The sequence below is a fragment of the Oncorhynchus tshawytscha genome, unplaced genomic scaffold (genome assembly GCF_018296145.1).
Source record: "Oncorhynchus tshawytscha isolate Ot180627B unplaced genomic scaffold, Otsh_v2.0 Un_contig_1724_pilon_pilon, whole genome shotgun sequence".
Taxonomy (NCBI): Eukaryota; Metazoa; Chordata; class Actinopteri; order Salmoniformes; family Salmonidae; genus Oncorhynchus; species Oncorhynchus tshawytscha.
Window position 1 is genome coordinate 1 of NW_024608377.1, and position 59,914 is coordinate 59,914.

Genomic DNA, 59,914 nt, shown 5'->3' on the forward strand with positions numbered 1-59,914 from the left:
TGACTGGAGTCTGTTCTCTCCTTCACGTGACTGGAGTCTGTTCCCTCCTCACGTGACTGGAGTCTGTTCTCTCCTTCACGTGACTGGAGTCTGTTCACGTGACTCTCCCCTTCACGTGACTGGAGTCTGTTCCCTCCTTCACGTGACTGGAGTCTGTTCTCCTTCACGTGACTGGAGTCTGTTCCCTCCTTCACGTGACTGGAGTCTGTTCCCCTTCTCTCCTCCACGTGACTGGAGTCTGTTCCCCTTCTCTCCTTCACGTGACTGGAGTCTGTTCCCCTTCTGTCCTTCACGTGACTGGAGTCTGTTCCCTCCTTCACGTGACTGGAGTCTGTTCCCTCCTTCACGTGACTGGAGTCTGTTCCCTCCTTCACGTGACTGGAGTCTGTTCCCTCCTTCACGTGACTGGAGTCTGTTCCCTCCTTCACGTGACTGGAGTCTGTTCCCTCCTTCATGTGACTGGAGTCTGTTCTCTCCTTCAAGTGACTGGAGTCTGTTCCCTCCTCCACGTGACTGGAGTCTGTTGTTCCCTCCTTCACGTGACTGGAGTCTGTTCCCTCCTCCACGTGACTGGAGTCTGTTCCCCTTCTCTCCTTCACGTGACTGGAGTCTGTTCCCTCCTCCACGTGACTGGAGTCTGTTCCCCTTCTCTCCTTCACGTGGCTGGAGTCTGTTCCCTCCTCCACGTGACTGGAGTCTGTTCCCTCCTCCCACGTGACTGGAGTCTGACTTCCCTCCTCCACGTGACTGGAGTCTGTTCCCTCCTTCACGTGACTGGAGTCTGTTCCCTCCTCCACGTGACTGGAGTCTGTTCTCCTCCTCCACGTGACTGGAGTCTGTTCCCTCCTTCACGTGACTGGAGTCTGTTCCCTCCTCCACGTGACTGCAGTCTGTCCCCTCCTTCACGTGACTGGAGTCTGTTCTCTCCTTCATGTGACTGGAGTCTGTTCTCTCCTTCAAGTGACTGGAGTCTGTTCCCTCCTTCACGTGACTGGAGTCTGTTCCCTCCTTCACGTGACTGGAGTCTGTTCTCTCCTTCATGTGACTGGAGTCTGTTCTCTCCTTCAAGTGACTGCAGTCTGTTCCCTCCTTCACGTGACTGGAGTCTGTCCCTCCTTCACGTGACTGGAGTCTGTTCCCTCCTCCACGTGACTGGAGTCTGTTCCCTCCTCCACGTGACTGGAGTCTGTTCCCTCCTTCACGTGACTGGAGTCTGTTCCCTCCTCCACGTGACTGCAGTCTGTTCCCTCCTCCACGTGACTGCAGTCTGTTCCCTCCCTCACGTGACTGGAGTCTGTCTTCCCTCCTTCACGTGACTGGAGTCTGTCCTCCTCTCCTTCATGTGACTGAGTCTGTTCCCTCCTTCACGTGACTGAGAGTGGTCTGTGTCTCTCCTTCATTTGACTGGAGTGTCTTTATGAGACAGGGTTAGTATAATGTATCAGTAGATGGTCTGAGGTTATAATGTGTAGTGTCTTTATGAGACAGGGTTAGTATAATGTATCAGTAGATGGTCTGAGGTTATAATGTGTAGTGTCTTTATGAGACAGGGTTAGTATAATGTATCAGTAGATGGTCTGAGGTTATAATGTGTAGTGTCTTTATGAGACAGGGTTAGTATAATGTATCAGTAGATGGTCTGAGGTTATAATGTGTAGTGTCTTTATGAGACAGGGTTAGTATAATGTATCAGTAGATGGTCTGAGGTTATAATGTGTAGTGTCTTTATGAGACAGGGTTAGTATAATGTATCAGTAGATGGTCTGAGGTTATAATGTGTAGTGTCTTTATGAGACAGGGTTAGTATAATAATGTATGGTCAGTAGATGGTCTGAGGTTATAATGTCAGTAGATGGTGAGGTTATAATCTTTATGAGACAGGGTTAGTATAATGTATCAGTAGATGGTCTGAGGTTATAATGTGTAGTGTCTTTATGAGACAGGGTTAGTATAATGTATCAGTAGATGGTCTGAGGTTATAATGTGTAGTGTCTTTATGAGACAGGGTTAGTATAATGTATCAGTAGATGGTCTGAGGTTATAATGTGTAGTGTCTTTATGAGACAGGGTTAGTATAATGTATCAGTAGATGGTCTGAGGTTATAATGTGTAGTGTCTTTATGAGACAGGGTTAGTATTTATCAGTAGACAGGGTTAGTGTATAATGTATCAGTAGATGGTCTGAGGTTATAATGTGTAGTGTCTTTATGAGACAGGGTTAGTATAATGTATCAGTAGATGGTCTGAGGTTATAATGTGTAGTGTCTTTATGAGACAGGGTTAGTATAATGTATCAGTAGATGGTCTGAGGTTATAATGTGTAGTGTCTTTATGAGACAGGGTTAGTATAATGTATCAGTAGATGGTCTGAGGTTATAATGTGTAGTGTCTTTATGAGACAGGGTTAGTATAATGTATCAGTAGATGGTCTGAGGTTATAATGTGTAGTGTCTTTATGAGACAGGGTTAGTATAATGTAGATCAGTAGATGGTCTGAGGGTTTATATCAGTAGATGGTGTTATAAGTGTGAGACAGGGTTTTAATGAGACAGGGTTAGTATAATGTATCAGTAGATGGTCTGAGGTTATAATGTGTAGTGTCTTTATGAGACAGGGTTAGTATAATGTATCAGTAGATGGTCTGAGGTTATAATGTGTAGTGTCTTTATGAGACAGGGTTAGTATAATGTATCAGTAGATGGTCTGAGGTTATAATGTGTAGTGTCTTTATGAGACAGGGTTAGTATAATGTATCAGTAGATGGTCTGAGGTTATAATGTGTAGTGTCTTTATGAGACAGGGTTAGTATAATGTATCAGTAGATGGTCTGAGGTTATAATGTGTAGTGTCTTTATGAGACAGGGTTAGTATAATGTATCAGTAGATGGTCTGAGGTTATAATGTGTAGTGTCTTTATGAGACAGGGTTAGTATAATGTATCAGTAGAGTAGATGGTCTGAGAGGGGTATATAATAGATGGTCTGAGGTTATAATGTGTAGTGTCTTTATGAGACAGGGTTAGTATAATGTATCAGTAGATGGTCTGAGGTTATAATGTGTAGTGTCTTTATGAGACAGGGTTAGTATAATGTATCAGTAGATGGTCTGAGGTTATAATGTGTAGTGTCTTTATGAGACAGGGTTAGTATAATGTATCAGTAGATGGTCTGAGGTTATAATGTGTAGTGTCTTTATGAGACAGGGTTAGTATAATGTATCAGTAGATGAGACAGGGTTAGTATAATGTATCAGTAGATGGTCTGAGGTTATAATGTGTAGTGTCTTTATGAGACAGGGTTAGTATAATGTATCAGTAGATGGTCTGAGGTTATAATGTGTAGTGTCTTTATGAGACAGGGTTAGTATAATGTATCAGTAGATGGTCTGAGGTTATAATGTGTAGTGTCTTTATGAGACAGGGTTAGTATAATGTATCAGTAGATGGTCTGAGGTTATAATGTGTAGTGTCTTTATGAGACAGGGTTAGTATAATGTATCAGTAGATGGTCTGAGGTTATAATGTGTAGTGTCTTTATGAGACAGGGTTAGTATAATGTATCAGTAGATGGTCTGAGGTTATAATGTGTAGTGTCTTTATGAGACAGGGTTAGTATAATGTATCAGTAGATGGTCTGAGGTTATAATGTCAGTAGTGTCTTTATGAGACAGGGTTAGTATAATGTATCAGTAGATGGTCTGAGGTTATAATGTGTAGTGTCTTTATGAGACAGGGTTAGTATAATGTATCAGTAGATGGTCTGAGGTTATAATGTGTAGTGTCTTTATGAGACAGGGTTAGTATAATGTATCAGTAGATGGTCTGAGGTTATAATGTGTAGTGTCTTTATGAGACAGGGTTAGTATAATGTATCAGTAGATGGTCTGAGGTTATAATGTGTAGTGTCTTTATGAGACAGGGTTAGTATAATGTATCAGTAGATGGTCTGAGGTTATAATGTGTAGTGTCTTTATGAGACAGGGTTAGTATAATGTATCAGTAGATGGTCTGAGACAGGGAGGTTATAGATGTGTTATAAGTGTCTTTATGAGACAGGGTTAGTATAATGTATCAGTAGATGGTCTGAGGTTATAATGTGTAGTGTCTTTATGAGACAGGGTTAGTATAATGTATCAGTAGATGGTCTGAGGTTATAATGTGTAGTGTCTTTATGAGACAGGGTTAGTATAATGTATCAGTAGATGGTCTGAGGTTATAATGTGTAGTGTCTTTATGAGACAGGGTTAGTATAATGTATCAGTAGATGGTCTGAGGTTATAATGTGTAGTGTCTTTATGAGACAGGGTTAGTATAATGTATCAGTAGATGGTCTGAGGTTATAATGTTAGTGTCTTTATGAGACAGGGTTAGTATAATGTATCAGTAGATGGTCTGAGGTTATAATGTGTAGTGTCTTTATGAGACAGGGTTAGTATAATGTATCAGTAGATGGTCTGAGGTTATAATGTGTAGTGTCTTTATGAGACAGGGTTAGTATAATGTATCAGTAGATGGTCTGAGGTTATAATGTGTAGTGTCTTTATGAGACAGGGTTAGTATAATGTATCAGTAGATGGTCTGAGGTTATAATGTGTAGTGTCTTTATGAGACAGGGTTAGTATAATGTATCAGTAGATGGTCTGAGGTTATAATGTGTAGTGTCTTTATGAGACAGGGTTAGTATAATGTATCAGTAGATGGTCTGAGGTTATAATGTGTAGTGTCTTTATGAGACAGGGTTAGTATAATGTATCAGTAGATGGTCTGAGGTTATAATGTGTAGTGTCTTTATGAGACAGGGTTAGTAGTATAATGTATCAGTAGATGGTCTGAGGTTATAATGTGTAGTGTCTTTATGAGACAGGGTTAGTATAATGTATCAGTAGATGGTCTGAGGTTATAATGTGTAGTGTCTTTATGAGACAGGGTTAGTATAATGTATCAGTAGATGGTCTGAGGTTATAATGTGTAGTGTGTAGTATTTCAGTAGATGGTGAGACAGGGTTAGTATAATGTATCAGTAGATGGTCTGAGGTTATAATGTGTAGTGTCTTTATGAGACAGGGTTAGTATAATGTATCAGTAGATGGTCTGAGGTTATAATGTGTAGTGTCTTTATGAGACAGGGTTAGTATAATGTATCAGTAGATGGTCTGAGGTTATAATGTGTAGTGTCTTTATGAGACAGGGTTAGTATAATGTATCAGTAGATGGTCTGAGGTTATAATGTGTAGTGTCTTGAGACAGGGTTGTATAATGACAGTAGGGTTAGGTTATAAGTGTCTTTATGAGACAGTATAAGATAGATGGTCTGAGGTTATAATGTGTAGTGTCTTTATGAGACAGGGTTAGGGTTATGGTATAATGTATCAGTAGATGGTCTGAGGTTATAATGTGTAGTGTCTTTATGAGACAGGGTTAGTATAATGTATCAGTAGATGGTCTGAGGTTATAATGTGTAGTGTCTTTATGAGACAGGGTTAGTATAATTATCAGTAGAGATGGTGTCAGGGTTAGTATAATGTATAATCAGTAGATGGTCTGAGGTTATAATGTGTAGTGTCTTTATGAGACAGGGTTAGTATAATGTATCAGTAGATGGTCTGAGGTTATAATGGTCTGTTATAGTGTCTTTATGAGACAGGGTTAGTATAATGTATCAGTAGATGGTCTGAGGTTATAATGTGTAGTGTCTTTATGAGACAGGGTTAGTATAATGTATCAGTAGATGGTCTGAGGTTATAATGTGTAGTGTCTTTATGAGACAGGGTTAGTATAATGTATCAGTAGATGGTCTGAGGTTATAATGTGTAGTGTCTTTATGAGACAGGGTTAGTATAATGTATCAGTAGATGGTCTGAGGTTATAATGTGTAGTGTCTTTATGAGACAGGGTTAGTATAATGTATCAGTAGATGGTCTGAGGTTATAATGTGTAGTGTCTTTATGAGACAGGGTTAGTATAATGTATCAGTAGATGGTCTGAGGTTATAATGTGTAGTGTTTATGAGACAGGGTTAGTATAATGTATCAGTAGATGGTCTGAGGTTATAATGTGTAGTGTCTTTATGAGACAGGGTTAGTATAATGTATCAGTAGATGGTCTGAGGTTATAATGTGTAGTGTCTTTATGAGACAGGGTTAGTATAATGTATCAGTAGATGGTCTGAGGTTATAATGTGTAGTGTCTTTATGAGACAGGGTTAGTATAATGTATCAGTAGATGGTCTGAGGTTATAATGTGTAGTGTCTTTATGAGACAGTAGGGTTAGTATAATGTATCAGTAGATGGTCTGAGGTTATAATGTGTAGTGTCTTTATGAGACAGGGTTAGTATAATGTATCAGTAGATGGTCTGAGGTTATAATGTGTAGTGTCTTTATGAGACAGGGTTAGTATAATGTATCAGTAGATGGTCTGAGGTTATAATGTGTAGTGTCTTTATGAGACAGGGTTAGTATAATGTATCAGTAGATGGTCTGAGGTTATAATGTGTAGTGTCTTTATGAGACAGGGTTAGTATAATGTATCAGTAGATGGTCTGAGGTTATAATGTGTAGTGTCTTTATGAGACAGGGTTAGTATAATGTATCAGTAGATGGTCTGAGGTTATAATGTGTAGTGTCTTTATGAGACAGGGTTAGTATAATGTATCAGTAGATGGTCTGAGGTTATAATGTGTAGTGTCTTTATGAGACAGGGTTAGTATAATGTATCAGTAGATGGTCTGAGGTTATAATGTGTAGTGTCTTTATGAGACAGGGTTAGTATAATGTATCAGTAGATGGTCTGAGGTTATAATGTGAGTGTCTTTATGAGACAGGGTTAGTATAATGTATCAGTAGATGGTCTGAGGTTATAATGTGTAGTGTCTTTATGAGACAGGGTTAGTATAATGTATCAGTAGATGGTCTGAGGTTATAATGTGTAGTGTCTTTATGAGACAGGGTTAGTATAATGTATCAGTAGATGGTCTGAGGTTATAATGTGTAGTGTCTTTATGAGACAGGGTTAGTATAATGTATCAGTAGATGGTCTGAGGTTATAATGTGTAGTGTCTTTATGAGACAGGGTTAGTATAATGTATCAGTAGATGGTCTGAGGTTATAATGTGTAGTGTCTTTATGAGACAGGGTTAGTATAATGTATCAGTAGATGGTCTGAGGTTATAATGTGTAGTGTCTTTATGAGACAGGGTTAGTATAATGTATCAGTAGATGGTCTGAGGTTATAATGTGTAGTGTCTTTATGAGACAGGGTTAGTATAATGTATCAGTAGATGGTCTGAGGTTATAATGTGTAGTGTCTTTATGAGACAGGGTTAGTTATAATGTATCAGTAGATGTAGTCTGAGGTTATAATGTGTAGTGTCTTTATGAGACAGGGTTAGTATAATGTATCAGTAGATGGTCTGAGGTTATAATGTGTAGTGTCTTTATGAGACAGGGTTAGTATAATGTATCAGTAGATGGTCTGAGGTTATAATGTGTAGTGTCTTTATGAGACAGGGTTAGTATAATGTATCAGTAGATGGTCTGAGGTTATAATGTGTAGTGTCTTTATGAGACAGGGTTAGTATAATGTATCAGTAGATGGTCTGAGGTTATAATGTGTAGTGTCTTTATGAGACAGGGTTAGTATAATGTCAGTAGATGGTCTTTATGAGACAGGGTTAGGGTATAATGTATAATCAGTAGATGGTCTGAGGTTATAATGTGTAGTGTCTTTATGAGACAGGGTTAGTATAATGTATCAGTAGATGGTCTGAGGTTATAATGTGTAGTGTCTTTATGAGACAGGGTTAGTATAATGTATCAGTAGATGGTCTGAGGTTATAATGTGTAGTGTCTTTATGAGACAGGGTTAGTATAATGTATCAGTAGATGGTCTGAGGTTATAATGTGTAGTGTCTTTATGAGACAGGGTTAGTATAATGTATCAGTAGATGGTCTGAGGTTATAATGTGTAGTGTCTTTATGAGACAGGGTTAGTATAATGTATCAGTAGATGGTCTGAGGTTATAATGTGTAGTGTCTTTATGAGACAGGGTTAGTATAATGTATCAGTAGATGGTCTGAGGTTATAATGTGTAGTGTCTTTATGAGACAGGGTTAGTATAATGTATCAGTAGATGGTCTGAGGTTATAATGTGTAGTGTCTTTATGAGACAGGGTTAGTATAATGTATCAGTAGATGGTCTGAGGTTATAATGTGTAGTGTCTTTATGAGACAGGGTTAGTATAATGTATCAGTAGATGGTCTGAGAGGTTTATAATGTGTAGATGGTCTTTATGAGACAGGGTTAGTATAATGTATCAGTAGATGGTCTGAGGTTATAATGTGTAGTGTCTTTATGAGACAGGGTTAGTATAATGTATCAGTAGATGGTCTGAGGTTATAATGTGTAGTGTCTTTATGAGACAGGGTTAGTATAATGTATCAGTAGATGGTCTGAGGTTATAATGTGTAGTGTCTTTATGAGACAGGGTTAGTATAATGTATCAGTAGATGGTCTGAGGTTATAATGTGTAGTGTCTTTATGAGACAGGGTTAGTATAATGTATCAGTAGATGGTCTGAGGTTATAATGTGTAGTGTCTTTATGAGACAGGGTTAGTATAATGTATCAGTAGATGGTCTGAAATTATAATGTGTAGTGTCTTTATGAGACAGGGTTAGTATAATGTATCAGTAGATGGTCTGAGGTTATAATGTGTAGTGTCTTTATGAGGGTTAGTATAATGTATCAGTAGATGGTCTGAGGTTATAATGTGTAGTGTCTTTATGAGACAGGGTTAGTATAATGTATCAGTAGATGGTCTGAGGTTATAATGTGTAGTGTCTTTATGAGACAGGGTTAGTATAATGTATCAGTAGATGGTCTGAGGTTATAATGTGTAGTGTCTTTATGAGACAGGGTTAGTATAATGTATCAGTAGATGGTCTGAGGTTATAATGTGTAGTGTCTTTATGAGACAGGGTTAGTATAATGTATCAGTAGATGGTCTGAGGTTATAATGTGTAGTGTCTTTATGAGACAGGGTTAGTATAATGTATCAGTAGATGGTCTGAGGTTATAATGTGTAGTGTCTTTATGAGACAGGGTTAGTATAATGTATCAGTAGATGGTCTGAGGTTATAATGTGTAGTGTCTTTATGAGACAGGGTTAGTATAATGTATCAGTAGATGGTCTGAGGTTATAATGTGTAGTGTCTTTATGAGACAGGGTTAGTATAATGTATCAGTAGATGGTCTGAGGTTATAATGTGTAGTGTCTTTATGAGACAGGGTTAGTATAATGTATCAGTAGATGGTCTGAGGTTATAATGTGTAGTGTCTTTATGAGACAGGGTTAGTATAATGTATCAGTAGATGGTCTGAGGTTATAATGTGTAGTGTCTTTATGAGACAGGGTTAGTATAATGTATCAGTAGATGGTCTGAGGTTATAATGTGTAGTGTCTTTATGAGACAGGGTTAGTATAATGTATCAGTAGATGGTCTGAGGTTATAATGTGTAGTGTCTTTATGAGACAGGGTTAGTATAATGTATCAGTAGATGGTCTGAGGTTATAATGTGTAGTGTCTTTATGAGACAGGGTTAGTATAATGTATCAGTAGATGGTCTGAGGTTATAATGTGTAGTGTCTTTATGAGACAGGGTTAGTATAATGTATCAGTAGATGGTCTGAGGTTATAATGTGTAGTGTCTTTATGAGACAGGGTTAGTATAATGTATCAGTAGATGGTCTGAGGTTATAATGTGTAGTGTCTTTATGAGACAGGGTTAGTATAATGTATCAGTAGATGGTCTGAGGTTATAATGTGTAGTGTCTTTATGAGACAGGGTTAGTATAATGTATCAGTAGATGGTCTGAGGTTATAATGTGTAGTGTCTTTTGAGACAGGGTTAGTATAATGTATCAGTAGATGGTTAGTTATAATGTATCAGTAGATGGTCTGAGGTTATAATGTATAATGTATCAGTAGTGTCTTTATGAGACAGGGTTAGTATAATGTATCAGTAGATGGTCTGAGGTTATAATGTGTAGTGTCTTTATGAGACAGGGTTAGTATAATGTATCAGTAGATGGTCTGAGGTTATAATGTGTAGTGTCTTTATGAGACAGGGTTAGTATAATGTATCAGTAGATGGTCTGAGGTTATAATGTGTAGTGTCTTTATGAGACAGGGTTAGTATAATGTATCAGTAGATGGTCTGAGGTTATAATGTGTAGTGTCTTTATGAGACAGGGTTAGTATAATGTATCAGTAGATGGGTGGGTTATAATGTTTAGTGTTTTTGGTTTTCCTTTTTCATGGTTTGTTGTGGTTATATTTATATATTTATACAGATGGTCTGACTGGCTGACTGGTATTTATACATCACTAGGATATCTGTCTGATGGCTGAGGACTGACTGGCTGACTGGCTATATTTATACATCACTAGGATAGTGTCTTTATGAGACAGGGTTAGTATAATGTATCAGTAGATGGTCTGAGGTTATAATGTGTAGTGTCTTTATGACTGGCTGACTGGGTTATTTATACATCATCAGGATATCTGTCTGTTGGCTGACTGACTGGCTGACTGGCTGGCTGGTTGACTGACTGGCTGGCTATATTTATACATCATAGGATATCTGTCTGTTGGCTGACTGACTGGCTGACTGGCTGGCTGGCTATATTTATACATCACTAGGATATCTGTCTGTTGGCTGACTGGCTGGCTGACTGGCTGGCTGGCTATATTTATACATCACTAGGATATCTGTCTGTTGGCTGACTTACTGGCTGAATGGCTGGTCTGGCTATATTTATACATCACTAGGATATCTGTCTGTGAGACAGGGCTGTATTGATGGCTGGCTGGCTATATTTATCACTAGGATATCTGTCTGTTGGTCTGACTGGCTGGCTGGTTGACTGGCTGGCTGACTGGCTGGCTGGTTGGCTGACTGGCTGGCTGGCTGGTTGGCTGACTGGCTGGCTCACTGGCTGACTGGCTGGCTGGTTAACTGGCTGGCTGACTGGCTGGCTGGTTGGCTGACTGGCTGGCTGGCTGGCTCACTGGCTGGCTCACTGGCTGGCTGGAGTCTCAATCAGACTGAATATGTAGTGGGTTAAGATGGAGTCTGACTGAATATGTAGTGGGTTAGGATGGAGTCAGACTGAACATGTAGTGGGTTAGGATGGAGTCTGACTGAATATGTAGTGGGTTAGGATGGAGTCTGTCAGACTGAATATGTAGTGGGTTAGGATGGAGTCTCAATCAGACTGAATATGTAGTGGGTTAGGATGGAGTCTGTCAGACTGAATATGTAGTGGGTTAGGATGGAGTCTCAATCAGACTGAATATGTAGTGGGTTAGGATGGAGTCTCAGTCAGACTGAACATGTAGTGGGTTAGGATGGAGTCTGTCAGACTGAATATGTAGTGGGTTAGGATGGAGTCTGACTGAATATGTAGTGGGTTAGGATGGAGTCAGACTGAATATGTAGTGGGTTAGGATGGAGTCTGTCAGACTGAATATGTAGTGGGTTAGGATGGAGTCTCAATCAGACTGAATATGTAGTGGGTTAGGATGGAGTCTCAGTCAGACTGAACATGTAGTGGGTTAGGATGGAGTCTCAATCAGACTGAATATGTAGTGGGTTAGGATGAGTCAGACTGAATATGTAGTGGGTTAGGATGGAGTCTGACTGAATATGTAGTGGGTTAGGATGGAGTCTGTCAGACTGAACATGTAGTGGGTTAGGATGGAGTCAGACTGAATATGTAGTGGGTTAGGATGGAGTCAGACTGAATATGTAGTGGGTTAGGATGGAGTCTGACTGAATATGTAGTGGGTTAGGATGGAGTCTCAGTCAGACTGAACATGTAGTGGGTTAGGATGGAGTCAGACTGAATATGTAGTGGGTTAGGATGGAGTCTGACTGAATATGTAGTGGGTTAGGATGGAGTCTCAGTCAGACTGAACATGTAGTGGTTTAGGATGGAGTCTCAATCAGACTGAATATGTACTGGGTTAGGATGGAGTCTCAATCAGACTGAATATGTAGTGGGTTAGGATGGAGTCTGACTGAATATGTAGTGGGTTAGGATGGAGTCTGACTGAATATGTAGTGGGTTAGGATGGAGTCTCAGTCAGACTGAACATGTAGTGGGTTAGGATGGAGTCAGACTGAATATGTAGTGGGTTAGGATGGAGTCTGACTGAATATGTAGTGGGTTAGGATGGAGTCTCAGTCAGACTGAACATGTAGTGGTTAGGATGGAGTCTCAATCAGACTGAATATGTACTGGGTTAGGATGGAGTCTCAATCAGACTGAATATGTAGTGGGTTAGGATGGAGTCTGACTGAATATGTTGGGTTAGGATGGAGTCTCAATCAGACTGAATATGTAGTGGGTTAGGATGGAGTCTGACTGAATATGTAGTGGGTTAGGATGGAGTCTGTCAGACTGAATATGGATGGAGTCTCAATCAGACTGAATATGTAGTGGGTTAGGATGGAGTCTGTCAGACTGAATATGTAGTGGGTTAGGATGGAGTCTCAATCAGACTGAATATGTAGTGGGTTAGGATGGAGTCTCAGTCAGACTGAACATGTAGTGGGTTAGGATGGAGTCTGTCAGACTGAATATGTAGTGGGTTAGGATGGAGTCTGACTGAATATGTAGTGGGTTAGGATGGAGTCAGACTGAATATGTAGTGGGTTAGGATGGAGTCTGTCAGACTGAATATGTAGTGGGTTAGGATGGAGTCTCAATCAGACTGAATATGTAGTGGGTTAGGATGGAGTCTCAGTCAGACTGAACATGTAGTGGGTTAGGATGGAGTCTCAATCAGACTGAATATGTAGTGGGTTAGGATGGAGTCAGACTGAATATGTAGTGGGTTAGGATGGAGTCTGACTGAATATGTAGTGGGTTAGGATGGAGTCTGTCAGACTGAACATGTAGTGGGTTGATGGAGTCAGATGAATATGTAGTGGGGGTGGAGTCAGACTGAATATGTAGTGGGTTAGGATGGAGTCTGACTGAATATGTAGTGGGTTAGGATGGAGTCTCAGTCAGACTGAACATGTAGTGGGTTAGGATGGAGTCAGACTGAATATGTAGTGGGTTAGGATGGAGTCTGACTGAATATGTAGTGGGTTAGGATGGAGTCTCAGTCAGACTGAACATGTAGTGGTTTAGGATGGAGTCTCAATCAGACTGAATATGTACTGGGTTAGGATGGAGTCTCAATCAGACTGAATATGTAGTGGGTTAGGATGGAGTCTGACTGAATATGTAGTGGGTTAGGATGGAGTCTGACTGAATATGTAGTGGGTTAGGATGGAGTCTCAGTCAGACTGAACATGTAGTGGGTTAGGATGGAGTCAGACTGAATATGTAGTGGGTTAGGATGGAGTCTGACTGAATATGTAGTGGGTTAGGATGGAGTCTCAGTCAGACTGAACATGTAGTGGTTTAGGATGGAGTCTCAATCAGACTGAATATGTACTGGGTTAGGATGGAGTCTCAATCAGACTGAATATGTAGTGGGTTAGGATGGAGTCTGACTGAATATGTAGTGGGTTAGGATGGAGTCTCAATCTGACTGAATATGTAGTGGGTTAGGATGGAGTCTCAATCAGACTGAATATGTAGTGGGTTAGGATGGAGTCAGACTGAATATGTAGTGGGTTAGGATGGAGTGTCAATCAGACTGAATATGTAGTGGGTTAGGATGGAGTCTGACTGAATATGTAGTGGGTTAGGATGGAGTCTGACTGAATATGTAAGAGGGTTAGGATGGAGTCTGACTGAATATGTAAGAGGGTTAGGATGGAGTCAGACTGAACATGTAGTGGGTTAGGATGGAGTCTGACTGAATATGTAGTGGGTTAGGATGGAGTCTTAATCAGACTGAATATGTAGTGGGTTAGGATGGAGTCTGACTGAATATGTAGTGGGTTAGGATGGAGTCTTAATCAGACTGAATATGTAGTGGGTTAGGATGGAGTCTGACTGAATATGTAGTGGGTTAGGATGGAGTCTCAATCAGACTGAATATGTAGTGGGTTAGGATGGAGTCAGACTGAACATGTAGTGGGTTAGGATGGAGTCTGACTGAATATGTAGTGGGTTAGGATGGAGTCTCAATCAGACTGAATATGTAGTGGGTTAGGATGGAGTCAGACTGAACATGTAGTGGGTTAGGATGGAGTCTCAATCAGACTGAATATGTAGTGGGTTAGGATGGAGTCAGACTGAACATGTAGTGGGTTAGGATGGAGTGTCAATCAGACTGAATATGTAGTGGGTTAGGATGGAGTCAGACTGAACATGTAGTGGGTTAGGATGGAGTCTCAATCAGACTGAATATGTAGTGGGTTAGGATGGAGTCAGACTGAATATGTAGTGGGTTAGGATGGAGTCTGACTGAATATGTAGTGGGTTAGGATGGAGTGTCAATCAGACTGAATATGTGCAGTTTAAGCTACTCCAGGAAGTGGCGTTGCTGGCTAGCTCAGTGCTTTTTTTTATAATTACATTTTTTAATTGAACTCTTGATTTAACCAGGCAAGTCAGTTAAGAACACATTCTGATTTACAATGACGGCCTCCAAAAAGGTATAAAGGCCTCCGGGCTGGTACGGATGTAGTGAATGCAATATAAATATAGGACAAAACATGCAATAATCACAACGAGAGAGACAACACTACATAAAGAGACATACGACAATACAACATGGTAGCAGTACAGAACAGGGTACAAAACATTATTGGTCAAAGACAACAGCACAAAGGGCAAGAAGAAAAGACAAGCGACACAGGGATGTGTTCGCTTTGGGGACTCGGCTCAGTGCTGCCCCCTTTCATTGAGTAACTCCAATGGAAGGCCGTTCGTGGTACTGCAGGGGGAGACGGCTCAGTGCTGCCCCCTTTCATTGAGTAACTCCAATGGAAGGCCGTCCGTGGTACTGCAGGGGGAGACGCCTCAGTGCTGCCCCCTTTCATTGAGTAACTCCAATGGAAGTCCGTCCGTGGTACTGCAGGGGGAGACGCCTCAGTGCTGCCCCCTTTCATTGAGTAACTCCAATGGAAGGCCGTTCGTGGTACTGCAGGGGAGACGCTCAGTGCTGCCCCCTTTCATTGAGTAACTCCAATGGAAGGCCGTCGTGGTACTGCAGGGGAGATGGCTCAGTGCTGCCCCTTTCATTGAGTAACTCCAATGGAAGGCCGTTCGTGGTACTGCAGGGGAGATGGCTCAGTGCTGCCCCCTTTCATTGAGTAACTCCAATGGAAGGCCGTTCGTGTTACTGCAGGGGAGACGGGACATACATAGGGGGAAGGGGGTGAAGAGTGGGAGAGGCAGCAAAGCAAGGCAGACCGAAAGTAGAAATGTATGATGTCATCAGTCTCCGACCATGCTGTCGTCGTCTACTCCCGCCCCCGCCTCTGTTCCCACGGAAACAACACACTCACTGTTTCCAGCCACAGTCTCATAGAAGCTGCTCTGGTGTGTGTGTGTGTGTGTGTGTGTGTGTGTGTGTCTGTGTGTGTGTGTGTGTGTGTGTGTTTAGCAGTCATAGTCTCTGTTTAATCTCTCTAGTCTAGTACTACAGTGTCCGTTCTGCTGAGGCATGTCTAACGTCTGTGTGTCTGTGTGTGTGTGTGTGTGTGTGTAGCCACGTCTCCGGTTCCAGGCTCAGAGTTGGAACAGGCCCGCCCCAGACCAGCGGAGAGGAGGAGCTACAGCTGCAGCTAGCCCTGGCCATGAGCAGAGAGGCTGCTGAACAGGTACACACACACACACACACACACACACACACACACACACACACACACACACGTTCTATGAGCTTGTGTGGCCTACCACGTCGTGGCGTGACATGAACTGTCTCTCTCTGTGACCCTGTCTCTCTCTCTCTCTCTCTCTCTCTCTCTCTCTCTCTCTGTGTCTCTCTCTCTCTCTGTGTCCCTGTCTCTCTCTCTCTCTGTGTCCCTGTCTCTCTCTCTCTCTGTGTCCCTGTCTCTCTCTCTCTCTCTGTGTCCCTGTCTCTCTCTCTCTCTCTCTGTGTCCCTGTCTCTCTCTCTCTGTGTCCCTGTCTGTCTCTCTCTCGCTGTGTCCCTGTCTCTCTCTCTCTCTCTGTGTCCCTGTCTCTCTCTCTTTCTCTGTGTCCCTGTCTCTCTCTCTTTCTCTGTGTCCCTGTCTCTCTCTCTCTCTCTGTGTCCCTGTCTCTCTCTCTCTCTGTGTCCCTGTCTCTCTCTCTCTGTGTCCCGGTCTCTCTCTCTCGCTCCCTGTGCGTCCCTGTGCGTCTCTCTCGCTCCCTGTGCGTCCCTGTCTCTCTCTCTCGCTCCCTGTGCGTCCCTGTGCGTCTCTCTCGCCCCTTCTTGTCGCTCCCCTGTCTCTCTCTCTCGCTCCCTGTGCGTCCCTGTCTCTCTCTCGCTCCCTGTGCGTCCCTGTCTCTCTCTCTCGCTCCCTGTGCGTCCCTGTCGTCTCTCTCGCTCCCTGTGCGTCCCTGTGCGTCTCTCTCGCTCCCTGTGCGTCCCTGTCTCTCTCTCTCGTTCCCTGTGCGTCCCTGTCTCTCTCTCTCGCTCCCTGTGCGTCCCTGTCTCTCTCTCTCGCTCCCTGTGCGTCCCTGTCTCTCTCTCTCGCTCCCTGTGCGTCCCCGTCTCTCTCTCTCGCTCCCTGTGCGTTCCCCGTCTCTCTCTCTCTCGCTCCCTGTGCGTCCCTGTGCGTCTCTCTCGCTCTCTGTGCGTCCCTGTCTCTCTCTGTGCAGGAGGACAGGATGCGTCGGGGAGATGACCTGAGACTCCAGATGGCACTCGAGGAGAGTCGTAAAGGAAAAGCCCTCGGTGACACCGGCTCTGGAAAACTAGCCAAGAAGAAGAGAGAGGTACAGACAGAGAACTATCTCAGTGTTTCCCATGTTATGAGAGAGAGGTACAGACAGAGAACTATCTCAGTGTTTCCCCATGTTATGAGAGAGAGGTACAGACAGAGAACTATCTCAGTGTTTCCCATGTTATGAGAGAGTTCTCAGACAGAGAACTATCTCAGTGTTTCCCCATGTTATGAGAGAGAGGTCAGTCAGAGAACTATCTCAGTGTTTCCCATGTTATGAGAGAGAGGTACAGACAGAGAACTATCTCAGTGTTTCCCATGTTATGAGAGAGAGGTACAGACAGAGAACTATCTCAGTGTTTCCCATGTTATGAGAGAGAGGTACAGACAGAGAACTATCTCAGTGTTTCCCCATGTTATGAGAGAGAGGTACAGACAGAGAACTATCTCAGTGTTTCCCATGTTATGGCTGTAGGTCGGTAGTCTGTTTTTCTCATAGCTGACTGACCCCTCATGAGACTGCTGCTGGCTGATTGACCCTCATGAGACTGCTGCTGGGCTGGCTGATTGACCCTCATTAGACTGCTGCTGGCTGATTGACCCTCATGAGACTGCTGCTGGCTGATTGACCCTCATGAGACTGCTGCTGGCTGATTGATTGACCCTCATGAGACTGCTGCTGGCTGATTGATTGACCCTCATGAGACTGCTGCTGGCTGATTGATTGACCCTCATGAGACTGCTGCTGGCTGATTGATTGACCCTCATGAGACTGCTGCTGGCTGATTGACCCTCATGAGACTGCTGCTGGCTGATTGATTGACCCTCATGAGTCTGCTGCTGGCTGATTGACCCCTCATGAGACTGCTGCTGGGCTGATTGATTGACCCCTCATGAGACTGCTGCTGGGCTGATTGATTGACCCTCATGAGACTGCTGCTGGCTGATTGACCCCTCATGAGACTGCTGCTGGGCTGACTGACTGACCCTCATGAGACTGCTGCTGGGCTGACTGATTGACCCTCATGAGACTCCTGCTGGGCTGACTGATTGACCCCTCATGAGACTAATGCTGGGCTGACTGATTGACCCTCATGAGACTGCTGCTGGGCTGACTGATTGACCCTCATGAGACTGCTGCTGGACTGGCTGATTGACCCCTCATGAGACTGCTGCTGGGCTGACTGATTGACCCTCATGAGACTGCTGGCTGATTGACCCTCATGAGACTGCTGCTGGGCTGACTGATTGACCCTCATGAGACTGCTGGCTGATTGACCCTCATGAGACTGCTGGCTGATTGACCCTCATGAGACTGCTGCTGGGCTGACTGATTGACCCTCATGAGACTGCTGGCTGATTGACCCTCATGAGACTGCTGGCTGATTGACCCTCATGAGACTGCTGCTGGGCTGACTGATAGGATCTAATGGGTGGTCATCTCTCTCTCTCCTCCCAGCAGGCCCAGTCCTCTCTGTTAGGATCTAATGGGTGGTCATCTCTATCTCTCTCCTCCCAGCAGGCCCAGTCCTCTCTGTTAGGATCTAATGGGTGGTCATCTGTCTCTCTCTCCTCCCAGCAGGCCCAGTCCTCTCTGTTAGGATCTAATGGGTGGTCATCTCTCTCTCCTCCCAGCAGGCCCAGTCCTCTCTGTTAGGATCTAATGGGTGGTCATCTCTCTCTCTCTCCTCCCAGCAGGCCCAGTCCTCTCTGTTAGGATCTAATGGGTGGTCATCTCTCTCTCTCTCCTCCCAGCAGGCCCAGTCCTCTCTGTTAGGATCTAATGGGTGGTCATCTCTCTCTCTCTCCTCCCAGCAGGCCCAGTCCTCTCTGTTAGGATCTAATGGGTGGTCATCTCTCTCTCTCCTCCCAGCAGGCCCAGTCCTCTCTGTTAGGATCTAATGGGTGGTCACTCTCTCTCCTCCCAGCAGGCCCAGTCCTCTCTGTTAGGATCTAATGGGTGGTCATCTCTCTCTCTCTCCTCCCAGCAGGCCCAGTCCTCTGTTAGGATCTAATGGGTGGTCACCTCTCTCTCTCTCCTCCCAGCAGGCCCAGTCCTCTCTGTTAGGATCTAATGGGTGGTCATCTCTCTCTCTCTCCTCCCAGCAGGCCCAGTCCTCTCTGTTGGATCTGATGGATGTTCCAGAATCGGACTCGGCCGACCCCTGGGGGGCGAGAGGAGGAGGAGGAGGAGGAGGCGCTGCCGCCGCACCAGACCCCTGGCAGGCCTACGGTACACACACACACACACACACACACACACACACACACACACACACACACACACACACACACACACACACACACACACACACACACCGTGTCTGAATCCCCTTGTGCTCTAAAGTTATTTCGGTAATGTGATATAATAATAATAAATAATAATAAAATATAATGTTTTATATTATGTGAAATGTAGATAATGGAGTGCTTTTAAATGCCAGGATGTAAAACTCATTTTGAGGGTTTTCATCTAGTAGAATTCACTGCGTCACTAATTAGGAAGAGTCCTCTTTTTGATATCAACATGTTTGACAACAGCTGATAATCCAGATTAGGAGGACGAGCTGTTCCCAAATGAACCAATGGGAGTCCCTGACTCAATACAACAGTATGATAATCCAGATTAGGGGGACGAGCTGTTCCCAAATGAACCAATGGGAGTCCCTGACTCAATACAACAGCTGATAATCCAGATTAGGGGGACGAGCTGTTCCCAAATGAACCAATGGGAGTCCCTGGAACAATACAACAGCTGATAATCCAGATTAGGAGGACGAGCTGTTCCCAAATGAACCAATGGGAGTCCCTGGAACAATACAACAGCTGATAATCCAGATTAGGGGACACGCTGTTCCCAAATGAACCAATGGGAGTCCCTGACTCAATACAACAGTTGATAATCCAGATTAGGGGACGAGCTGTTCCCAAATGAACCAATGGGAGTCCCTGAACAATACAACAGCTGATAATCCAGATTAGGGGACGAGCTGTTCCCAAATGAACCAATGGGAGTCCCTGGAACAATACAACAGCTGATAATCCAGATTAGGGGGACACGCTGTTCCCAAATGAACCAATGGGAGTCCCTGGAACAATACAACAGCTGATAATCCAGATTAGGGGGACGAGCTGTTCCCAAATGAACCAATGGGAGTCCCTGGAACAATATAACAGCTGATAATCCAGATTAGGGGGACACGCTGTTCCCAAATGAACCAATGGGAGTCCCTGGAACAATACAACAGCTGATAATCCATATTAGGGGGACGAGCAGTTCCCAAATGAACCAATGGGAGTCCCTGACTCAATACAACAGTATGATAATCCAGATTAGGGGGACACGCTGTTCCCAAATGAACCAATGGGAGTCCCTGACTCAATACAACAGCTGATAATCCAGATTAGGGGGACGAGCTGTTCCCAAATGAACCAATGGGAGTCCCTGGAACAATACAACAGCTGATAATCCAGATTAGGGGGACGAGCTGTTCCCAAATGAACCAATGGGAGTCCCTGACTCAATACAACAGTATGATAATCCAGATTAGGGGGACGAGCTGTTCCCAAATGAACCAATGGGAGTCCCTGGAACAATACAACAGCTGATAATCCAGATTAGGGGGACGAGCTGTTCCCAAATGAACCAATGGGAGTCCCTGACTCAATACAACAGTATGATAATCCAGATTAGGGGGACGAGCTGTTCCCAAATGAACCAATGGGAGTCCCTGACTCAATACAACAGTATGATAATCCAGATTAGGGGGACGATCGGTTCCCAAATGAACCAATGGGAGTCCCTGGAACAATACAACAGCTGATAATCCAGATTAGGGGGACGAGCTGTTCCCAAATGAACCAATGGGAGTCCCTGACTCAATACAACAGCTGATAATCCAGATTAGGAGGACGACCTGTTCCCAAATGAAACAATGGGAGTCCCTGACTCAATACAACAGCTGATAATCCAGATTAGGGGGACGAGCTGTTCCCAAATGAACCAATGGGAGTCCCTGGCACAATACAGCAGTATGATAATCCAGATTAGGGGGACACGCTGTTCCCAGATGAACCAATGGGAGTCCCTGACTCAATACAACAGTATGATAATCCAGATTAGGGGTACGAGCTGTTCCCAAATGAACCAATGGGAGTCCCTGGAACAATACAACAGTTCATAATCCAGATTAGGGGCGAGCTGTTCCCAAATGAACCAATGGGAGTCCCTGGAACAATACAATGGGTGGAGAGGCAGGGGGTGGAGAGAGATGGGGGAGAGGCAGGGGGTGGAGAGAGATGGGGGAGAGGCAGGGGGTGGAGAGAGAGGGGAGAGGCGGGGGGTGGAGAGGGATGGGGGGGGGGTGGAGGGGGTGGAGAGTGCGGGGGGGGGCTGGGGGGAGAGGGGGGACAGAGAGAGGGGGGGACAGAGAGAGGGGAGAGGGGGATGCCAGAGAGAGGGGGTGGAGAGAGGGGGAGGACAGAGAGGGGGACGGAGAGAGAGAGGGGACAGAGAGAGAGGGGGGCTGAGGGGAGAGGGGGACAGAGAGAGGGGAGAGGGGGATGCCAGAGAGAGGGGGTGGAGAGAGGGGGAGGACAGAGAGGGGGACGGAGAGAGAGAGGGGACAGAGAGAGAGGGTGGGGACTGAGGGGGGGGGACGGGGGAGGGGGGGGGACGGACGGAGAGGGGGGACGGAGAGAGAGAGGGGACAGAGAGAGAGGGTGGGGAGAGGGGGAGAGAGGGGGACAGAGAGGGGGAGGAGAGAGGGGGCGGAGAGAGAGGGGGGACTGAGGGGGAGGGCGGAGAGAGAGAGGGGGGACTGAGGGGGACGGAGAAAGGGGGGACGGAGAGAAGAGGGGCGGGACGGAGAGAGAGAGGGGGGACTGAGAGGGGGACGGAGAGAGAGGGGACGGACGGACGGAGAAGGAGAGAGGGGGACGGAGAGAGAGGGGACGGACGGACGGAGAAGGAGAGAGGGGGGACTGAGGGGGAGAGAGAGAGGGGGACGGACAGACGGAGAGGGAGAGAGAGGGGGGACTGAGGGGGGACAGAGAGAGAGGGGGGGAGAGAGAGGGGGGGACGGACGGACGGAGAGGGAGAGAGAGGGGGTACGGCCGGAGAGAGGGGGGGAGAGAGATGTTAGTCGTCCAGAACAGTAGTGATCTGAAAACGAGGGAACAGCATTGTGACAGACAGCAGGAATGACTTGTCATCTGTCTACTGGGGGGGACTCATGTTGTGTCTGTGTGTGTCCAGGTGCAGCCCCAAAGCCAGTGGCTCCAGTAGACCCCTGGGGGCCCCCGTCCTCCTCTGTTTCCCCCATGAAGAGCAGTGATCCCTGGGGAACCAACCCTGCTCCCGACCCCTGGGGTTCTGGAGGAACCTCCTACGCAGGTACACCTCAACACCAGGGTTTAGTTAGCCGGTAGTAGCTGGCTCCTACACCTCAACACCAGGGTTTAGTTAGCCGGTAGTAGCTGGCACCTACACCTCAACACCAGGGTTTAGTTAGCCGGTAGTAGCTGGCACCTACACCTCAACACCAGGGTTTAGTTAGCCGGTAGTAGCTGGCTCCTACTCCTCAACACCAGGGTTTAGTTAGCCGGTAGTAGCTGGCACCTACACCTCAACACCAGGGTTTAGTTAGCCGGTAGTAGCTGGCTCCTACACCTCAACGCCAGGGTTTAGTTAGCCGGTAGTAGCTGGTACACCTCAACACCAGGGTTTAGTTAGCGGTAGTAGCTGGCTCCTACACCTCAACACCAGGGTTTAGTTAGCCGGTAGTAGCTGGCTCCTACACCTCAACACCAGGGTTTAGTTAGCCGGTAGTAGCTGGCTCCTACACCTCAACGCCAGGGTTTAGTTAGCCGGTAGTAGCTGGCTCCTACTCCTCAACGCCAGGGTTTAGTTAGCCGGTAGTAGCTGGCTCCTACTCCTCAACACCAGGGTTTAGTTAGCCGGTAGTAGCTGGCTCCTACACCTCAACACCAGGGTTTAGTTAGCCGGTAGTAGCTGGCTCCTACTCCTCAACGCCAGGGTTTAGTTAGCCGGTAGTAGCTGGCTCCTACTCCTCAACACCAGGGTTTAGTTAGCCGGTAGTAGCTGGCTCCTACACCTCAACGCCAGGGTTTAGTTAGCCGGTAGTAGCTGGTACACCTCAACACCAGGGTTTAGTTAGCCGGTAGTAGCTGGCTCCTACACTTCAACACCAGGGTTTAGTTAGCCGGTAGTAGCTGGTACACCTCAACACCAGGGTTTAGTTAGCCGGTAGTAGCTGGCACCTACACCTCAACACCAGGGTTTAGTTAGCCGGTAGTAGCTGGCTCCTACACCTCAACACCAGGGTTTAGTTAGCCGGTAGTAGCTGGTACACCTCAACACCAGGGTTTAGTTAGCCGGTAGTAGCTGGCTCCTATACCTCAACACCAGGGTTTAGTTAGCCGGTAGTAGCTGGCTCCTACACCTCAACACCAGGGTTTAGTTAGCCGGTAGTAGCTGGCTCCTACACCTCAACGCCAGGGTTTAGTTAGCCGGTAGTAGCTGGCTCCTACTCCTCAACACCAGGGTTTAGTTAGCCGGTAGTAGCTGGTACACCTCAACACCAGGGTTTAGTTAGCCGGTAGTAGCTGGCTCCTACACCTCAACGCCAGGGTTTAGTTAGCCGGTAGTAGCTGGCTCCTACACCTCAACATCAGGGTTTAGTTAGCCGGTAGTAGCTGGCTCCTACTCCTCAACACCAGGGTTTAGTTAGCCGGTAGTAGCTGATATTTTAGTTCATGTTTTGAGGTAATGTTTACCCTTTTTAAGGTAGCATCGTCAAAACCCAACCTGAGATGTTTAGGGAATTACTTCATCAAGACTTCCTCGTGGGCCGTTGAAACCAGCATTTCTGTCCTCTTCTTCTGGTTTTCTAATCAACTTTCTTTTGTTGTCCGGAAGCCAAAGGTACAATCCTCGTCGTATTGAGGACCCGTTGTGTGAGGGCGGGTCCCGGTCTGTATTGAGGGCGGGCCCCGGTCTGTATTGAGGGCGGGCCCGGTCTGTATTGAGGGCGGGTCCCGGTCTGTATTGAGGGCGGGTCCCGGTCTGTATTGAGGGCGGGCCCCGGTCGGTGCGTATTGAGGGCGGGCCCCGGTCCAGGTCTGCATTGAGGGCGGCCCCGGTCTGTATTGAGGGCGGGCCCGGTCTGTATTGAGGGCGGGCCCCGGTCTGTATTGAGGGTCCCGGGCCCCGGTCTGTATTGAGGATGGTCCCGGGCCCCGGTCTGTATTGAGGAGGGTCCCGGGCCCCGGTCTGTATTGAGGAGGGTCCCGGGCCCCGGTCTGTATTGAGGAGGGTCCCGGGCCCCGGTCTGTATTGAGGGGGGTCCCGGGCCCCGGTCTGTATTGAGGGGGTCCCGGGCCCCGGTCTGTATTGAGGAGGGTCCCGGGCCCCGGTCTGTATTGAGGAGGGTCCCGGGCCCCGGTCTGTATTGAGGGCGGGCTCAAATGTCTGAGTCAGTAAGTATTCAACCCACAGTTGAAACTGGAGCAGCAGCATGACCAGGTGGACTGGGGACAACAAGGACTCATCAGCCAGGGTTAATCTCTCTCTCTCTCTCTCTCTCTCTCTCTCTCTCTGTCTCTCTCTCTGTCTCTCTCTCTGTCTCTCTCTCTGTCTCTCTCTCTGTCTCTCTCTCTCTCTCTCTCTCTGTCTCTCTCTCTCTCTCTCTCTCTCTCTGTCTCTCTCTCTCTCTGTCTCTGTCTCTCTCTTTCTCTTGCTTTCACTCTCTTTCACTCTCTTTCTTTCTCTCTCTTTCTCTCTCTCTCTGTGTAATCCTCTAGGTGGTCTCTCCTCCCTGACTAGTGGTACCGGGGACCTGTTTGACCCTCTGCCCAACAGGAAGACCCCAGAGTCCTTCCTGGGTCCTAATGCAGCATTGGTCAACCTGGACTCACTGGTCACCAAGCCTCCTCAGCCTGCTCCTATTGTCAACCCCTTCCTCGCTGCCGCAGGTACCGACACCCCCCCCCCTCCCTCCCCCGTACCGAGACACCCAGTACTGGACAGATGGTACACCAGCGGTCCTCTGGGACCCACCCAAGGTGTACACGTTTTGGGTTTTTGGCCCCCATCAAAGCTTGATGATTAGTTTTTATTTAAATCAGCTGTGTATTGCTCGGGGGACAAAAACCCAAACCGTGTTCCCCTTGGATTCCCCAGGACTGAGTTTGGGAAACTTCTGTGGTACACACACAGTACGGAGACAGATGTTGAAAATCTCCTCCCTCTCTAGCTCTCTCATATTTGAATACAATCTCTTGTTCTCTCAATTCAAGGGGTCTTTATTGTCATGGGAGACATATGTTCAATTTGCCAAAGCAAGTGAAATAGATAATTAACAAAATCAAATAAAATGAACAGTAAACATTACACTCCCAGAAGAATGAACACATTTAAAATGTCATTAAGTGTATATATAGAAGTAGTTAACTTCTTAGAGATCCCTTCCCACTCAGAGGTGACTGATTAGACCACATCCAGTAGCAGCCAAATTCAGAAAACAGAAATACTCAGAATTAAACATTCACATACACATAGGTATACATGTATAATATAACATAACATACAGGTATACATGTATAATATAACATACACATACAGGTATACATGTATAATATAACATACACATACAGGTATACATGTATAATATAACATACACATACAGGTATACATGTATAATATAACATACACATACAGGTATACATGTATAATATAACATACAGGTATACATGTATAATATAACATACACATACAGGTATACATGTATAATATAACATAACATACAGGTATACATGTATAATATAACATACACATACAGGTATACATGTATAATATAACATACACATACAGGTATACATGTATAATATAACATACACATACAGGTATACATGTATAATATAACATACACATACAGGTATACATGTATAATATAACATACACATACAGGTATACATGTATAATATAACATACACATACAGGTATAACATACACATACAGGTATACATGTATAACATACACATACAGGTATACATGTATAATATAACATACACATACAGGTATACATGTATAATATACACATACACATACAGGTATACATGTATAACATACACATACAGGTATACATGTATAATATAACATACAGGTATACATGTATAATATAACATACACATACAGGTATACATGTATAATATAACATACACATACAGGTATACATGTATAATATAACATACAGGTATACATGTATAATATAACATACACATACAGGTATACATGTATAATATAACATACAGGTATACATGTATAATATAACATACACATACAGGTATACATGTATAATATAACATACAGGTATACATGTATAATATAACATACACATACAGGTATACATGTATAATATAACATACGCATACAGGTATACATGTATAATATAACATACACATACAGGTATACATGTATAATATAACATACACATACAGGTATACATGTATAATATAACATAACATACAGGTATACATGTATAATATAACATACGGTATACATGTATAATATAACATACGCATACAGGTATACATGTATAATATAACATACACATACAGGTATACATGTATAATATAACATACAGGTATACATGTATAATATAACATACACATACAGGTATACATGTATAATATAACATACAGGTATACATGTATAATATAACATACACATACAGGTATACATGTATAATATAACATACAGGTATACATGTATAATATAACATACACATACAGGTATACATGTATAATATAACATACACATACAGGTATACATGTATAATATACACATACACATACAGGTATACATGTATAACATACACATACAGGTATACATGTATAATATAACATACAGGTATACATGTATAATATAACATACACATACAGGTATACATGTATAATATAACATACAGGTATACATGTATAATATAACATACACATACAGGTATACATGTATAATATAACATACAGGTATACATGTATAATATAACATACACATACAGGTATACATGTATAATATAACATACAGGTATACATGTATAATATAACATACACATACAGGTATACATGTATAATATAACATACGCATACAGGTATACATGTATAATATAACATACACATACAGGTATACATGTATAATATAACATACACATACAGGTATACATGTATAATATAACATACGCATACAGGTATACATGTATAATATAACATACGCATACATGTATAATATAACATACGCATACAGGTATACATGTATAATATAACATACACATACAGGTATACATGTATAATATAACATACAGGTATACATGTATAATATAACATACACATACAGGTATACATGTATAATATAACATACAGGTATACATGTATAATATAACATACACATACAGGTATACATGTATAATATAACATACAGGTATACATGTATAATATAACATACACATACAGGTATACATGTATAATATAACATACACATACAGGTATACATGTATAATATACACATACACATACAGGTATACATGTATAACATACACATACAGGTATACATGTATAATATAACATACAGGTATACATGTATAATATAACATACACATACAGGTATACATGTATAATATACACATACACATACAGGTATACATGTATAACATACACATACAGGTATACATGTATAATATAACATACAGGTATACATGTATAATATAACATACACATACAGGTATACATGTATAATATAACATACACATACAGGTATACATGTATAATATAACATACAGGTATACATGTATAATATAACATACACATACAGGTATACATGTATAATATAACATACAGGTATACATGTATAATATAACATACACATACAGGTATACATGTATAATATAACATACAGGTATACATGTATAATATAACATACACATACAGGTATACATGTATAATATAACATACGCATACAGGTATACATGTATAATATAACATACACATACAGGTATACATGTATAATATAACATACACATACAGGTATACATGTATAATATAACATACGCATACAGGTATACATGTATAATATAACATACGCATACATGTATAATATAACATACGCATACAGGTATACATGTATAATATAACATACACATACAGGTATACATGTATAATATAACATACAGGTATACATGTATAATATAACATACACATACAGGTATACATGTATAATATAACATACAGGTATACATGTATAATATAACATACACATACAGGTATACATGTATAATATAACATACAGGTATACATGTATAATATAACATACACATACAGGTATACATGTATAATATAACATACACATACAGGTATACATGTATAATATAACATACACATACAGGTATACATGTATAATATAACATACACATACAGGTATACATGTATAATATAACATACACATACAGGTATACATGTATAATATAACATACACATACAGGTATACATGTATAATATAACATACAGGTATACATGTATAATATAACATACACATACAGGTATACGTGTATAATATAACATACACATACAGGTATACATGTATAATATAACATACAGGTATACGTGTATAATATAACATACACATACAGGTATACATGTATAATATAACATACAGGTATACGTGTATAATATAACATACAGGTATACATGTATAATATAACATACAGGTATACATGTATAATATAACATACAGGTATACGTGTATAATATAACATACAGGTATACATGTATAATATAACATACAGGTATACGTGTATAATATAACATACACATACAGGTATACATGTATAATATAACATACAGGTATACATGTATAATATAACATACACATACAGGTATACGTGTATAATATAACATACACATACAGGTATACGTGTATAATATAACATACACATACAGGTATACGTGTATAATATAACATACACATACAGGTATACATGTATAATATAACATACACATACAGGTATACATGTATAATATAACATACACATACAGGTATACATGTATAATATAACATACACATACAGGTATACATGTATAATATAACATACACATACAGGTATACATGTATAATATAACATACACATACAGGTATACATGTATAATATAACATACACATACAGGTATACATGTATAATATAACATACACATACAGGTATACATGTATAATATAACATACACATACAGGTATACATGTATAACATACACATACAGGTATACATGTATAATATAACATACAGGTATACATGTATAATATAACATACACATACAGGTATACATGTATAATATACACATACACATACAGGTATACATGTATAACATACACATACAGGTATACATGTATAATATAACATACAGGTATACATGTATAATATAACATACACATACAGGTATACATGTATAATATAACATACACATACAGGTATACATGTATAATATAACATACACATACAGGTATACATGTATAATATAACATACAGGTATACATGTATAATATAACATACACATACAGGTATACATGTATAATATAACATACAGGTATACATGTATAATATAACATACACATACAGGTATACATGTATAATATAACATACAGGTATACATGTATAATATAACATACACATACAGGTATACATGTATAATATAACATACGCATACAGGTATACATGTATAATATAACATACACATACAGGTATACATGTATAATATAACATACACATACAGGTATACATGTATAATATAACATACGCATACAGGTATACATGTATAATATAACATACGCATACATGTATAATATAACATACGCATACAGGTATACATGTATAATATAACATACACATACTGGTATACATGTATAATATAACATACAGGTATACATGTATAATATAACATACACATACAGGTATACATGTATAATATAACATACAGGTATACATGTATAATATAACATACACATACAGGTATACATGTATAATATAACATACAGGTATACATGTATAATATAACATACACATACAGGTATACATGTATAATATAACATACATACAGGTATACATGTATAATATAACATACACATACAGGTATACATGTATAATATAACATACACATACAGGTATACATGTATAATATAACATACACATACAGGTATACATGTATAATATAACATACACATACAGGTATACATGTATAATATAACATACAGGTATACATGTATAATATAACATACACATACAGGTATACGTGTATAATATAACATACACATACAGGTATACATGTATAATATAACATACAGGTATACGTGTATAATATAACATACACATACAGGTATACATGTATAATATAACATACAGGTATACGTGTATAATATAACATACAGGTATACGTGTATAATATAACATACACATACAGGTATACATGTATAATATAACATACAGGTATACGTGTATAATATAACATACAGGTATACATGTATAATATAACATACAGGTATACGTGTATAATATAACATACACATACAGGTATACATGTATAATATAACATACAGGTATACATGTATAATATAACATACACATACAGGTATACGTGTATAATATAACATACACATACAGGTATACGTGTATAATATAACATACACATACAGGTATACGTGTATAATATAACATACACATACAGGTATACATGTATAATATAACATACAGGTATACGTGTATAATATAACATACAGGTATACATGTATAATATAACATACACATACAGGTATACATGTATAATATAACATACAGGTATACATGTATAATATAATATACACATACAGGTATACGTGTATAATATAACATACACATACAGGTATACATGTATAATATAACATACACATACAGGTATACATGTATAGTATAACATACAGGTATACGTGTATAATATAACATACAGGTATACATGTATAATATAACATACACATACAGGTATACATGTATAACATACACATACAGGTATACATGTATAATATAACATACACATACAGGTATACATGTATAACATAACATACAGGTATACATGTATAATATAACATACACATACAGGTATACATGTATAATATAACATACACATACAGGTATACATGTATAACATAACATACAGGTATACATGTATAATATAACATACACATACAGGTATACATGTATAATATAACATACACATACAGGTATACATGTATAATATAACATACAGATACAGGTATACATGTATAACATACACATACAGGTATACATGTATAATATAACATACAGGTATACATGTATAATATAACATACACATACAGGTATACATGTATAATATAACATACACATACAGGTATACATGTATAATATAACATAACATACAGGTATACATGTATAATATAACATACACATACAGGTATACATGTATAATATAACATACACATACATGTATACATGTATAAATATAACATACACATACAGGTATACATGTATAATATAACATACACATACAGGTATACATATATAATATAACATAACATACAGGTATACATGTATAATATAACATACACATACAGGTATACATGTATAACATACACATACAGGTATACGTGTATAATATAACATAACATACAGGTATACATGTATAATATAACATACACATACAGGTATACATGTATAATATAACATAACATACAGGTATACATGTATAATATAACATACACATACAGGTATACATGTATAACATACACATACAGGTATACATGTATAATATAACATACACATACAGGTATACATGTATAATATAATATACACATACAGGTATACATGTATAATATAACATACACATACAGGTATACATGTATAATATAACATACACATACAGGTATACATGTATAATATAACATACACATACAGGTATACATGTATAATATAACATAACATACAGGTATACATGTATAATATAACATACACATACAGGTATACATGTATAACATACACATACAGGTATACGTGTATAATATAACATAACATACAGGTATACATGTATAATATAACATACACATACAGGTATACATGTATAATATAACATACACATACAGGTATACATGTATAATATAACATACACATACAGGTATACATGTATAATATAACATACACATACAGGTATACATGTATAATATAACATACAGGTATACGTGTATAATATAACATACACATACAGGTATACATGTATAATATAACATACAGGTATGCGTGTATAATATAACATACACATACAGGTATACATGTATAATATAACATACACATACAGGTATACGTGTATAATATAACATACACATACAGGTATACATGTATAATATAACATACACATACAGGTATACATGTATAACATACACATACAGGTATACATGTATAATATAACATACACATACAGGTATACATGTATAATATAACATACACATACAGGTATACATGTATAACATACACATACAGGTATACATGTATAATATAACATACACATACAGGTATACATGTATAATATAACATACACATACAGGTATACATGTATAATATAACATACACATACAGGTATACATGTATAATATAACATACACATACAGGTATACGTGTATAATATAACATACACATACAGGTATACATGCATAATATAACATACACATACAGGTATACATGTATAACATACACATACAGGTATACATGTATAATATACACATACAGGTATACATGTATAATATAACATACACATACAGGTATACGTGTATAATATAACATACACATACAGGTATACATGCATAATATAACATACACATACAGGTATACATGTATAACATACACATACAGGTATACATGTATAATATACACATACAGGTATACATGTATAATATAACATACACATACAGGTATACATGTATAATATAACATACACATACAGGTATACATGTATAACATACACATACAGGTATACGTGTATAACATACACATACAGGTATACATGTATAACATACACATACAGGTATACGTGTATAATATAACATACACATACAGGTATACATGTATAACATACACATACAGGTATACATGTATAACATACACATACAGGTATACATGTATAACATACACATACAGGTATACATGTATAACATACACATACAGGTATACATGTATAACATACACATACAGGTATACATGTATAATATACACATACACATACAGGTATACATGTATAACATACACATACAGGTATACATGTATAACATACACATACAGGTATACATGTATAACATACACATACAGGTATACATGTATAACATACACATACAGGTATACATGTATAACATACACATACAGGTATACATGTATAATATAACATACACATACAGGTATACATGTATAATATAATATACACATACAGGTATACGTGTATAATATAACATACACATACAGGTATACATGTATAATATAACATACACATACAGGTATACATGTATAATATAACATACAGGTATACGTGTATAATATAACATACAGGTATACATGTATAATATAACATACACATACAGGTATACATGTATAACATACACATACAGGTATACATGTATAATATAACATACACATACAGGTATACATGTATAACATAACATACAGGTATACATGTATAATATAACATACACATACAGGTATACATGTATAATATAACATACACATACAGGTATACATGTATAACATAACATACAGGTATACATGTATAATATAACATACACATACAGGTATACATGTATAATATAACATACACATACAGGTATACATGTATAATATAACATACAGATACAGGTATACATGTATAACATACACATACAGGTATACATGTATAATATAACATACAGGTATACATGTATAATATAACATACACATACAGGTATACATGTATAATATAACATACACATACAGGTATACATGTATAATATAACATAACATACAGGTATACATGTATAATATAACATACACATACAGGTATACATGTATAATATAATATACACATACATGTATACATGTATAATATAACATACACATACAGGTATACATGTATAATATAACATACACATACAGGTATACATGTATAATATAACATAACATACAGGTATACATGTATAATATAACATACACATACAGGTATACATGTATAACATACACATACAGGTATACGTGTATAATATAACATAACATACAGGTATACATGTATAATATAACATACACATACAGGTATACATGTATAATATAACATAACATACAGGTATACATGTATAATATAACATACACATACAGGTATACATGTATAACATACACATACAGGTATACATGTATAATATAACATACACATACAGGTATACATGTGTAATATAATATACACATACAGGTATACATGTATAATATAACATACACATACAGGTATACATGTATAATATAACATAACATACAGGTATACATGTATAATATAACATACACATACAGGTATACATGTATAATATAACATAACATACAGGTATACATGTATAATATAACATACACATACAGGTATACATGTATAACATACACATACAGGTATACGTGTATAATATAACATAACATACAGGTATACATGTATAATATAACATAACATACAGGTATACGTGTATAATATAACATAACATACAGGTATACATGTATAATATAACATACACATACAGGTATACATGTATAATATAACATACACATACAGGTATACATGTATAATATAACATACACATACAGGTATACATGTATAATATAACATACACATACAGGTATACATGTATAATATAACATACAGGTATACGTGTATAATATAACATACACATACAGGTATACATGTATAATATAACATACAGGTATACGTGTATAATATAACATACACATACAGGTATACATGTATAATATAACATACACATACAGGTATACGTTTATAATATAACATACACATACAGGTATACATGTATAATATAACATACACATACAGGTATACATGTATAACATACACATACAGGTATACATGTATAATATAACATACACATACAGGTATACATGTATAATATAACATACACATACAGGTATACATGTATAACATACACATACAGGTATACATGTATAATATAACATACACATACAGGTATACATGTATAATATAACATACACATACAGGTATACATGTATAATATAACATACACATACAGGTATACATGTATAATATAACATACACATACAGGTATACGTGTATAATATAACATACACATACAGGTATACATGCATAATATAACATACACATACAGGTATACATGTATAACATACACATACAGGTATACATGTATAATATACACATACAGGTATACATGTATAATATAACATACACATACAGGTATACGTGTATAATATAACATACACATACAGGTATACATGCATAATATAACATACACATACAGGTATACGTGTATAATATAACATACAGGTATACATGTATAATATACACATACAGGTATACATGTATAATATAACATACACATACAGGTATACATGTATAATATAACATACACATACAGGTATACATGTATAATATACACATACAGGTATACATGTATAATATAACATACACATACAGGTATACATGTATAACATACACATACAGGTATACGTGTATAACATACACATACAGGTATACATGTATAACATACACATACAGGTATACATGTATAACATAACATACACATACAGGTATACATGTATAATATAACATACACATACAGGTATACGTGTATAATATAACATACACATACAGGTATACATGTATAATATAACATACACATACAGGTATACATGTATAATATACACATACAGGTATACATGTATAATATAACATACACATACAGTTATACATGTATAACATACACATACAGGTATACGTGTATAACATACACATACAGGTATACATGTATAATATAACATACACATACAGGTATACATGTATAATATAACATACAGATACAGGTATACATGTATAACATACACATACAGGTATACATGTATAATATAACATACAGGTATACATGTATAATATAACATACACATACAGGTATACATGTATAATATAACATACACATACAGGTATACATGTATAATATAACATAACATACAGGTATACATGTATAATATAACATACACATACAGGTATACATGTATAATATAATATACACATACATGTATACATGTATAATATAACATACACATACAGGTATACATGTATAATATAACATACACATACAGGTATACATATATAATATAACATAACATACAGGTATACATGTATAATATAACATACACATACAGGTATACATGTATAACATACACATACAGGTATACGTGTATAATATAACATAACATACAGGTATACATGTATAATATAACATACACATACAGGTATACATGTATAATATAACATAACATACAGGTATACATGTATAATATAACATACACATACAGGTATACATGTATAACATACACATACAGGTATACATGTATAATATAACATACACATACAGGTATACATGTATAATATAATATACACATACAGGTATACATGTATAATATAACATACACATACAGGTATACATGTATAATATAACATACACATACAGGTATACATGTATAATATAACATACACATACAGGTATACATGTATAATATAACATAACATACAGGTATACATGTATAATATAACATACACATACAGGTATACATGTATATATAACATACACATACAGGTATACATGTATAATATAACATAACATACAGGTATACATGTATAATATAACATACACATACAGGTATACATGTATAATATAACATACACATACAGGTATACATGTATAATATAACATACACATACAGGTATACATGTATAATATAACATACACATACAGGTATACATGTATAATATAACATACAGACATACGTGTATAATATAACATACACATACAGGTATACATGTATAATATAACATACAGGTATACGTGTATAATATAACATACACATACAGGTATACATGTATAATATAACATACACATACAGGTATAGGTATAATATAACATACACATACAGGTATACATGTATAATATAACATACACATACAGGTATACATGTATAACATACACATACAGGTATACATGTATAATATAACATACACATACAGGTATACATGTATAATATAACATACACATACAGGTATACATGTATAACATACACATACAGGTATACATGTATAATATAACATACACATACAGGTATACATGTATAATATAACATACACATACAGGTATACATGTATAATATAACATACACATACAGGTATACATGTATAATATAACATACACATACAGGTATACGTGTATAATATAACATACACATACAGGTATACATGCATAATATAACATACACATACAGGTATACATGTATAACATACACATACAGGTATACATGTATAATATACACATACAGGTATACATGTATAATATAACATACACATACAGGTATACGTGTATAATATAACATACACATACAGGTATACATGCATAATATAACATACACATACAGGTATACATGTATAACATACACATACAGGTATACATGTATAATATACACATACAGGTATACATGTATAATATAACATACACATACAGGTATACATGTATAATATAACATACACATACAGGTATACATGTATAACATACACATACAGGTATACGTGTATAACATACACATACAGGTATACATGTATAACATACACATACAGGTATACGTGTATAATATAACATACACATACAGGTATACATGTATAACATACACATACAGGTATACATGTATAATATAACATACACATACAGGTATACATGTATAACATACACATACAGGTATACATGTATAACATACACATACAGGTATACATGTATAACATACACATACAGGTATACGTGTATAATATAACATACACATACAGGTATACATGTATAACATACACATACAGGTATACATGTATAACATACACATACAGGTATACATGTATAACATACACATACAGGTATACATGTATAACATACACATACAGGTATACATGTATAACATACACATACAGGTATACATGTATAATATAACATACAGGTATACATGTATAATATAATATACACATACAGGTATACGTGTATAATATAACATACACATACAGGTATACATGTATAATATAACATACACATACAGGTATACATGTATAATATAACATACAGGTATACGTGTATAATATAACATACAGGTATACATGTATAATATAACATACACATACAGGTATACATGTATAACATACACATACAGGTATACATGTATAATATAACATACACATACAGGTATACATGTATAACATAACATACAGGTATACATGTATAATATAACATACACATACAGGTATACATGTATAATATAACATACACATACAGGTATACATGTATAACATAACATACAGGTATACATGTATAATATAACATACACATACAGGTATACATGTATAATATAACATACACATACAGGTATACATGTATAATATAACATACAGATACAGGTATACATGTATAACATACACATACAGGTATACATGTATAATATAACATACAGGTATACATGTATAATATAACATACACATACAGGTATACATGTATAATATAACATACACATACAGGTATACATGTATAATATAACATAACATACAGGTATACATGTATAATATAACATACACATACAGGTATACATGTATAATATAACATACACATACATGTATACATGTATAATATAACATACACATACAGGTATACATGTATAATATAACATACACATACAGGTATACATGTATAATATAACATAACATACAGGTATACATGTATAATATAACATACACATACAGGTATACATGTATAACATACACATACAGGTATACGTGTATATATAACATAACATACAGGTATACATGTATAATATAACATACACATACAGGTATACATGTATAATATAACATAACATACAGGTATACATGTATAATATAACATACACATACAGGTATACATGTATAACATACACATACAGGTATACATGTATAATATAACATACACATACAGGTATACATGTGTAATATAATATACACATACAGGTATACATGTATAATATAACATACACATACAGGTATACATGTATAATATAACATAACATACAGGTATACATGTATAATATAACATACACATACAGGTATACATGTATAATATAACATAACATACAGGTATACATGTATAATATAACATACACATACAGGTATACATGTATAACATACACATACAGGTATACGTGTATAATATAACATAACATACAGGTATACATGTATAATATAACATAACATACAGGTATACGTGTATAATATAACATAACATACAGGTATACATGTATAATATAACATACACATACAGGTATACATGTATAATATAACATACACATACAGGTATACATGTATAATATAACATACACATACAGGTATACATGTATAATATAACATACACATACAGGTATACATGTATAATATAACATACAGGTATACGTGTATAATATAACATACACATACAGGTATACATGTATAATATAACATACAGGTATACGTGTATAATATAACATACACATACAGGTATACATGTATAATATAACATACACATACAGGTATACGTTTATAATATAACATACACATACAGGTATACATGTATAATATAACATACACATACAGGTATACATGTATAACATACACATACAGGTATACATGTATAATATAACATACACATACAGGTATACATGTATAATATAACATACACATACAGGTATACATGTATAACATACACATACAGGTATACATGTATAATATAACATACACATACAGGTATACATGTATAATATAACATACACATACAGGTATACATGTATAATATAACATAACATACAGGTATACATGTATAACATACACATACAGGTATACGTGTATAATATAACATACACATACAGGTATACATGTATAATATAACATACACATACAGGTATACATGTATAACATACACATACAGGTATACATGTATAATATACACATACAGGTATACATGTATAATATAACATACACATACAGGTATACGTGTATAATATAACATACACATACAGGTATACATGCATAATATAACATACACATACAGGTATACGTGTATAATATAACATACAGGTATACATGTATAATATACACATACAGGTATACATGTATAATATAACATACACATACAGGTATACATGTATATATAACATACACATACAGGTATACATGTATAATATACACATACATATATGTATAATATAACATACACATACAGGTATACATGTATAACATACACATACAGGTATACGTGTATAACATACACATACAGGTATACATGTATAACATACACATACAGGTATACATGTATAACATAACATACACATACAGGTATACATGTATAATATAACATACACATACAGGTATACGTGTATAATATAACATACACATACAGGTATACATGTATAATATAACATACACATACAGGTATACATGTATAATATACACATACAGGTATACATGTATAATATAACATACACATACAGTTATACATGTATAACATACACATACAGGTATACGTGTATAACATACACATACAGGTATACATGTATAACATACACATACAGGTATACATGTATAACATACACATACAGGTATACGTGTATAATATAACATACACATACAGGTATACATGTATAACATACACATACAGGTATACATGTATAATATAACATACACATACAGGTATACATGTATAACATAACATACACATACATGTATAACATACACATACAGGTATACATGTATAACATACACATACAGGTATACATGTATAATATAACATACACATACAGGTATACATGTATAACATACACATACAGGTATACATGTATAACATACACATACAGGTATACATGTATAACATACACATACAGGTATACATGTATAACATACACATACAGGTATACATGTATAACATAACATACACATACAGGTATACATGTATAATATAACATACAGATACAGGTATACATGTATAATATAACATACACATACAGGTATACATGTATAACATACACATACAGGTATACGTGTATAACATACACATACAGGTATACATATATAACATACACATACAGGTATACGTGTATAATATAACATACACATACAGGTATACATGTATAACATACACATACAGGTATACATGTATAACATACACATACAGGTATACATGTATAACATACACATACAGGTATACGTGTATAATATAACATACACATACAGGTATACATGTATAACATACACATACAGGTATACATGTATAATATAACATACACATACAGGTATACATGTATAACATACACATACAGGTATACATGTATAACATACACATACAGGTATACATGTATAATATACACATACACATACAGGTATACATGTATAACATACACATACACATACATGTATAACATACATACAGGTATACATGTATAACATACACATACAGGTATACATGTATAACATACACATACAGGTATACATGTATAACATACACATACATACATGGTATACATGTATAATATAACATACACATACAGGTATACATGTATAATATAACATACACATACAGGTATACATGTATACATGTATAACATACACATACAGGTATACATGTATAACATACACATACAGGTATACATGTATAACATACACATACAGGTATACATGTAGAATATAACATACACATACAGGTATACATGTAGAATATAACATACACATACAGGTATACATGTAGAATATAACATACACATACAGGTATACATGTAGAATATACACATACACATACAGGTATACATGTAGAATATAACGTACACATACAGGTATACATGTATAATATAACATACACATACAGGTATACATGTATAATATAACATACACATACAGGTATACATGTAGAATATAACATACACATACAGGTATACATGTAGAATATAACATACACATACAGGTATACATGTAGAATATAACATACACATACAGGTATACATGTATAACATACACATACAGGTATACGTGTATAATATAACATACACATACAGGTATACGTGTATAATATAACATACACATACAGGTATACATGTATAACATACACATACAGGTATACATGTATAACATACACATACAGGTATACATGTATAACATACACATACAGGTATACATGTATAACATACACATACAGGTATACATGTATAATATAACATACACATACAGGTATACGTGTATAATATAACATACACATACAGGTGTACATGTATAATATAACATACAGGTATACATGTATAATATAACATACACATACAGGTATACATGTATAATATACACATACAGGTATACATGTATAACATACACATACAGGTATACATGTATAACATACACATACAGGTATACATGTATAACATACACATACAGGTATACATGTATAACATACACATACAGGTATACATGTATAACATACACATACAGGTATACATGTATAACATACACATACAGGTATACGTGTATAATATAACATACACATACAGGTATACATGTATAACATACACATACATGTATACGTGTATAATATAACATACACATACAGGTATACGTGTATAATATAACATACACATACAGGTATACGTGTATAATATAACATACACATACAGGTATACATGTATAATATACACATACAGGTATACATGTATAATATAACATACACATACAGGTATTCATGTATAATATAACATACACATACAGGTATACATGTATAACATACACATACAGGTATACATGTATAACATACACATACAGGTATACATGTATAATATAACATACACATACAGGTATACGTGTATAATATAACATACACATACAGGTATACATGTATAACATACACATACAGGTATACGTGTATAATATAACATACACATACAGGTATACATGTATAACATACACATACAGGTATACGTGTATAATATAACATACACATACAGGTGTACGTGTATAATATAACATACACATACAGGTATATGTGTATAATATAACATACACATACAGGTATACATGTATACATGTATAACATACACATACAGGTATACGTGTATAACATACACATACACATACAGGTATACATGTATAATATAACATACACATACAGGTATACATGTATAACATACACATACAGGTATACATGTATAATATAACATACACATACAGGTATACATGTATAACATACACATACAGGTATACATGTATAACATACACATACAGGTATACGTGTATAATATAACATACACATACAGGTATACGTGTATAATATAACATACACATACAGGTATACATGTATAATATAACATACACATACAGGTATACATGTATAACATACACATACAGGTATACATGTATAACATACACATACAGGTATACATGTATAACATAACATACAGGTATACGTGTATAATATAACATACACATACAGGTATACATGTATAATATAACATACACATACAGGTATACATGTATAATATAACATACACATACAGGTATACATGTATAATATACACATACAGGTATACGTGTATAATATAACATACACATACAGGTATACGTGTATAATATAACATACACATACAGGTATACATGTATAATATAACATACACATACAGGTATACATGTATAACATACACATACAGGTATACATGTATAATATACCATACACATACAGGTATACATGTATAACATACACATACAGGTATACATGTATAACATACACATACAGGTATACGTGTATAATATAACATACACATACAGGTATACGTGTATAATATAACATACACATACAGGTATACGTGTATAATATAACATACACATACAGGTATACATGTATAATATAACATACACATACAGGTATACATGTATAATATAACATACACATACAGGTATACATGTATAATATAACATACACATACAGGTATACATGTATAATATAACATACACATACAGGTATACATGTATAATATAACATACACATACAGGTATACATGTATAACATACACATACAGGTATACATGTATAACATACACATACAGGTATACATGTATAATATAACATACACATACAGGTATACATGTATAATATAACATACAGGTATAACACACAAATAAAGCCTAACTTTATGTTAACCTGTCCTAGACTAACTAACATTATGGTAGCCTGTCCTAGACTAACTAACATTATGGTAGCCTGTCCTAGACTAACTAGCATTATGGTAGCCTGTCCTAGACTAACTAACATTATGTTAGCCTGTCCTAGACTAACTAACATTATGTTAGCCTGTCCTAGACTAACTAACATTATGTTAGCCTGTCCTAGACTAACTAACATTATGTTAGCCTGTCCTAGACTAACTAACATTATGTTAGCCTGTCCTAGACTAACTAACATTATGTTAGCCTGTCCTAGACTAACTAACATTATGTTAGCCTGTCCTAGACTAACTAACATTATGTTAGCCTGTCCTAGACTAACTAACATTATGTTAGCCTGTCCTAGACTAACTAACATTAACATGTTGGCCTGTCCTAGACTAACATTATGTTAACCTGTCCTAGACTAACTAACATTATGTTAACCTGTCCTAGACTAACTAACATTATGTTAGCCTGTCCTAGACTAACTGACATTATGGTAGCCTGTCCTAGACTAACTAACATTATGGTAGCCTGTCCTAGACTAACTAACATTATGGTAGCCTGTCCTAGACTAACTAACATTATGGTAGCCTGTCCTAGACTAACTAACATTATGTCAGCCTGTCCTAGACTAACTAACATTATGGCAACCTGTCCTAGACTAACTAACATTATGGTAACCTGTCCTAGACTAACTAACATTATGGTAGCCTGTCCTAGACTAACTAACATTATGTCAGCCTGTCCTAGACTAACTAACATTATGTTAGCCTGTCCTAGACTAACTAACATTATGGTAACCTGTCCTAGACTAACTAACATTATGGTAACCTGTCCTAGACTAACTAACATTAACATGTTAGCCACAGTGTCAGATTTCAAAAAGGCTTTACGGCGAAAGCAGACCATGCGATTTATCTGAGGACAGCGCCCCGCATACAAACACATGACAATCATATTTCATCCCGTCAGGTGCGAAAGGTGCAAAAGTCAGAAATAACCATATAATAAATGCCTTCTTATCTTCTTAAGATCTTCTTCTGTTGGCGCTCCAAAATGTCCCAGAAACATCGCAAATGGTCTTTTTGTTCGATAAAATCATTATTTTCTTAATTTTTTTTTCTTTCTTTCCCCAAAATGTCCATTTATTTGGCGCGTTTGATTCAGAAAATGCACCGGTCACATGACTACAAAGTATCTAATTAGTTACCTGTAAACGTTGTCCAAATATTTCAAACAACTTTCCAAACTTTTCCTAAAACGTAAATAATAGATCACATTTAAGACGGGATAAACTACGAAAACAAAGTGAAGCACGTTCCAGGTCGCGCGCACCAGAAGACTTGAGTCCCTCTGAGTGACACATGGAAAGAACAGGACTACTTCTTAATTTCTCACAAGAAAAACATCAACCAATTTCTAAAGATTGTTTACATCTAGTGGAAGCCATAGGAACTGCAAGCAAATTCCTATTAAAACGAATGGAAAACACATTGAGCTCAAAACAACATTTTCCCTGGATGGATTGTGCTCGGGGTTTCGCCTGCCAAATCAGTTATGTTACACTCACAGACATTTAGAAACTTCAGAGGATTCAGTCACTGTCAAACAGTTTATTTTTTGGGGTTTTTTTCTCCCCAATTTCGTGGTGTCCAATTGTTTTAATAGCTACTATCTTGTCTCATCGCTACAACTCCCGTACGGGCTCGGGAGAAACGAAGGTTGAAAGTCATGCGTCCTCCGATACACAACCCAACCAAGCCGCACTGCTTCTTAACACAGCGCGCATCCAACCCGGGAAGCCAGCCGCACCAATGTGTCGGAGGAAACACCGTGCACCTGGCCACCTTGGTTAGCGCGCACTGCGCCCGGCCCGCCACAGGAGTCGCTGAGACAAGGATATCCCTACCGGCCAAACCCTCCCTAACCCGGACGATGCTAGGCCAATCGTGCGTCGCCCCACGGACCTCCCGGTCGTGGCCGGTTACGACAGAGCCTGGGCGCGAACCCAGAGTCTCGTAAGGAAGAAGTTAAACTTCCCTAAGAAGTGTTAAAGGACACAAGGGAAAATAAATAAACATAAATATGGGTTGCATTTACAATGTTTGTTCTTCACTGGTTGCCCTTTTCTTGTGGCAACAGGTCACACATCTTGCTGCTGTGATGGCACACTGTGGAATTTCACCCAGTAGATATGGGAGTTTATCAAAATTGGATTTGTTTTCGAATTCTTTGTGGATCTGTGTAATCTGAGGGAAATATGTCTCTCTAATATGGTCATACATTGGGCAGGAGGTTAGGAAGTGCAGCTCAGTTTCCACTTCATTTTGTGGGAAGTGAGCACATAGGCCGCCGTAGGCAGACATGGCTCTCAAGAGAAGACAGGCTTTCTCAATAGCAAGGCTATGCTCACTGAGTCTGTACATAGTCTCAATCTCTCTCTCTGGTGTTTGGTAATGCTGATGTCTTCTCTGTGTTCTGTTTGTCTCTCCTGTGTCTCCTTAGGAGCCGCCCCTGTAGCCGCCCCCCAGGCCAACCCCTTCCAGATGGGCCAGCCTAACCCCCCTACCCTAAACCAGATGAGGGTCAGCCCTATGCCAGGCCTGAGTCTGGGAGGGGGAGCAGGGTTCAGCAGCTTGTCCTCCATGGTAGACCCTCTGCCCCCCCTGACGGGCCACATGGTGCCCGGGGTTGGAGGGATGGGGGGTTTCCCGGCCTCTATGCCTCTGACCCAGCCCCTCTTCGGCTCAGCTCTGCCCCCCACAGCTGGCACACAGCCCCCCGGGACCACTAACCCCTTCTTGTTGTGAGGAACGCCTCAACTACACCCCCCCCCCAACCACCCCCTTCAAGACAACACCCCTGGACTCCTCTCCTGTCTTTCCACCCCCTCTCCTCTTCCTCTCTCCTCCTCTTTCTCTCTCTTCTTCTTCCTCGCTCCCCTCTGCTCTTCCTCTCTCCCCTCTCCTCTTCCTCTCTGTCCTCTCTCTCCTCTTCCTCTCTCCTCTCCTCTCTGTCCTCTCTCCTCTTCCTCTCTCCTCTCCTCTCTGTCCTCTCTCTCCTCTTCCTCTCTCCTCTTCCTCTCCTCTCCCCTCTTCCTCTCTCCCCCTCCTCTTCCTCTCTGTCCTCTCTCTCCTCTTCCTCTCTCCTCTCCTCTCTGTCCTCTCCTCTTCCTCTCTCCTCTCCTCTCTGTCCTCTCTCTCCTCTTCCTCTCTCCTCTTCCTCTCCTCTCCCCTCTTCCTCTCCTCTCCCCTCTTCCTCTCCTCTCCCCTCTTCCTCTCCTCTCCCCTCTTCCTCTCTCTCTCCCTCTTTCTTCTCTCTCTCTCTCTCCCTCTTCCTCTCTCTCCTCTCCTCTCCCTCTCTCTTATATCAGATACTGTGTCCTGTAGACAGTATTCCTGGCTGTTCTGACTGTTTTTAATGCTAGTCTGATCATAGAGTGAATCTAACTAAACTTGTACAACCCCAGTGAGGTGTGTGTGTGTGTGTGTGTGTGTGTGTGTGTGTGTGTGTGAGAGAACGTGTACTAAGCAGGGATTTTGCACATGCTTAATTAGCTGTGACTGTTGCTTCACCGTTAGTCCTTAGCTGGAGACGACTCCACTGCCTGGTACACTGTGTTACTACCCCCACCCCGTTACCGGCCACAACTTGTGAGGTCACTGCTTAGCGACCCTGACCTATGACCCTGACACACAGCCACATATGAATTTTCACCCCCCCCCTTGAGGTCAACATGTGAATTTTCACCCCCACCCCTTGAGGTCAACGTGTGAATTTTCACCCCCACCCCTTGAGGTCAACGTGTGAATTTTTTTCACTCCCCCGCAAATGTATATATGAACTTTAACCCCTGAGGTCAACGTATATATGAACTTTAACCCCTGAGGTCAACGTATATATGAACTTTAACCCCTGAGGTCAACGTATATGAACTGGTGACTGGGTGGAGGAACTTTCTCAGAAGAGGAAGAGACGGTGTTTATTTGGGAGTGAAAGACTCAAGGGACTTGTTTCTGTAGACTAAAGATGTCTGTTATTATACAACTGTCTGGAGTCCTTTAGGGCCCCCCTAGAGTCCTTTAGGGCCCCCCCTAGAGTCCTTTTAGGGCGCCCCCCCAAGAGTCCTTTAGGGCCCCCCAGACTCCTTTAGGGCCCCCTAGAGTCCTTTAGGGCCCCCAGACTCCTTTAGGGCCCCCTAGAGTCCTTTTAGGCCCCCCAGACTCCTTTAGGGCCCCCGGCTGGAGTCCTTTAGGGCCCCCTTGAGTCATTTAGGCCCCCCTTAGAGTCCTTTAGGGCCCCCACCCGGCTGGAGTCCTTTAGGCCCCCCGGCTGGAGTCCTTTAGTTAACCTCTGACTCCAGGACTGTGGTTAACGGGGCCCTAACCTCCACTATTTAGAGACAGGAGTTAACATCTGACTCCAGGACTGTGGTTAACTGGCTGAATATTAGTATGAACGTCAGGTCTTTAATCTCACATTTTATAATCATCTTTATATTGCTACTACACTGTCTGTCTGTAACCATCTATCTCCTAGTGGAACTGACCTGTCTGTCTGTAACCATCTATCTCCTAGTGGAACTGACCTGTCTGTCTGTAACCATCTATCTCCTAGTGGAACTGACCTGTCTGTCTGTAACCATCTATCTCCTAGTGGAACTGACCTGTCCTAGACTACACAACCTGTCTGTCTGTAACTGACCTGTCCTAGACTACACAACCTGTCTGTCTGTAACCACCTATCTCCTAGTGGAACTGACCTGTCTGTCTGTAACCATCTATCTCCTAGTGGAACTGACCTGTCTGTCTGTAACCATCTATCTCCTAGTGGAACTGACCTGTCTGTCTGTCACCATCTATCTCCTAGTGGAACTGACCTGTCTGTCTGTAACCATCTATCTCCTAGTGGAACTGACCTGTCTGTCTGTCACCATCTATCTCCTAGTGGAACTGACCTGTCCTAGACTACACAGCCTGTCTGTCTATAACCATCTATCTCCTAGTGGAACTGACCTGTCCTAGACTACACAACCTGTCTGTCTGTAACTGACCTGTCCTAGACTACAAAACCTGTCTGTCTGCAACCACCTATCTCCTAGTGGAACTGACCTGTCCTAGACTACACAACCTGTCTGTCTGTAACTGACCTGTCCTAGACTACACAACCTGTCTGTCTGTAACCACCTATCTCCTAGTGGAACTGACCTGTCCTAGACTACACAACCTGTCTGTCTGTAACCACCTATCTCCTAGTGGAACTGACCTGTCTGTCTGTAACCATCTATCTCCTAGTGGAACTGACCTGTCTGTCACCATCTATCTCCTAGTGGAACTGACCTGTCTGTCTGTAACCATCTATCTCCTAGTGGAACTGACCTGTCCTAGACTACACCACCTGTCTGTCTATAACCATCTATCTCCTAGTGTAACTGACCTGTCCTAGACTACACAACCTGTCTGTCTGTAACTGACCTGTCCTAGACTACACAACCTGTCTGTCTGTAACCACCTATCTCCTAGTGGAACTGACCTGTCCTAGACTACACAACCTGTCTGTCTGTAACTGACCTGTCCTAGACTACACAACCTGTCTGTCTGTAACCACCTATCTCCTAGTGGAACTGACCTGTCCTAGACTACACAGCCTGTCTGTCTGTAACCATCTATCTCCTAGTGTAACTGACCTGTCCTAGACTACACAACCTGTCTGTCTGTCTGTAACCATCTATCTCCTAGTGTAACTGACCTGTCCTAGACTACACAACCTGTCTGTCTGTAACTGACCTGTCCTAGACTACACAACCTGTCTGTCTGTAACCACCTATCTCCTAGTGGAACTGACCTGTCCTAGACTACACAGCCTGTCTGTCTGTAACCATCTATCTCCTAGTGTAACTGACCTGTCCTAGACTACACAACCTGTCTGTCTGTCTGTAACCATCTATCTCCTAGTGGAACTGACCTGTCCTAGACTACACAACCTGTCTGTCTGTAACTGACCTGTCCTGGACTACACAACTTACAACTTGTCTGTCTGTAACTACCTAGTACCCTCCCCTGGACTGGTATTATAACTGAGACAGACAGGGGGCCCTTTCTACCTAGTACCCTCCCCTGGACTGGTATTACAGCTGAGACAGACAGGGGGCCCTTTCTACCTAGTACCCTCCCCTGGACTGGTATTACAGCTGAGACAGACAGGGGGCCCTTTCTAAGTAGTACCCTCCCCTGGACTTGTATTATAACTGAGACAGACAGGGGGCCCTTTCTACCTAGTACCCTCCCCTGGACTTGTATTATAACTGAGACAGACAGGGGCCCTTTCTACCTAGTGCCCTCCCTGGACTGGTATTACAGCTGAGACAGGGGGCCCTTTCTACCTAGTACCCTCCCCTGGACTGGTGTTACAGCGAGACAGACAGGGGGCCCTTTCTACCTAGTACCCTCCCCTGGACTGGTATTACAGCCGAGACAGACAGGGGCCCTTTCTACCTAGTACCCTCCCTGGACTGGTATTACAGCTGAGACAGACAGGGGACCCTTTCTACCTAGTACCCTCCCCTGGACTGGTATTACAGCTGAGACAGACAGGGGGCCCTTTCTACCTAGTACCCTCCCCTGGACTGGTATTACAGCTGAGACAGACAGGGGACCCTTTCTACCTAGTACCCTCCCTGGACTGGTATTACAGCCGAGACAGACAGGGGACCCTTTCTACCTAGTACCCTCCCTGGACTGGTATTACAGCTGAGACAGACAGGGGCCCTTTCTACCTAGTACCCTCCCCTGGACTGGTATTACAGCCGAGACAGACAGGGGGCCCTTTCTACCTAGTACCCTCCCTGGACTGGTATTACAGCCGAGACAGACAGGGGACCCTTTCTACCTAGTACCCTCCCCTGGACTGGTATTACAGCTGAGACAGACAGGGGCCCTTTCTACCTAGTACCCTCCCCTGGACTGGTATTACAGCGAGACAGACAGGGGCCCTTTCTACCTAGTGCCCTCCCTGGACTGGTATTACAGCTGAGACAGGGGCCCTTTCTACCTAGTACCCTCCCCTGGACTGGTATTACAGCCGAGACAGACAGGGGCCCTTTCTACCTAGTACCCTCCCCTGGACTGGTATTACAGCTGAGACAGACAGGGGGCCCTTTCTACCTAGTACCCTCCCCTGGACTGGTATTACAGCCGAGACAGACAGGGGACCCTTTCTACTCAGGCACAGGGAGGGGCAGCTCAGAACCTTTGTGGTCCTGAGTGATTCTCTGCCACAACAACTAACATGGATTTAAAAAAGGAAAGTGTAACAATGGTCCTTCTGTGTTAGTGGCTGAAAATGTCAGGTCTTCCTCTTCTGATGCTATGATGCCCAGTTCTGTCTGTGTGTAGTCTGGTGCTGGGAGGTTACTAGGCTTCACAGACAACAGTCTGGTGCTCTGAGGTTACTAGGCTTCACAGACAACAGTCTGGTGCTGTGAGGTTACTAGGCTTCACAGACAACAGTCTGGTGCTGTGAGGTTACTAGGCTTCACAGACAACAGTCTGGTGCTGGGAGGTTACTAGGCTTCACAGACAACAGTCTGGTGCTGGGAGGTTACTAGGCTTCACAGACAACAGTCTGGTGCTCTGAGGTTACTAGGCTTCACAGACAACAGTCTGGTGCTGTGAGGTTACTAGGCTTCACAGACAACAGTCTGGTGCTCTGAGGTTACTAGGCTTCACAGACAACAGTCTGGTGCAGGGAGGTTACTAGGCTTCACAGACAACAGTCTGGTGCTGGGAGGTTACTAGGCTTCACAGACAACAGTCTGGTGCTGGGAGGTTACTAGGCTTCACAGACAACAGTCAGACTTCCTGTCTGTAAGCGTCCCCATGTTCAGAATTATATTTGTATTATTCTCACTAGTCTTTATTTACACATTTAATATTTCTTGGGAGCTGCTTGTGTCTGGATGGTGTGCTAACCTGTTTGACATTATAATAATGTAATATAATTTATATCGTTTGTATTATTCTAACATAATATTGTGGGTCTTTTTTATTCTGTAATTTCTTCCTGGGGGTTTTATAGGATCGGGGGGGGGGTGTATATTAACACCAGTCTAAACCAGCTTCACCTGGAGCTGCTATGGGACAATAAAATGGATCACTTTCAGCGCTGACGTCTCCATGTGTGGCCTGTTTCTCTCTCGTGTGTGTGGCCTGTTTCTCTCTCTCTCTGTGTGTGTGTGTGGCCTGTTTCCCTCTCGTGTGTGTGTGTGTGGCCTGTTTCCTCTCGTGTGTGTGTGTGTGGCCTGTTTCTCTCTCTCTCTCGTGTGTGTGTGTGGCCTGTTTCCCTCTCGTGTGTGTGTGTGTGTGTGTGTGGCCTGTTTCTCTCTCTCTCTCGTGTGTGTGTGTGGCCTGTTTCCCTCTCATGTGTGTGTGTGTGTGGCCTGTCTCTCTCGTGTGTGTGTGTGTGGCCTGTTTCTCTCTCTCTGTGTGTGTGTGTGTGGCCTGTTTTCTCTCTCTCGTGTGTGTGTGGCCTGTTTCTCTCTCTCGTGTGTGTGTGGCCTGTTTCTCTCGTGTGTGTGTGTGTGGCCTGTTTCTCTCTCGTGTGTGTGTGTGTGTGGCCTGTTTCTCTCTCGTGTGTGTGTGTGTGTGGCCTGTTTCTCTCTTGTGTGTGTGTGTGGCCTGTTTCTCTCGTGTGTGTGTGTGTGTGTGGCCTGTTTCTCTCTCATGTGTGTGTGTGGCCTGTTTTCTCTCATGTGTGTGTGTGTGTGTGGCCTGTTTCTCTCGTGTGTGTGTGTGTGTGTGGCCTGTTTCTCTCTCGTGTGTGTGTGTGTGTGGCCTGTTTCTCTCTTGTGTGTGTGTGTGTGGCCTGTTTCTCTCTTGTGTGTGTGTGTGGCCTGTTTCTCTCGTGTGTGTGTGTGTGTGGCCTGTTTCTCTCTCGTGTGTGTGTGTGGCCTGTTTCTCTCTCGTGTGTGTGTGTGTGGCCTGTTTCTCTCTCTTGTGTGTGTGTGGCCTGTTTCTCTCTCATGTGTGTGTGTGTGGCCTGTTTCTCTCTCTCGTGTGTGTGTGTTACTGATGTGCGGCTGGAGACGCACAGTACAACCACGGGTGTATTCATTTAGTCTAAATGTTATACAACGGAAATCATTCACTCCAAAACCGGATCAGGTTTCGCAACGGAAAAAAATCTATGTTTCTATTGGACAAATTCAGGTCCCGTTTAGTTGCTAGAGTTAAAACGGTTTTCCCGTTGCCAAACCATTTGGGTCTGTGACCCGCGACTGGTCGTCCCCTCTCACCTTCTACCGTAACGGAAACAGAGGTCGTAGAGACGTACACGGACTACACCTTGTTCATGAAACACTTTATTATCAGTCCAAATATTACAACACAGAACACATCGGATCAAGCGTTTGGAGTTTGGGTGGCTGTCCAATCTGTGATTGTTGTCAGGAAGCCACGCCCCGTCCTACTATCATTAAGACGGAAGGAGAAAGTGTAGGATATATAGGAAATAAAGACGCTCAGAAGGAGAAAGTGGAGGATATATAGGAAATAAAGACGCTCAGAAGGAGAAAGTGGAGGATATATAGGAAATAAAGACGCTCAGAAGGAGAAAGTGGAGGATATATAGGAAATAAAGACGCTCAGAAGGAGAAAGTAAAGACGTTCAGAAGGAGAAAGTGTAGGATATATAGAAAATAAAGACGCTCAGAAGGAGAAAGTGGAGGATATATAGAAAATAAAGACGCTCAGAAGGAGAAAGTGGAGGATATATAGGAAATAAAGACGCTCAGAAGGAGAAAGTGGAGGATATATAGGAAATAAAGACGCTCAGAAGGAGAAAGTGGAGGATATATAGGAAATAAAGACGCTCAGAAGGAGAAAGTGGAGGATATATAGGAAATAAAGACGCTCAGAAGGAGAAAGTGGAGGATATATAGGAAATAAAGACGTTCAGAAGCTATATATCCTCCACTTTCTCCTTCTGAGGATCTGATTTGAATCGGGACCTTATTTTTTTTTTTTTTTTTTAAACGCAGTAACTAGACTTCCCTGAGAGAGAGAGACACAGATCCTCAGACCGAACACCTGGTTATAAACGGGGAGGCTGGGGATTCAATCCATTTGAAGGTTGTACACGATGCGGCTTTAAAAAGAGACATTTAAAACGCATTGTTTTCATTCATGTAAAGGCTGTTGTAGGTCGACGGGGAAAATGATATTTTAAAACTGCAGAGTCAGCTGTCCAGCTCGCTGCTCAACAGAATCCTGGTTTAAATGAATGTCACTCCCCCCCCGGCCAGATAGATTATTATAGAGGGGATCGGCAGGTCCTGATCAGTCTGATGTCTTTAAACCAGCCTTATTATAGAGGGGATCAGCAGGTCCTGGATCAGCCTGATGTCTTTAAACCAGCCTTATTATAGAGGGAGAAGCAGGTCCTGGATCAGTCTGATGTCTTTAAACCAGCCTTATTATAGAGGGATCAGCGGATCAGCAGGTCCTGGATCAGCTCTGATGTCTTTAAACCAGCCTTATTATAGAGGGATCAGTGGATCAGCAGGTCCTGGATCAGTCTGATGTCTTTAAACCAGCCTTATTATAGAGGGGATCAGCAGGTCCTGGATCAGTCTGATGTCTTTAAACCAGCCTTATTATAGAGGGATCAATGGATCAGCAGGTCCTGGATCAGTCTGATGTCTTTAAACCAGCCTTATTATAGAGGGAGGAGCAGGTCCTGGATCAGTCTGATGTCTTTAAACCAGCCTTATTATAGAGGGATCAGTGGATCAGCAGGTCCTGGATCAGCCTGATGTCTATAAACCAGCCTTATTATAGAGGGATCAATGGATCAGCAGGTCCTGGATCAGTCTGATGTCTTTAAACCAGCCTTATTATAGAGGGATCAGTGGATCAGCAGGTCCTGGATCAGTCTGATGTCTATAAACCAGCCTTATTATAGAGGGATCAGCGGATCAGCAGGTCCAGGATCAGTCTGAATGGAAGTGGGGGGGTAGAAGCTCCCCTGTTCCTCGAGGCGAGAGACCAGACATCACTAACACCTACAGTATCCAGCTGCTACTGATGGGACCACACACAGGGGTCAGGGAGGGAGATGGTGTTGTCTTTGGTCCCTGTGTGTGTTTCCATCACGTGCTGTAGGGCTGGTCTCCTGGTCCGATGCCTGCAGCAGCAGTGTGTGACAGAGTGTGTGAGGTCTCGGAAGGTGTGGTGTCGTAACCCAGTCTCTTCATGTCTTTTGTCACAATGTGGAAGGAGAGGGAGACGAAACCCTGAGAACGGACCCTGGTCACTGAGACAGACGGAGAGACACGCAGGAGGGAGAGAGAGAACATATGAGGGAGAGAGAGAGACACATATGAGAGAGAGAGAGAACATATGAGGGAGAGAGAGAGACACATATGAGGGAGAGAGAGAACATATGAGGGAGAGAGAGAGACACATATGAGGGAGAGAGAGAGACACATAGGAGGGAGAGAGAGAGACACATATGAGGGAGAGAGAGAGACACATAGGAGGGAGAGAGAGAGACACATAGGAGGGAGAGAGAGAGACACATATGAGGAGAGAGAGAGACACATAGGAGGGAGAGAGAGAACAGATGAGGGAGAGAGAGAGAGACACATAGAGAGAGAGAGACACATATGAGGGAGAGAGAGAGACACATAGGAGGGAGAGAGAGAACATATGAGAGGGAGAGAGAGACACATAGGAGAGAGAGAGACACATAGGAGGGGAGAGAGAGAGACACATAGGAGGGAGAGAGAGACACATATGAGAGAGAAAGGAGAGACACATAGGAGGGCGAGACACATAGGAGGGCGAGACACATAGGAGGGCGAGACACATAGGAGGGCGAGACACATAGGAGGGAGAGACACAGGAGGGAGAGACACACAGGAGGGAGAGACACACAGGGAGGGAGAGACACATAGGAGGGAGAGACACATAGGAGGGAGAGACACATAGGAGAGAGAGAGACACATAGGAGAGAGAGACACATAGAGAGAGAGAGAGACACATAGGAGAGAGAGAGACACATAGGAGAGAGAGAGACACATAGGAGAGAGAGAGACACATAGGAGAGAGAGACACATAGGAGGGAGAGACACATAGGAGGGCGAGACACAGGAGAGAGAGAGAGACACATATGAGGGAGAGACACATATGAGAGAGAAAGGGAGAGACACATAGGAGAGAGAAAGGGAGAGACACATAGGAGAGAGAGACACATAGGAGAGAGAGAGACACATAGGAGAGAGAGACACATAGGAGGGAGAGACACATAGGAGGGAGAGACACATAGGAGGGAGAGAGACATAGGAGGGAGAGACACATAGGAGGGAGAGACACAGGAGAGAGAGAGACATGAGGGAGAGAGAGACACATATGAGGGAGAGACACATATGAGGGAGAGACACATAGGGGAGAGAGAGAGACACATATGAGGGAGAGACACAGGAGAGAGAGAGAGAGACACATGAGGGAGAGACACATAGGAGAGAGAGAGACACATATGAGGGAGAGACACATAGGGGAGAGAGAGAGACACATGAGGGAGAGACACAGGAGAGAGAGAGAGACACATATGAGGGAGAGACACATAGGGGAGAGACACATAGGAGGGAGACATGCTAGTGAGAAGACACCAGTATACATTTAAAGATCCTACCAACATTACAATGTGCTTTTTTAAAAGGGGTTTATGCTTCAGTCGACCTGCATAGCGTTTTACCATGAATAGATCTACGAATATTTAGGAGAAACTGAAGCTACACATCTTTGGATCTACCTTCTCTACCACACCCACAGAAACAGAGATAAGGTGACCCTTCTCTACCACACCCACAGAAACACAGGGATAAGGTGACCCTTCTCTACCACACCCACAGAAACACAGGGATAAGGTGACCCTTCTCTACCACACCCACAGAAACACAGAGATAAGGTGACCCTTCTCTACCACACCCACAGAAACACAGGGATAAGGTGACCCTTCTCTACCACACCCACAGAAACACAGAGATAAGGTGACCCTTCTCTACCACACCCACAGAAACACAGAGATAAGGTGACCCTTCTCTACCACACCCACAGAAACAGAGATAAGGTGACCCTTCTCTACCACACCCACAGAAACACAGGGATAAGGTGACCCTTCTCTACCACACCCACAGAAACACAGGGATAAGGTGATCCTTCTCTACCACACCCACAGAAACACAGAGATAAGGTGACCCTTCTCTACCACACCCAGAGAAACACAGATAAGGTGACCCTTCTCTACCACACCCACAGAAACACAGAGATAAGGTGACCCTTCTCTACCACACACAGAAACACTTAGTCCTACCTTCTCTAACACACACAGAAACAGAGCCTACCTTCTGCCTTCCTGGGCCACTACTTTAGGATCGGTGAACTCTGGACGTCCCCAGCAGCCAACTGCAGAGACACACACACACTTAGTCCCCCAGCATTAACACACACACTTAGCTCCCCAGTAACACACACACTTAGTCCCCAGTAACACACACACTTAGTCCCCAGCACACTTTAAACACACACACACTTAGTCCCCAGCATTAAACACACACACTTAGTCCCCAGTAACACACACACTTAGTCCCCAGTAACACACACACTTAGTCCCCAGTAACACACACACTTAGTCCCCCAGCATTAACACACACACTTAGTCCCCCAGCATTAAACACACACACTTAGTCCCACACACTTAGTCCCCCAGCATTAAACACACACTTAGTCCCCAGTAACACACACACTTAGTCCCCCAGCATTAACACACACACTTAGTCCCCCAGCATTAAACACACACACTTAGTCCCCAGCATTAACACACACACTTAGTCCCCAGCATTAAACACACACACTTAGTCCCCATTAAACACACACTTAGTCCCCAGCATTAAAACACACACTTAGTCCCCAGTAACACACACACTTAGTCCCCAGTAACACACACACTTAGTCCCCCAGCATTAAACACACACACTTAGTCCCCAGCATTAACACACACACTTAGTCCCCCAGCATTAAACACACACACTTAGTCCCCAGTAACACACACACTTAGTCCCCAGTAACACACACACTTAGTACCCCAGCATTAAACACACACACTTAGTCCCCCAGCATTAAACACACACACTTAGTCCCCAGCATTAAACACACACACTTAGTCCCCCAGCATTAAACACACACACTTAGTCCCCAGCATTAACACACACACTTAGTCCCCCAGCATTAAACACACTTAGTCCCCCAGCATTAAACACACACACTTAGTCCCCCAGCATTAAACACACACACTTAGTCCCCAGCATTAAACACACACACTTAGTCCCCCAGCATTAAACACACACACTTAGTCCCCCAGCATTAAACACACACTTAGTCCCCAGCATTAAAACACACACACTTAGTCCCCAGTAACACACACTTAGTCCCCCCCAGCATTAAACACACACACTTAGTCCCAGCATTAAACAACACACTTAGTCCCCAGTAACACACACACTTAGTCCCCAGCATTAAACACACACACTTAGTCCCCAGTAACACACACTTAGTCCCCAGCATTAAACACACACACTTAGTCCCCAGCATTAAACACACACACTTAGTCCCAGCAGCATTAAACACACACACTTAGTCCCCAGCATTAAACACACACACTTAGTCCCCAGTAACATGCACACTTAGTCCCCCAGCATTAAACACACACACTTAGTCCCCCAGCATTAAACACACACACTTAGTCCCCCAGCATTAAACACACACACTTAGTCCCCAGTAACACACACTTAGCCCCCAGCATTAAACACACACACTTAGTCCCCCAGCATTAAACACACACCCACTTAGTCCCCAGTAACCAGCACTTAAACACACACACTTAGTCCCCAGCATTAAACACACACACTTAGTCCCCCCAGCATTCAGAAAACACACACACTTAGTCCCCAGCATTAAACACACTTAGTCCTTAGTACCCCAGCATTAAACACACACACTTAGTCCCCCAGCATTAAACACACACACTTAGTCCCCCAGCATTAACACACACACTTAGTCCCCCAGCATTAAACACACACACTTAGTCCCCAGTAACACACACTTAGTCCCCCAGCATTAAACACACACACTTAGTCCCCAGCATTAAACACACACTTAGTCCCCAGCATTAAACACACACACTTAGTCCCCAGTAAACACACACTTAGTCCCCCAGCATTAAACACACACACTTAGTCCCCCAGCATTAAACACACACACTTAGTCCCCAGTAACACACACACTTAGTCCCCAGCATTAAACACACACACTTAGTCCCCCAGTAACACACACACTTAGTCCCCAGCATTAAACACACACTTAGTCCCCCAGCATTAAACACACACACTTAGTCCCCAGCATTAACACACACTTAGTCCCCAGTAACACACACACTTAGT

General features: G+C 40.1%; 1 protein-coding gene and 2 long non-coding RNA genes across 3 annotated transcripts; all 3 read left to right on the forward strand.

Moving 5' to 3' along the window:
* Positions 1-15,680: 15,680 nt before the first annotated feature.
* Positions 15,681-47,338, forward strand: LOC121843487 (epsin-2-like; the record flags this gene model as incomplete). Its single annotated transcript, XM_042313094.1, has 6 exons — positions 15,681-15,792; positions 16,776-16,892; positions 18,947-19,073; positions 22,098-22,235; positions 24,665-24,835; positions 46,924-47,338. Coding segments are annotated over 6 exons (970 nt in total), but the record flags the coding sequence as incomplete, so codon positions are not given.
* A 324-nt stretch (positions 47,339-47,662) lies between these two features.
* LOC121843488 lies at positions 47,663-48,483 on the forward strand. Its single transcript, XR_006081589.1, has 2 exons — positions 47,663-48,307; positions 48,339-48,483. It is a non-coding gene; the product is annotated as an uncharacterized LOC121843488 (long non-coding RNA).
* Positions 48,484-50,842: 2,359 nt separating this feature from the next.
* On the forward strand, positions 50,843-52,578 carry LOC121843489. Its single transcript, XR_006081590.1, has 2 exons — positions 50,843-51,826; positions 51,865-52,578. It is a non-coding gene; the product is annotated as an uncharacterized LOC121843489 (long non-coding RNA).
* The last annotated feature ends 7,336 nt before the right edge of the window (positions 52,579-59,914 follow it).